Below are 72,089 nucleotides of genomic sequence, written 5' to 3' on the forward strand. Positions count from 1 at the left end.
TTTGCTACTTATGTTGATCTCCCTAAGGAGAAGTGGTTTAAATATCATCCTCCCATAGAAGTAAAAGTAGTTGCACCTATTAAAGTTGAAGAAAAGACTGTCACTTATAATGATCCTATTGTTCCTACTTCTTATGTTGAGAAACCACCTTTCCTTGTTAGAGTAAAGGATCATGCTAAAGCTTCAACTGTTGTTCGTAAAAGCAATATTAGAACTTATACACCTCCTGAGCAAGTTAAAGTAGAACCTAATATTGCTATTGTTAAAGATCTCTTGTCTGATAATATTGATGGGCATGTTATTCAGTTCGAAGGTGAAACTGCTAGAATTGCTAAACCTTGTGCCAAAGATAAACATAGACCTGTGTTAGGCGTGCCTGTTATTTCTGTTAAAATAGGAGATCATTGTTATCATGGCTTATGTGATATGGGTGCTAGTGCTAGTGTTATACCTTATGACTTGTATAAAGAAATCAAGCATGAAATTGCACCTGCTGAATTAGAAGATATGGATGTCACAATTAAACTTGCCAATAGAGATACTATTTAAGCGATGGGAATTGTTAGAGATGTTGAAGTCTTGTGTGGGAAAGCTAAATATCCTGCTGATTTTCTTGTTCTTACTTCTCCGCAAGATAGCTTTTGTCCCCTTATATTTGGTAGACCCTTCTTGAACACTGTTAATGCTAGGATAGATAGCAAAAAGAATGTTGTTACTATTGGCTTGGATGATATGGTTCATGAGTTTAATTTCTCTAAATTTAGTAAACAACATCGTGAGGAAGAATTACCTAGTAAGGATGAAATTATTGGTCTTGCTTCTATTGCCGTACCTCCTAGTGATCCTTTAGAACACTATTTGCTAGACCATGAAAATGATATGTTCATGAATGAGAGAAGGGAAATAGATGACGTATTCTTTAAACAGGAACCTATTCTGCAACACAATTTGCCTTTTGAAATTTTAGGGGATCCTCCTCCACCCAAGGGCGATCCCGTGTTTGAGCTTAAACCTTTGCTTGATAATCTTAAATATGCTTATCTTGATGAAAAGAAGATATATCCTGTTATTATTAGTGCTAACCTTTCAGAGCATGAAGAAGAAAGATTATTGAAAACTCTGAAGAAGCATCGTGCTGCTATTGGATATACTCTTGATGATCTTAAGGGCATTAGTCCCACTCTATGTCAACATAAAATAAATTTGGAAGTAGATGCCAAACCAGTTCATGATCCTCAATGATGTCTGAATCCTAAAATGAAAGAAGTGGTAAGAAAAGAAATACTCAAGCTTCTGGAGGTAGGTATAATTTATCCCGTTGCTGATAGTCAGTGGGTAAGTCCTTTCCATTGTGTCCCTAAGAAGGGAGGTGTCGGTGTCAAAACCGGCGGATCTCGGGTAGGGGGTCCCGAACTGTGCATCTAGGTCGGATGGTTACAGGAGGCAAGGGACACGAAGTTTTATCCAGGTTCAAGCCCTCTCGATGGAGGTAAAACCCTACGTCCTGCTTGATTAGTATTGATGTTATGGGTAGTACAAGAGTAGATCTACCACGAGATCGGAGAGGCTAAACCCTAGAAGCTAGCCTATGGTATGATTGTTGTTCTGTAGATTGTCCTACGGACTAAAACCCTCCGGTTTATATAGACACTAGAGAGGGTTAGGGTTACACAAAGTCGGGTACAATGGTAGGAGATCTGCATATCCGTATCGCCAAGCTTGCCTTCCACGCCAAGGAAAGTCCCTTCCGGACACGGGACGAAGTCTTCAATCTTGTATCTTCCTAGTCCAGGAATCTGGCCGAAGGTATAGTCCGGCTATCCGGACACCCCCTAATCCAGGACTCCCTTAGTAGCCCCTGAACCAGGCTTCAATGACGACGAGTCCGGCGCGCAGATTGTCTTCGGCATTGCAAGGCGGGTTCCTCCTCCAAGTACTTCATAGAAGATTTTGAACACAAAGATAGTGTCCGGCTCTGCAAAATAAGTTTCCACATATTGCCATAGAGAGAATAATATTTACACAAATCTAATCTGCTAACATATTCCGTAGTGTGACACACCACGACCAAGCCTTTATCCGAGTCTTTTCATTATCCCACCTCAGCACGTCATGCGAGGCGGTTTCCTTGGCACGTCTTGTTAAAGCAGAGATCATGTCCCCTTATTCCAGGATTCTCATCAATACGGGCGTGGGTAACCCAACCGCGCCATTGATTGCGGCGCTTGGAGATAAGCGAGTTTTACCAAGCTGGTGGGGACACGTAGATGCGTCCACCCATATAAGGGGATAAGGATCCACCTTTTCACCTACGCCTTCTTCCTCCCTTGCTTGTCCATTCTCGCGCACTCGAGCTCCAGCGCCCAAGTCCGCACTCCCCACCTCAACCTTCTCCGGCCATGTCCGGAGCGGGAGGCAAGTGGATGGTCTCCTCCATCATGGAGGGACACATCAAAAAACTGAGGAAGGCCGGATACTTGTCTAACGACATTGCGTGCCGGCTTCCCGAAAAGGGGCAGCTCATCCCCACCCCTAGGCCCCATGAGAGGGTGGTGTTCCTCCCCCATTTCTTCCGCGGACTGGGCTTCCCTCTTCACCCATTTGTCCGGGGGCTCATGTTCTACTATGGCCTGGATTTCCATGATCTGGCCCTGAACTTTGTCCTCAACATCTCGGCGTTTATCGTCGTGTGCGAGGCTTTCCTCCGCATCCGCCCCCCATTTCGGCCTATGGCTCAAGACTTTCAATGTCAAGCCGAAGGTGGTGCGCGGCAACCAGGAGGAGTGCGGAGGCGCCATGGTGGGCAAGATGGCCAACGTCTTATAGCTCGAGGGCTCCTTGTGGAGACCCTAAAGGGGTGGCAATCAGGGTGGTTTTACATCACCGAGCCGCGTGACCCTGAATGGGTCGGAGCCCCTGAGTTTCGATCCGGACCCCCTACGCGGCTCACCTCCTGGAAGGAGACGGGCCTGTCGTGGGGTAAAAAAGGAGAGCTGACTGAACTCCAAACATGCGTCCAAACCCTGGTGGACAAGAAGCTCAAACTTGTCAATGTAGTCCAGGTTATGCTCATCGGCCTGATCCTCCCGTGTAAACAACGGGCTTTCAACCTGTGGGAGTTTGACCCGGCGTGGCACCAAACTCTGAGCAGGCTCTTCGACATGACGTACGAGGATGCCTGGAAGGTGCTTTTCAAGGGCGCCGCGGCCCCCGCATCCGCTACCGAGGATCGCGGATTCAGTACGCAGCGTCACGCTCATGCAATAAGCTGTTTTTTCCTTTTACAGGGTATCAGTTTTTCATAGTTTGACTCCATGCGGGATCTAAGGTCCCTTACCTTTGACAAGATTGGCAGGTGACGTCCTGTCACATCCCTAGTTCTGGTATGACCTAGGCTAGCCTTCATGTTTGCATCATGTTTAAATTCCATTTAACTTTGAAATGGGGATTTGTGAAACCCTCAGAAATCATTTCTGAAAATGACCCAAGTAAAAATTGCTCCAAAAGGGTCCAAGAAAATGCTCATGTTGCTCTCTGAAAATATTGGACAGAGATAAAAATCAAACCAATATTTTAAAGAGCTCATAAGTAATTATTTTGGGCATTTGGAATTAATCCAGTATTTATTTGCGTTGGATAAATATTTTTATATATACAAAATATTGTCCAATAATTCTGAATTTTGGTGAGGGGCTTTGGATTAATTCCTTAGGTCCCTGCAAAATTTGACAGAATTAAATGAAATGATTTAGTATTTTTACTAAATCAGAAACAAATGTCAGAAAATAGAAAAGAAAACAAAATGGAAAAATGCTTACCTAGGCCACCTGCGGCCTGGCACTGTGCCGGCCCAACTATGCTCGCCCAGCCCACTGGCCACCGCACCGTCCTCCACCTCGCGCCAGTAGGCAAGGCGTGTGCCCCCCGCGCGCGCGCGCTCCGCGCGCCACGGCACCTGCCTGCCTGTCCTCCTCCTCGTCGCCTGGATGCCCCGCGCGACGCCATGTGCCACCCCGCACCTCTCTTCCTCTCTCCAGTGGCCTCCCCTCCTCTCTCTCGCCCTTCCCCGCAAACGCCCGAGCGCTGCCGTCGCCGCCGCACGCCGTAGCCGCAGCCACCGTGCTCCCCTCGCCTCGCTGCTGTGTCCAGAAGCTCCGCCACCTCGTCCGCAACCTCACCGCCAAGCCACGCGAGCGGACGCGCCCTGCAGCGGCTCCCCCGACCTCTTCTTCAACCTTAGTCCGCCGGAGATCCCCTTCGCCGCCCGCTCGCTCCGACGCTTCCCCGAGCCAAATGAGCACCCATCCGACTCCCTATGAGCTCCGCCATCTTCTCCCCTTCTCCCCGCGCTCGTACGCTTCCTCTAGCCGCCTCCTCTACCAGAGCCGAGCCGCTCCGCCGCACGGGCTCGTCACCGGCGAAGCCCCGGTGAGCAAATGGCCCCGTGCATGCGTCCGTTGAACTCGCAACGACCCGTGGAGCAACGCTAGCGCGACAGCCAGCTTGTTTGCAAGCTGCAGCGCTAACCCCGCACCCACCCGAGCTCCGGCCGCCGCCGCGAGCTCTGCTTCGGCAAGCTCCGCCGTTCTCGCGGCCTCCCTTGAGCGCGGCTGGATGCGCCCGTGCACGGGCTACCCGCCGGTGGCCTCCGTGTGCCAAACCATGGCCTCCAGCTCATTCCGGCGAACTTCCGCCGTGGCTCGAGGTCATCGCCGGCGAAACTCCGGCGGCTGACGTGGCGCGTGATTAGCTGCTAACCCTGCCGCTTAATCCACCCCCTAAGCCACTGACTATGGGCCCCAGTGCTCGGTCAAACCCTGGTCGGCTGGGTTTGACTCGGGTTTAGCCCCGGTGTCACTGACGTGTCGCCCCCACACGTTAGGTTTGACCTGGTCAGCCCTGCTGACGCCTCTGTGATGTCATGCTGGCGCAATAATGATTTTTTCTGGATTTTAAATAATTCAGAGAATTCTAGAAATTGATATAAACTTCAAAAATTCATAGAAATTCAATCGTAGCTCAGATTGAAATAATTTATATATGAAAAATGATCAGAAAAATTCAATCTATCCATCTGTACCATTTTCATGCATGACAAACCAACCTACACATGTTGTATATATGAAAACACACTTATGGGATATTTAAGAGCTTAATTTGGAGTTGTATTTGAACCTTGGCTCAAATGGACTTCAACCAAATAATTGCTAGATGCTTTAACTCAAACAATATCACATATTCATGCCATGATCATGCATCATATTGTTGCATATAGTTGTGTTTGATTTTTGACACCGTTCCTTCTCAATAGGTTCTGCTCTGGAGATCGATCCAGAGTACTTGTCAGAGGAGCAGTGCCCCCCTGTTGATCTACCAGGCAAGCAAACCCCCTTGTTCATTCCGATACAATCCCACTCTCTCGCTCCTGCTCCCTTTTACTGCATTAGGACAACAATGATTCAACTGCTACTTTATGCTGCGGTAGTTGAATCCATCCCTCTGCATGACCTGCCATTGCCACAGTAAATAGTTGAAACCCACTAGCATGTGTAGGAGTTGCTTGAGCCATGTTGTGTTCTTGCCATGCCATGCCTGCTATTGCTTAGAGTATGTCAGGTCTGATTCATTGGGAATGAATTGGAGTACAGTGCTATGTTCTGATGTTGAGAGTTAAGCGTGTGAACACTATTTGGTAAAGGTAGCGGTGAGAGGCCATGTAGGAGTACATGGTGGGTCGTCTCACTGGAACCGTCCCTAAGAACTGAGTTCTGTGTATGTTGTCCAAGGACTAGCTACTACCACATATTGGGTTCTGGTAACTCGACACCTCTCGACTTATTAGCCAACTTGATCTATGTCCAGGAGTTGCAAATAGTTTCTGGTGTTTATAGGTAGTGCTATTTTTCTACCGAGTGGCACCCGACAGGGTGGACTTGGGACAGACTAGGCACACGTGGCCCGGTGTACCGAGTGGCACCCGGATGATGGGCTCGGTAACCCTGTACACATCGTTTGGGGCCGTGAGCGAAACCCCGGCCGGATCTCCTTGCGGATGGAACCCGAATAGGCGATAAACCTGCATTAGAGTCTTGTTTGGGTAGTCAGGTCGTGGCCGACACCCTCACCAGGCTTCCACTTGAAGGTTGCCGAGATACATGATGTGTATATGGTGATAAGTGGTGAGAGCGGGTGTGAAGAAGTACACCCCTGCAGGGTTATCATGATCTATTCGAATAGCCGTGTCCTCGGTTATGGACTTCTTGGATGCTTACGTGGTACATAAAAAACTTAAAGTGGATACTCTAAAATGCTCAAGACAAGTGTGAGTGCTACGGATGGCCTTCTCGTGGAGGGACGGGGATGAATCCATAGTAGTGTATTGATGTGGTGATTAGTGGACTCGTGTGCGCTGCCTCATCTCAAAGAAGTTTCTCATTGTCGTAGAATAGGATAGCCACTAAGTCAAAGCTAGCTTGCTATAACTAAACCCCACATTACCTTCTTGATACAAATGCATGTATGATAGGATCTGATGTAAGTCTTGCTGAGTACCTTTGTACTCATGTTTGCTTTATTTATGTTTTGCAGATGAGACATCTGTCTCACTAGTAGTACCGCTTGGACTTCGACGAGTAGCTTGTTACCTCAGCTACGATCTTGTACACTTGGGAGGGACTTGTAGATAGTCAGGCTTCCCAGCCTTTTTCTTTTGTCTGTATTCAGACATGTAATGCTTCCGTTGCTTGTATGCTCTGAATGATGGGTCATGTGACCCCTGTTTGTATTTAATGCTATGTGGCTCTTCTGGGCTTTTATCTATATGAGTTTGCATTATGTTGTGATGCCATGTTGTACAACACATACTTGCATGTTATGCGTACGTGTGACGTGTATTGCTATGTCTGGGATCCAACAATCTAGTTGTTTATCCTTGGCAGCCTCTCTTATGGGGAAATGTAGTTTAGTGCTTCCTTGAGCCATAGTAGTCGGCTACAGCCCGGTTCACCAGAGTCCTGCTAGCCCAGCACTATGGCTCAGGACACTTGACTGGCAGGCATGTGTTTCACTTCGTTCCTGTGTCTGTCCCTTCGGGGAAATGTCACGTGGTGACATCCGGAGTCCTGTTAGCCCAGTGCTATAGCCCGGATTCACACGCTGCTGACCGACATGCTCGATGTGAATCATGTATGCCTGTCCCCATAGGTTAGTGCCGTTTTGGGTTCACGACTAGCCATGTCGGCCCAGGTTCTCTGTCATATGGATGCTAGCGACACAATCATATACGTGAGCCAAAAGGCGCAAACGGTCCTAGGCCAGGGTAAGGAAACACCCGTGAGGATACCGTGCGTGAGGCCACAAAGTGATATGAGGTGTTACCGGCTAGATCAATGTGACTTGGAATCGGGGTCCCGACAGCTTTGGTATCAGAGCCTGACTGCATGTAGGATTGCCAAGCCAACCTGGTCGACGTTGGGTCTAGAAATTCTTTAGCTATATAGGGGAATTGATTGTGGAAGGGAACGTAAGGCTCTTTTTACTCCTTATACCTCATGCCCTTCTGATCTGAGTCGTCCTATCTTTCCTACGGGGTTAAGGAACTAGGCTTTCTCTTCCGTCTATCAGGATCACGTTACTACTCTGTAGTCTCTAAGGTTTGGTTGATCTGAGTCATATCCCAGTTTGAGTACCTCCGGTGTAGCTTGTTTAGCAATATCTCAAAACCTTGAGTGATGATGTTGAGTATGGTGCTACCCCGTCTTTTGCAGAATGTCTCATTTCGAGCATTTTGCTGCTGTTATGCTGCCGGAATTGTCCTAGGAGTTCAAGAGATAGTATTTTTCCTCGCACTATATTCTACATCCTTATGATGATGCTGAATCCATCCTTGTTTCCTTGGTTGGTTCTTCAGGATGTCCTCAGTTAACCGAAGTTCTGTTGCTCGTAGCCGGAACCATGGAGATGGTAGGGATGAGGATCCTCCCGACCAGCCTTCGTTGGCAGAGTTCATGTTAGAGATGGTGAAGAACAAGTGAGAGTCTAACCGCTTGATAGCACGTATTGAGGAGAACACCTCCCATCAGCACAAAGAGTCAGCGTCCATCTATGATTTCATTGGTCTGAAACCACCTACCTTCCATCATTCCATTGAACCACTCGATGCAGATGACTTGCTACATAGTATCACACACATGCTGCGCTCTGCGAATGTAGCTGAAAGTGACAAGGTCACCTACACTGCTTATCATCTGGAAGGTCCTGCTAGTCTTTGGTGGCAGAACTATGAGGCTATGCTTCCAGCTGGCCAGATACCTACCTGGAGAGATTTTACTGAAGCCTTTCATGAACATCACATTCCTTAAGCCCTCATTGATCGCAAGAGAGAAGAGTTCTGTAGTTTCACCCAGAGTAAGATGGTTGTTGATGCTTACAGTAGAGAGTTTGAGAACCTTGCCTGCTATGCTACAGAAGAGGTGTCCACGGACGACAAGAAGCAGGCTAGGTTCCGGAAGGGTCTCAACCCCAAGTTGCATCGTGATCTCCACTTGCATCATTGCAATACATTCTAGGCTCTTGTGAACAAGGCCATTAATGCAGAGACAACTCAACTCACTTACGAGGAGTCTCGTAAGCACACCCGTGGTTTGGGTTCTTCTTCAGGTTCTACTTCGCAGAAGCGCCGGATTTGGGTTCTGAACTCCGCTCTTCCACCCGATTATACACCAAGGCCATCTTGTGTGGCACCTCACCCAGTTCAGTTACATGCTCCACCCAGGCCTATTGATAGACTGCTTGTCAAAGCGGGTCCACGTCCTACTTCAGGGACTTGTTTCACCTGTGGAGAGCCAGGACACTATGCATGTGACTGCTCTCAAACCAACTATGCTCGACCCCAGCCTGAGAAGTCTGTTGGCCGTCGTTAGCCATCACGCAAGATGATTGGTGTCAAGTCAGCTCCCACTGAACGTGGATGTGTGCATCACATCTCAGCTAAAGACACTCATGATGATCCGGATGTCGTTCTTGGTACCCTCCTTGTCAATTGCCATCCAGTTTCGGTTATGTTCGATACCGGAGCATCTCACTCCTTCATCTCTGAAGGCTATGCTCGTTTGCACGACATGTCATTTTGTGATATGCCAACTCCACTTGAAATCCAAACTCCAGGGTCTAGATGGCAAACTACTAGAATAAGACACGGTAATGAAATCCTTGTTGACAGACTTGTATTCCTTGCATCACTTATAGCCCTCAAGTCTACAGATATTAACATCATCTTGGGTATGGACTGGATGAAAGGTCATTATGCCAAGATTGATTGTTACACAAGGTTTTTTCAGCTTACACACCCATCTGGCAAGATAGTCACCGTCTCCACTAGAGTTGCAAAGCGTCAGCTCTATTCTCTTAATGCCAACCCTCTTCCAGACCTTGAAGATTTTCCGGTAGTCCGTGACTTTCTGGATGTCTTTCCAGAGGAACTGCCAGGTATTCCACCTGACAGAGATGTAGAATTTGTCATAGATCTTATCCCAGGAACCGCTCCTATCTCTAGGAGACCTTACAAGATGGCACCCTTAGAAGTAGCTGAGCTTAAGAAACAACTTGATGAATCTTTGCAAAAGGGTTTCATCCGTCCTAGTTCTTCTCCCTGGGCTTGCCCCGTCCTCTTCGTCAAGAAGAAGGATGGTACGGACCGGATGGTTGTAGATTATCGTCCCGTTAATTTGGTCACGATAAAGAATAAGTATCCGCTCCCCAGGATCAATGACCTGTATGATCAGCTTGCTGGATCCTCAGTCTTTTCCAAGATGGATTTGAGGTTAGGCTACCACCAAATCAAGATCAGAAATGGGGACATTCCTAAGACAACTTTTGTCACTCGTTATGGCCAGTACGAGTACACCGTCATGTCCTTTGGTCTAACCAATGCTCCAGCTACATTCTCCCGCTTGATGAACTCGATCTTCATGGAGTACTTAGATAAGTTCATCATGGTTTACCTCAATGATATTCTTATTTACTCGAAGAACGAGGAAGATCATGCCGAACACCTTAGACTTGTGCTAGAAAAACTCAGAGAGCACCACCTTTATGCCAAGTTCTCCAAGTGCGAATTTTGGTTGCCAGAAGTGACCTACCTAGGCCACATGATCTCAGGTAAGGGCATTGTCATCAATCCCAAGAGAGTTCAGGCCGTTCTTGATTGGACTCGCCTGAAACAGTTAAGCAAGTTAGGAGTTTCCTTGGTCTAGCCAGTTATTGTCGCCGCTTCATTGAGAACTTCTCCAAAGTGGCCAAACCTCTCACGGAACTTCTTAAGAAAGATAAAAAGTTTGAGTGGTCCCCACAGTGTGAGCACAGTTTTCAGGAACTGAAAAGACGCCTGACTTCTGCTCCCATACTTGTGCCACCGGAGTTCACTAAGGACTTTGTTATCTATTGTGATGCCTCACGACAGGGACTAGGTTGCATTCTTATGCAAGATCGCCATGTGATTGCCAATGCATCTCGACAGTTGCATCCACATGAGGAGAATTATCCTACACATGATCTAGAGCTTGCAACCGTAGTCTATGCACTTAAGACCTGGCGACATTACCTTCTTAGTAAATGTTGCGAGATTTACACTAATCACCAGAGCCTCAAGTATATCTTCACCCAACCAGATTTGAACCTTAGGCAAAGGCGTTGGTTGGAGTTGATCTCAGATTACGACTTAGGGATTACCTACACCACAGGAAAGGGAAATGTCGTGGCTGATGCACTAAGTCGTAAGTCCTATTGTAACAATCTCATGTTGCAGCAGGGCCAACCACTTCATGAGGAATTCTGTAAGCTTAACCTTCACATTGCTCCTCATGGATTCCTTTCTACCTTGGTGGCGAAACCTACTCTTGTGGATCATATCATAGAAGCCCAGAAGCATGATACGGGGATTACCCAGATCAAGAGAAACATTGCTAAGGGCATTGCTGGTAGTTTCTCTATAGATGATCGAGGTGTTGTTTTCTTCGGGAATCGCCTGGTGGTCCCCAAGAAGCAGCATCTTCGGCATTTAATCCTTAAGGAGGCTCATGAATCTCCTCTCACGATTCATCCCGGTAGTACTAATATGTATCAGGACCTACGCCAGAGGTTCTGGTGGACTAGGATGAAGAGAGAAATTGCTCAGTTTATTGCTGACTGTGACGTTTGTCGTCGCGTTAAGGCAGAACATCAAAGGCCTGCTGGCACCCTTCAACCTTTAGCTATTCCTGAGTCCAAATTGGATAAAGTTGGTATGGACTTCATCACCGGCTTTCCCAGGACCAAGAGAGGGAATAATGCTATCTTCGTAGTCATTGATCGTATTTCCAAAGTGGCTCACTTCTTACCTGTTCGAGAGAGTATCACTGCTAGTTAGCTCGCTGACTTATATATTTCTTGAATAGTGTCACTTCATGGTGTCCCACTAGAGATCAGTTCAGACCGTGGTAGTCTCTTCACTTCTCATTTCTGGGAGAGTTTCCAAACTGCCATGGGCACCCATCTTTCCTTCAGTACCGCTTTCCACCCTCAATCAAGTGGTCAGCTGGAAAGGGTCAACCAAATTCTCGAAGACATGCTTAGAGATTGTGTTATCTCATTCAGTATGGATTGGGAGAAGTGTCTTCCCTTCGCCGAGTTTGCTTATAACAACAGCTACCAATCCAGCCTCAAGAAAGCTCCTTTTTAGGTTCTGTATGGACGAAGATGTCGAACACCTTTAAACTGGTCAGAAACTGGTGAAAGACAATTCTTTGGACTGGATATGATCCAGGAGGCAGAAGAGCAAGTTCGCATCATTCGTGAGAATTTGAAGATAGCCCAATCTCGTCAAAAGAGCCAGTATGATCATAGTCATAAGGAAGTGGCTTATGAAATTGGCGACAAAGCTTACCTTCGGGTTACCCCTTTGAAGGGTACCCATCGATTCGGTATCAAGGGCAAGTTGGCTCCTCGTTACATTGGTCCCTTTCTCATTCTCGCTAAATGAGGAGAGGTTGCCTACCAGTTGGAACTACACCCACATCTTTCTTGAGTTCATGATGTCTTCCACGTCTCTCAACTTAGGCGTTGCTTCTTGGATCCCATCCGCGGAGTGGACCACGAAACGCTTGATCTCCAAGATAACCTCACCTATCGAGAGTACCCTGTTCGCATTCTTGATTAAGCAGAGCGTGTCACTCGACATCATAACATCAAGTTTCTCAAGGTTTAGTGGTCTCATCATTCCGAGAGAGAAGCTACCTGGGAGCGTGAAGATCATCTTTGACTTGAGTACCCCTCTTTCTTTCCGCCAACTCCTGAATCTCGGGACGAGATTTTTCCGAGTGGGGCGAGTTGTCACATCCCTAGTTCTGGTATGACCTAGGCTAGCCTTCATGTTTGCATCATGTTTAAATTCCATTTAACTTTGAAATGGGGATTTGTGAAACCCTCAGAAATCATTTCTGAAAATGACCCAAGTAAAAATTGCTCCAAAAGGGTCCAAGAAAATGCTCATGTTGCTCTCTGAAAATATTGGACAGAGATAAAAATCAAACAAATATTTTAAAGAGCTCATAAGTAATTATTTTGGGCATTTGGAATTAATCCAGTATTTATTTGTGTCGGATAAATATTTTTATATATACAAAATATTGTCCAATAATTCTGAATTTTGGTGAGGGGCTTTGGATTAATTCCTTCGGTCCCTGCAAAATTTGACAGAATTAAATAAAATGATTTACTATTTTTACTAAATCATAAACAAATGTTAGAAAATAGAAAAGAAAACAAAATGGAAAAATGCTTACCTAGGCCACCTGCGGCCTGGCACTGTGCCGGCCCAACTGTGCGGGCCCAGCCCACTGGCCACCGGACCGTCCTCCACCTCGCGCCAGTAGGCGAGGCGTGTGCCCGGCGCGCGCGCGCACTCCGCGTGCCACGGCACCTGCCTGCCTGTCCTCCACCTCGTCGCCTGGATGCCCCGCGCGACACCATGCGCCGCCCCGCACCTCTCTCCCTCTCTTTAGTGGCCTCCCCTCCTCTCTCGCCCTTCCCCGTGAACGCCCGAGCGCTGCCATCGCCGTGGCATGCCGTAGCCGCAGCCACCGTTCTCCCCTCGCCTCGCTGTTGTGTCCAGAAGCTTCGCCACCTCGTCAGCAACCTCACCGCCAAGCCACGCGAGCGGACGCACCCTGCAGCGGCTCCCCCGACCTCTTCTTCAACCTCGGTCCGCCGGAGATCCCCTTCGCTACCCGCTTGCTCCGACGCTTCCCCGAGCCAAACGAGCCGCCCATCCGACTCCCTGTGAGCTCCGCCATCTTCTCCCCTTATCCCCGCGCTCGTACGCTTCCTCTAGCCGCCTCCTCTACCGGAGCCCAGCCGCTCCGCCGTACGGGCTCGTCGCCGGCGAAGCCCCGGTGAGAAAATGGCCCCGTGCATGCGTCCGTTGCACTCGCAAAGACCCGTGGAGCAACGCTAGCGCGACAGCCAGCTTGTTTGCAAGCCGCAGCGCTAACCCCGCACCCACCCAACCTCCGGCTGCCGCCGCGAGCTCTTCTCTGGCGAGCTCCGCCATTCCCGCGGCCTCCCCTGAGCGCGGTTAGATGCGCCCGTGCATGGGCTACCCGCCGGTGGCCTCCGTGTGCCAAACCATGGCCTCCAGCTCATTCCGGCGAACTTCCGTCGTGGCTCGAGGTCGTCGCCGGTGAAACTCCGGCGGCTGACGTGGCGCGTGATTAGCTGCTAACCCTGCCGCTTAATCCACCCCCCTAAGCCACTGACTATGGGCCCCAATGCTCGGTCAAACCCTGGTCAGCTGGGTTTGACTCAGGTTTAGCCCCGGTGTCACTGACATGTGGCCCCCACACGTTAGGTTTGACCTGGTCAGCCCTGCTGACGCCTCTGTGATGTCATGCTAACGCAATAATGATTTTTTCTGGATTTTAAATAATTCAGAGAATTCCAGAAATTGATATAAACTTCAAAAATTCATAGAAATTCAACCGTAGCTCAGATTGAAATAATTTATATATGAAAAATGGTCAGAAAAATTCAATATCTCCATCTGTAGCATTTTCATGCATGACAAACCAACCTATACATGCTGTATATATGAAAACACACTTATGGCATATTTAAGAGCTTAATTTGGAGTTGTATTTGAACCCTTGGCTCAAATGGACTTCAACCAAATAATTGCTAGACGCTTTAACTCAAACAATATCACATATTCATGCCATGATCATGCATCATATTGTTGCATATACTTGTGTTTGATTTTCGACACCGTTCCTTCTCGATAGGTTCTGCTCCGGAGATCGATCCAGAGTACCTGTCAGAGGAGCAGTGCCTCCCTGTTGATCTACCAGGCAAGCAAACCCCCTTGTTCATTCCGATACAATCCCACTATCTCGCTCCTGCTCCCTTTTACTGCATTAGGACAACAACGATTCAACTGCTACTTTATGCTGCGGTAGTTGAACCCATCCCTCTGCATGACCTGTCATTGCCACAGTAAATAGTTGAAACCCGCTAGCATGTGTAGGAGTTGCTTGAGCCATGTTGTGTTCTTGCCATGCCACGCCTACTATTGCTTAGAGTATGTCAGGTCTAATTCATTGGGAATGAATTGGAGTACAGTGCTATGTTCTGATGTTGAGAGTTAAGCGTGTGAACACTATTTGGTAAAGGTAGCGGTGAGAGGCCATGTAGGAGTACATGGTGGGTCGTCTCACTGGAACCGTCCCTAAGAACTGAGTTCTGTGTATGTTGTCCAAGGACTAGCTACTACCACATATTGGGTTCTGGTAACTCAACCCCTCTCGACTTATTAGCCAACTTGATCTCTGTCCAGGAGTTGCAAATAGTTTCTGGTGTTTATAGGTAGTGCTATTTTTCTACCGAGTGGCACCCGGCAGGGTGGACTTGGGACAGACTAGGCACACGTCGCCCGGTGTACCGAGTGGCACCCGGATGGTGGGCTCGCGAACCCTGTGCACATCGTTTGGGGCCGTGAGCGAAACCCCGACTGGATCTCCTTGCGGATGGAACCCGAATAGGCGATAAACCTGGATTAGAGTCTTGTTTGGGTAGTCAGGTCGTGGACGACACCCTTGCCAGGCTTCCGCTTGAAGGTTGCCGAGATACATGACGTGTATATGGTGATAAGTGGTGAGAGCGTGTGTGAAGAAGTACACCCCTGCAGGGTTATCATGATCTATTCGAATAGCCGTGTCCTCGGTTGTGGACTTCTTGGATGCTTACGTGGTACATAGAAAACTTAAAGTGGATACTCTAAAATGCTCAAGACAAGTGTGAGTACTACGGATGGCCTTCTCGTGGAGAGACGGGGATGAATCCATAGTAGTGTATTGATGTGGTGATTAGTGGACTCGTGTGCGCTGTCTCATCTCAAAGAAGTTTCTCGTTGTCGTAGAACAGGATAGCCACTGAGTCAAAGCTAGCTTGCTGCAACTAAACCACACATTACCTTCTTGATACAAATGCATGTACGCTAGGATTTGATGTAAGTCTTGCTGAGTACCTTTGTACTCACGTTTGCTTTATTTATGTTTTGCAGATGAGACATCTGTCTCACTAGTAGTACCGCTTGGACATCGACGAGTAGCTTGTTACCTCAGCTACGATCTTGTACCCTTGGTAGGGACTTGTAGATAGTCAGGCTTCCCAGCCTTTTTCTTTTGTAGTTGTTTGTACTCAGACATGCATTGCTTTCGTTGCTTGTATGCTCTGAATGATGGGTCATGTGACCCCTGTTTGTATTTAATGCTATGTGGCTCTTCTGGGATTTTATCTATATGAGTTTGCGTTATGTTGTGATGCCATGTTGTACATCCCATACTTGCATGTGATGCGTACGTGTGATGTGTATTGCTATGTGTGGGATCCGACAATCTAGTTGTTTATCCTTGGCAGCCTCTCTTATGGGGAAATGTAGTTTAGTGCTTCCTTGAGCCATAGTAGTCCGCTACAGCCCGGTTCACCAGAGTCCTGCTAGCCCAGCACTACTGCTCAGGACACTTGACTGGCCGGCATGTGTTTCACTTCATTCCTGTGTCTGTCCCTTCGGGGAAATGTCATGCGGTGACATCCGGAGTCCTGTTAGCCCAGTGCTACAGCCCAGATTCACACGCTGCTGACCGACATGCTCGATGTGAATCATGTATGCCTGTCCCCATAGGTTAGTGCCGTTTTGGGTTCACGACTAGCCATGTCGGTCCGGGTTCTCTGTCATATGGATCCTAGCGACACAATCATATACGTGAGCCGAAAGGCGCAAACGGTCCCTGGCCAGGGTAACGCAACACCCGTGGGGATACCATGCGTGAGGCCGCAAAGTGCTATGAGGTGTTACCGGCTAGATCGATGTGACTTGGAATCGGGGTCCCGACACGTCCGGACAGATCAACTGTCCGGCTCCTTTGCCCGAAGGCCCAACGAACGAACGCTTGGCGAAGCTGCTGGTTCCGGCACCCTATGTGGTGCCGGAGAAGAAGGCTGCGAAAAAGGCCACGGGGACTCGAAAGAGTGCCCGGCACCAGGAGGTGTCGGATCCATCATCCGACGGTTCCGAGGCGCATTCCTCCCGTGAAGACGAGGAGGAAGAAGAAGAGACCTCTCCCCCTCCAGCGGGAGGAGAGAAGAAAAGGAAGGCTGCCCTCTCTAGGGTGGCTGGAGGGTCCAAGAAGGGGAAAACCCTTCCTCCGGACTACTCCACCGACGACGACAACGGCGGAGAGGAGTGGCCGCCCAGGGCCAAGCCCCTGGCAAAATCATAGGTATCCAGATACCATAGTAATTCATAGTATTTGTTTATTGCACAGCTTTCCCTTATGTCGAATATGTTTAAGCAGCCCACCCAAAGACCGGCTCGACGCATCGTCGAGCGGCTCACTGGACTCGTCGGATGTGAACTCGCTTCCGATGGCTTCCTCCCCCCGCCCTACGGACGACACCGAAGTGTTATCCCAACAGGTTCCAAGCCGGGAGGAGGTGGTCCTGGAGGCGCCGCAAGGCGACCTCCCGGACTCCAGGAGTAAAGGGGATGAAACCCCCTAGGGCTCCAAATCCGGCTCTAGGCCGGACACCGCTCCGGAACCTTCAAAGGTTCCAGAGTCCGGCGGGGGACCAACTTCCAAGAGGAGCAAGCCCACCGTGCCGGTGACCCCCGTCCAACCGGAGGCACCGGAGAATCTGTTGGAGGCGCTCCAAGGCGCCTCCATCGACGAGGAGCACCGCCCCATTATGAGTGCGGTGGTCCAGAAGGTTCAGTCCGCCAAGAGCGGAATGACTGAAGCTTGTACTAGCCTTTTAACAGGCTTTGAGGTAAGTAAAGAATGTGTAAATAATATTACCGCATAGACAGTAGCCCCTGATGCTCTGTTTGGCGTTCGGGAAGAAAAGTCGAATAGAGCATCAAATAAAATTCGTAGGAGTCTAACAAAAAGGAGTCAATATGCATATGCAGGCTTCTCTGCTTGCGTCCGCTGCACTGACTGCGGAAGTGGACACGCTAAAGCAGAACCTCGAGCGGTCCGAGCAAGAGCTCGGGCGTGCCAAGAAGCAGCTCGAGGACAATGAAGGTAAGAAATACCTTGTTTAAATATATATAAAGAGGTGGAATTGCAAAAACTGACAGGATTATCATGGCTATTGTAGGGGCCACGTCTGAGGTGGCGACCCTTAAGCAAGCGCTGGTCGAGGCCGAGAAGAGGGCGGCCACGGAGCACACCGAGCGGGAGAAGTATGAGGCCGAGGTTGGCAAGGTATGGCAAGAGCTCTAGGCTCTCATGGAAAAACATGAGAGTTTGGAGCTTGACTCAAAGACGCGAGCGTCCGAGCTCGCGGTGGCTATTGAAAATGCCAAGTCTTCCAAGGCCGAATCCCAGAAGACCCTCCAGGAGTTGGATGAGGTGAAGAAGATAGCGGCGGGTAAGGCATTCTTTATGCAAAGCAAACACATAAATGTGAGTTACTTATTACTTACCTGAATCCGGAGCTCTCCAGGAGCGTTCGCAGATCTTCCCCGGAGTGTGTCCGATACCGCCGCATTCTATCAAGCCGAGGAGGGCAGCTCGACAGAGAAGGTGTTCGGGTCTCAGTATGCTGAGGCCGGACACCTCGTGCCCCTGAGCGACCAGCTGAAGCAACTGGTCGAGCTCCACAAGGCAGCCGAACAGGCCATGAAGGGCCTCATAGTTCGGCTGTGGCCTAGAGGGGCTCTGCCTAGGAGCTATTTCGGGCTGGTGCGGCGGCTGGTGGAGGCCTGTCGAAGGCTCGAAGTCATCAAGCGCTCCGTCTGCATTGAAGGTGCCCGTAGGGCCCTTGCCCGTGCTAAGGTGCACTAGGGCAAGCTGGATGCTGAGAAGCTTGTGAAGGACGGGCCACCGCCAGGGAAAGAGCATCGCAAGCCCTAGAATTATTATAAGGATGTTCTGAAGGGTGCTTGCCATGTGGCGGATGAATGTTCTAGGGATGTAATTTTTGAGTGAAACTTGCTCGTTTTGTCCTGTGCGCTGAAAACTTGTTCATATGCGCTAAGCAATGCTGTTGGAATTTAAAATATTACCTTCTGTGCGGTTGTTTATCAATTCTGAGAGATGACAAGTCGTCGGCTTCTGCCCCCGTGCCGCTAGTGCTGGGGTGTTCGGGGATAAACCTGAGCGCTCTTTTTCCCACGTTTGGGTCCTTCGAGGGAGGCGCTCAGCCCAACGAACAAGGCAATCGGACTATAATGGGTGAACACTCTCACTTAGCCATAGAATTCTATAATTTTAAATTTCGGCGAAGCCCCTGGTATTCAGAAGACCGAGTTCGGGGCGCTATCCACGCCTTGGCCGGACAGAGCCGGCTCCTCGCTCTAAGCGGCATAAGTCTTTAGGGACTCGAAAAACCTCTCGAACAGCGACCAGCTCTTGCTTCATCACGACAGTCAGTTTTAGCTTTCTCCACTGAGGTGCTCGACACAGCTCAACTGGGGCACAATCGCAGTGGTTCTCCTAGTGCTACCTTAGCCAATATAGCGGAACAAAAGGCACCAAAACATAGGAGCCGGGCAAACCAAACTATTGACCCAAGACATGATTTGGAGCCGATGCATATAATGCTATAAGTTTGGGGTGCCGCACTTGTTAACGTGTTCCAACTTCTCACACCATATTGAGGGGTACTAAAGCCCCTGGCGTATTTTGGTCGTACCAAAGTGTACGGATGCAACATGTCGTTAAGGAACATATATTAAAAAAGAGTAATGCAAAAATAGACAAAAGCTATGCATTGTTTATTAAAGAGGGATGCGATCAAAGCAGAACAATACAAATAATGCGATAAGCAAAATGTTAGGCTATTTAACGTGTCCGTTGTAGGGGCAAGCTGCGGAATAGTATGCGAAACAGGTATACTGCTCGTGATGGAGACCACCTGGGAGTTCCGTAATGCGGTGTGGCTTGTCTGCTACCCTGGTTCTTGCATCATTTGTTCGGCAATTGAACTGCCGAACAGGCCTTCCAAAGAGTGGAGTCCTGAAAGTAAGAGAAAATTAAAAAATCGGCAGCCCCTGGTGCGGTTTAAGCCGTGTTTCGGGCGTGTCGTGATGGTGCCCCTCCCCCTGTACCCATGGTATTTCTAGAGCGTAATTATGTACGCAAAGTACTGGTATCGCATTTTTGCGAGGGCTGGGGTTGGGGCCGCATTGCTACGCCTGCTCGGGTCGTGCTAGGCGGTCTTGTTGTAGGTTACTCCGGGCGTGCTTGACGGTGTCCGGTCGTTTAATGGCCGGAATGGAGAACTGCCTGGAGAGGCTGCTTTGTACTTCTGCTGCAAGGGCCGCCGTGTGCTCCTCCGTTCGGAGGGAGCGTTCAGTGTTTCCGTTGACCGTAATTACTCCTCGAGGGCCTGGCATTTTGAGCTTAAGGTATGCATAGTGCGGTACCGCATTGAACTTGGCGAATGCGGTTCGCCCGAGTAGTGCGTGATAGCCACCGCGGAATGGGACTGTCGAAGATTAACTCCTCGCTTCGGAAATTATCCAGAGATCCGAAGACCACTTCAAGTGTGACTGAGCCTGTACAGTTGGCCTCTACACCTGGTATTACGCCTTTAAAGGTCGTTTTGGTGGGCTTAATCCTTGAGGGATCTATGCCCATTTTCCGCACTGTATCCTGGTAAAGCAGGTTCAGGCTGCTGCCGCCGTCCATAAGGACTATAGTGAGATGAAATCCGTCAATAATTGGGTCTAGAACCAATGCGGCGAATCCGCCATGACAGATGCTAGTGGGATGGTCCCTTCGATCAATGGTGATCGGGCAGGAGGACCGTGGGTTGAACTTTGGGGCGACTAGCTCTACCGCGTATACGTCCCTTAACGCACGCTTTCGCTCCCTTTTGGGGACGTGGGTTGCGTATATCATGTTCACCGTCCACACTTGTGGGGGAAAACCCTTCTGTCCACTGTTGTTCAGCGGCCGGGGCTCCTCGTCGTCATCGCTATGCAGCACCTTGTCTTCATTTTCGGTGTTTAACTTGCCTGCCTGCTTGAACACCCAACAATCCCTGTTGGTGTGATTGGCCGGCTTTTCGTGGGTGCCATGTATCTGGCACAAGCGGTCGAGTATTCGGTCCAAACTAGACGGGCCCCTAGGATTTCTTTTGAATGGCTTTTTCTGCTAACCGGATTTAGAGCCTCTGAATCCGGCATTAACTGCCGTATCCTCAGCATTGTCGTCGTTAATGCGGCGCTTCTGATTGTTGCGACACGACCTGCCATTACTATCCCTGTTATCCGAATTACCAGGGTTCTTGGTCATATTGTTGCTATGAGCAAGCCAGCTATCTTCTCCTGCGCAAAAGCGGGTCATGAGTGTCATGAGTGCTGCGATAGACTTCGGCTTTTCCTGTCCAAGGTGCCGGGCAAGCCACTCGTCACGGATATTGTGCTTGAAGGTTGCAAGGGCCTCAGCATCCGGACAGTCGACTATTTGATTTTTCTTTGTTAGGAACCGTGTCCAGAATTGCCTGGCCGATTCCTCTGGCTGCTGAATTACGTGACTTAGGTCATCGGCGTCTGGGGGTCGCACATAAGTGCCCCGGAAATTGTCGAGGAATGTGGCTTCCAGGTCCTCCCAACAACTGATTGATCCTGTTGGCAAGCTGTTAAGCCAGTGCCGAGATGGTCCTTTAAGCATGTGTGGGAGGTATTTGATGGCGTGGAAATCATCGCCGCGGGCCATGTGGATATGAAGGAGATAATCCTCGATCCATACCGCAGGATCTGTTGTGCCATCATATGATTCGATATTTACGGGTTTGAAACCCTCATGGATTTGATGATCCATTATTTCGTCTGTGAAGCATAGTGGGTGTGCAGCGCCTCTGTACTGGGCTATATCATGACGTAGCTCCAATGAGCTTTGTCTACTATGTTCGGCCCTGTCGAATTTGTGGCCGGCGTGACGGTTACCGTCTTGAGCCGTGGGGTGCCCACGCGATCCGTAGATCGATCTTGTTTGCCTTGCCTTGTCCTCCAACATATCTCGTAAGTCCGGCGCATATTCCCGTGCCTTGGTACGGTTTGCGGCTTGAGAGGAGGGCCGAGAGGCCTCTCTGTCGCGGCCACAAGGTGGCTGGTCGGCCGCATAAAGTGCTTCCTCCTCTAATCGGGGTAGCAACCTGCGCTTTGGGTAGCTCTTGGAGGGGCGTTCGAGTTTATGCTCTTCGGCCGCAAGGACTTCAGTCCATCTGTCGACTAGCAAATCTTGATCAGCTCTAAGCTGTTGCTGTTTTTTCTTGAGGCTTCTTGCTGTGGCCATAAGCCTGTGTTGAAAACGCTCTTGCTCGACGAGATCCTCTAGCACGACGAATTCATCGTCGTCGAGGCTTGCCTCTTCTTCGGAGGGAGGCATATAATTATTGTCCTCGACCTCTTTGTCTGCCGCTCTCTCATGAGGGCTGGTTTCTCCATCCTCCTATGCTAAATCTTGCTGGAGGGGGTTTTCTTCGGCACTTTCTGGATTATTATTATCTCCTGTGCTGGAATCACCGTATTTGTTTTGGCGGGATTTTGAGCGGTACCGCTGACGCCGGCGCTTAGGCAGTTTCTTGGAGGGGTCATCCTCCGCTGTTCCATCGCCATCTCCTTCTTTTGGGGTGTCCACCATGTATATGTCATATGACGAGGTGGCTTTCCAGGGCCCGATAGGCGCTGGTTCTTCATTGTCTCCATCGGCGTCCATACCATCGATGTCTTCGGAGTCAAAGTCAAGCATGTCGGTTAAGTCGTCAATAGTGGCTACAAAGTGGGTGGTGGGTGGGCTTTGAATTTCTTCATCGTCCGAATCCCAACCTTGCTGACCATAGTCCGGCCAGCGCTCTCCTAATAAAGAGAGAGACTTCAGTGTCTTCAGAATATCGCTGAAAGGCGAGTGCTGAAAGATGTCCGCGGCAGTAAACTCCATAATCGGCGCCCAATCGGATTCGATCGGCAGGGGCGCGGAGGGTTCGGAGTCCGGAGAGGATTCTGGCTCCTTGGAGTCACGAATCTCGCAGAGTGCGGGGCTAGTGTTCGGCTCGATCGCCATTGGGATCGCAGCCCCCGAGGCGGCGTCCAACCACCCATCCTCGATTGGCGCAGTTGGCTCCGAATTAAGGGTCGAAGCCGATGCAGGTGCGGCCCCCAGGGCACTGTTCGGCGGTAGAGCTAGATCATGCTCGCCGTGACAGTGTGGCACGCTCGGCAATGGCTCGAATCTGTCGAAGATCAAGTCCCCGCGGATGTCAGCTATGTAGTTTAAACTTCCAAATCTGACCTGACGGCCAGGGGCACAGCTTTCGATCTGCTCCAGATGGCCAAGTGAATTGGCCCGCAGTGCGAAGCCGCCGAAGACGAAGATCTGTCCGGGGAGGAAGGTCTCACCCTAGACTGCATCGCCATTGATGATCGTAGGAGCCATCAAGCCTGACGGCGACGACACAGAGGAACTCTCAATGAAAGCACCAATGTCGATGTCAAAACCGGCGGATCTCGGGTAGGGGGTCCCGAACTATGCGTCTTGGCCGGATGGTAATAGGAGGCAAGGGATACGAAGTTTTACCCATGTTCGGGCCCTCTTCATGGAGGTAAAACCCTACGTCCTGCTTGATTAATATTGATGATATGGGTAGTACAAGAGTAGATCTACCACGAGATCGGAGAGGCTAAACCCTAGAAGCTAGCCTATGGTATGATTGTTGTTCTATATATTGTCATACGGACTAAAACCCTCCGGTTTATATAGACACCGGAGAGGGTTAGGGTTACACAAAGTCGGTTACAATGGTAGGAGATCTGCATATCCGTATCGCCAAGCTTGCCTTCCACGCCAAGGAAAGTCCCTTCTGGACACGGGACGAAGTCTTCAATCTTGTATCTTCATAGTCCAGGAATCCGGCAGAAGGTATAGTCCGGCTATGCGAACACCCCCTAATCCAGGACTCCCTCAGGAGGTATTACTGTTGTTCCTAATGATAAAGATGAATTGATTCCACAAATAATTATCACATGTTATAGGATGGTAATTGATTTCCGCAAATTAAATAAAGCTACTAAGAAAGATCATTACCCCTTACCTTTTATTGATCAAATGCTAGAAAGATTATGCAAACATACACATTATTGCTTTCTAGATGGTTATTCTGGTTTCTCTGAAATACCTGTGTCGGCTAGAGATCAATCAAGGACTACTTTTACATGCCCTTTTGGTACGTTTGCTTATAAACATATGCCTTTTGTTTTATGAAATGCACCTTCTACTTTTCAAAGATGCATGATGGCTATATTCTCTGACTTTTGTGAAAAGATTTGTGAGGTTTTCATGGAGGATTTTTCCGTCTATGGTTCCTCTTTTGATGATTGCTTGAGCAATCTTGATCGAGTTTTGCAGAGATGTGAAGAAACTAATCTTGTCTTGAATTGGGAAAAGTGACACTTTATGGTTAATGAAGGTATTGTCTTGGGGCACAAAGTTTCTGAAAGAGGTATTGAAGTTGATAAAGCCAAGGTTGATGCTATTGGAAAGATTCCATGTCCTAAGGACATCAAAGGTATAAGAAGTTTCCTTGGTCATGCTGGATTTTATAGGAGGTTCATTAGGGACTTCTCAAAAATTTCTCGGCCTCTGACTAATTTATTGCAAAAAGATATACCATTTGTTTTTTATGATGATTGTGTAGAAGCATTTGAAACACTTAATAAAGCATTAGTCTCTGCACCTGTTGTTCAGCCACCTGATTGGAATTTACCCTTTGAAATTATGTGTGATGCTAGTGATTATGATGTAGGTGCTGTTCTAGGGAAAATAGTTGATAATAAATTAAATGTTATTCATTATGCTAGTAAGACTCTAGACAATGCTCAAAGAAATTATGCTACTACTGAAAAAGAGCTTTTAGTAGTTGTATTTGCTTGTGATAAGTTCAGACCTTATATTGTTGATTCTAAAGTAACTATTCACACTGATCATGCTGCTATTAAATACCTTATGGAAAAGAAAGATGCTAAACCTAGACTTATTAGATGGGTTCTCTTGCTACAAGAATTTGATTTGCATATTGTTCATAGAAAGGGAGCTGAGAACCCCGTTGCAGACAACTTGTCTAGGTTAGAGAATGTTCTTGATGACCCACTACCTATTAATGATAACATTCCTGATGAACAATTAAATGTTATAAGTACTTCTCGTAGTACTCCATGGTATGCTGATTATGCTAATTATATTGTTGCTAAGTTTATACCACCTAGCTTCACATACCAGCAAAAGAAGAAGTTTTTCTATGACTTGAGGCATTACTTTTGGGATGACCCTCATCTTTATAAAGAAGGAGTAGATGGTGTTATTAGACGTTGTGTACCTGAGCATGAACAGGAACAGATCCTACGCAAGTGTCATTCCGAGGCTTATGGAGGACACCATGCTGGAGATAGAACTGCACATAAGGTATTGCAATCTGGTTTTATTGGCCTACTCTCTTCAAGGATGCCCGTAAGTTTGTCTTGTCTTGTGATGAATGTCAAAGAATTGGTAATATTAGTAGACGTCAAGAAATGCCAATGAATTATTCACTTGTTATTGACCCGTTGATGTTTGGGGATTTGATTATACGGGACCTTTTCCTACCTCTAATGGATACACACATATTCTAGTTGATGTTGATTACGTTACTAAGTGGGTAGAAGCTATTCCAACTAGTAGTGCAGATCATAACACTTCTATTAAAATGCTTAAAGAAGTTATTTTTCCGAGGTTTGGAGTCCCTAGATATTTAATGACTGATGGTGGTTCACACTTTATTCATGGTGCCTTCCATAAAATGCTTGCTAAATATGATGTTAATCATAGAATTGCATCTCTTTATCACCCATAATCTAGTGGTCAAGTAGAGTTGAGCAATAGAGAGCTCAAATTAATTTTGCAAAAGACTGTTAATAGGTCTAGAAAGAATTGGTCTAAGAAACTTGATGATGCATTATGGGCATATAGAACTGCATACAAAAATCCTATGGGTATGTCTCCGTATAAAATGGTTTATGGAAAAGCATGTCACTTACCTCTCGAACTAGAACATAAGGCATATTGGGCTATTAAAGAGCTCAACTATGATTTCAAACTTGCTGGTGAAAAGAGGTTACTTGATATTAGCTCACTTGATGAATTGAGAACCCAAGCTTATGAAAATGCCAAGTTGTTTAAAGAAGAAGTTAAAAGATGGCATGACAAAACGATACAAAAGCGTGAGTTTAATGTAGGTGATTATGTATTGCTATACAACTCTCGTTTAAGATTTTTTGCAGGAAAACTTCTCTCTAAATGGGATGGACCCTATGTTATCGAAGAGGTCTATTGTTCCGGTGATATAAAAATCAACAACTTCGAGGGCACACATCCGAAGGTGGTAAACGGTGGAAGAATCAAACATTATATCTCAGGTAATCCCATAAATGTTGAAACCAAATTTTAAAAACCGTAACCCCGGAGGAATACATAACGGACACTTTCCTGAATGTTTCAGACTCCGAAAAGGAATAGGTATGTGGTACGGTAAGTAAACCGACTCCAAAACAATTTTTAAGGCAATATTTCTCCGTTTTGGAATATTTAGAAAAATAGAAAAATAAGTAGCAGTCCGGGAAGGACACGAGGGCCCCACGAGGGTGGTGGGCGCGCCCCCCTACCTTGTGAGCACCTCGTGTGTCTTCCGGACTCCGTTTTCTTGCGTGTTACGTATTTTGGTCGGTAAAAATTCATTATATAACCTCCCGAAGGTTTTGACTCCCGTATCACGCAATTCTCCTATGTTCTTGTTTCGAGTTGTTTTCTATCAGGGTTTTCCAGGCTAGGCATCATGTCGTCTCCCTCCTCCAACAATGGTGACAATGATGCTTGGCTAATGAAGATAGATATGAAGAGGGAAGAACCCATGAGGGTCAACAAGGATGAAAGGATCAAGAAGGCCACGGAGTATCAAGCTCCGGCAGCAAAAAACATCCTTCAACTTGATCATAACCTTCTTACCCCAACTGAGATCGAAGCTTTCAAGATGATTAAGTTAGCTCGTATACAAAACAAGTATCTCGCACAAGAAAATATTTTTTTGAAGGAGCATATTGTTGCACTCAAGGGCATTACTCGCAAACTGGAGGACCTCTTACGCTCGATGTGCGATTATCCGTCACCACCACCTTCTTCACCGACAAAGGAGATATAATCACATGGGTATGGGCACTCCCCTTGGCAACTGCCAATCTTGGGGGAGGTGCCCCGGTATCATATCACAATCACAACTCCTATCTTTACCGTTTTTCTTAGTTCGATCCTATTAGAAGTATCTTGATCTAGTAGAATAAAGTTTATGGCATGATCTAGTTTTGAGTTTTGCTTTATGATCTCTCTTTGTAATCAAGTCTGTGAGCTATATATAATAAAGATTAGTGTTGAGTCAAGGGCTTGATTATTTTGCATGATCTTGGTTGAATAAAAGAAAGAAGAAAAGAATAAAAAGAAACAAAAAGTTCATATTGATCTTATTGAGAGTAACGACTTCACACAGAAAGAGTATGATGATTAAAAGTTGTTGGGAGTTGGCAGACATAGCTTTGGTCATTGTTGCAATTAATATGAAGTAATAAGGAGTGAGAGGGTTTCACATATAGATATATTATCATTGACATCTTTTATGATTGGGAGCACTCATTAAAATATGACATGCTAAAGAGTTGATGTTGGACAAGGAAGACAACGTAATGAGTTATGTCTTTCTTATATCTGAGATAAAGTATGTTGTCATGGATCCTCTAACTTGTTGAGCTTGCCTTTCCCCCTCATGCTAGCCAAATTCCTAGCACCAAGTAGAAATACTACTTGTGCTTCCAAATACCCTTAAACCAGTTTTGCCATGAGAGTCCACCATATCTACATATGGATTGAGTAAATCCTTCAAGTAAGTTGTCATCGGTGCAAAGCAATAAAAATTGCTCTAAATATGTATGATTGATTGGTGTGGGAGAAATAAGCTTTATACGATCTTGTGATGTGGAAGTAATAAAAGCGACGGACTGCATAATAAAGGTTCATATAACAAGGGGCAATATAAAGTGACGTTCTTTCGCATTGAGATTTTGTGCATCCAACCATAAAAGCGCATGGCAACCTCTGCTTCCCTCTGCGAAGGGCCCATCCTTTATTATTATCTTCTACCTTATGCAAGAGTCATGGTGATCTTCACCTTTTCTTTTTCATTTTATCCTTTGGCAAGCTCAGCATGTTGGAAAGAACATGATATATACACCTAATTGGATGTAGGGGAGCATGAACCATTATTGTTGACATTACCCTTGAGGTAAAAGGTTGTGGGGCAAAACTATAAGCCCCTATCTTTCTCTGTGTCCGATTAAAACTCCGTAACCACAAGTATTGCGTGAGTGTTAGCAATTATGAAGGACTAGATGATAGTTCAGTATGTGGACTTGCTTTTTATCTCCGACATAGACTCTTTCCGATGTTATGATAAATTTCAATTGCTTCAATGACTGAGATTATAGTTTGTCGGAGCCTAATAAGGTTTATGATTTATACTTTTGCATTGTGAATAGATCATCACTTGAACATAAGTAATCATATGACAAAATCTATATATGTTGCTGTTAGGAGAACAATCATGATGCCTTCATGTCTGTATTTTATTTTTATCGAAGCCTCTACCTCTAAACATGAGGACATATTTATTGTTATCGGCTTTTTGCTTGAGGACAAGCAAGGTCTAAGCTTGGGGGAGTTGATACGTCCATTTTGCATCATGCTTTTATATTGATATTTATCGCATTATGGGCTGTTATTTCACTTTATATCACACTACTTATGGCTATTCTCTCTTATTTTACAAGGTTTACATGAAGAGGGAGAATGCCGGCAACTGGAATTCTGGGCTCGAAAAGGAGCAAATATTAGAGACCTATTCTGTGCAACTCCAAAAGTCCTGAAACCCCACGGAACATCTCAAAATAAATAAATAAAAATCCTCGCCAAAGATGAAGGCTAGGGGGCCCACACCCTGCTCACGAGGGTGGGGGCGCCCCCCCCCCTAGGGCGCGCCCCCTACCTCGTGGGCCCCCTGGTGGCTCTTCGACGCCCATCTTCTCCTATATGAAGTCTTTCGATGAGAAAAAAAGGGGAAGGAACTTTTTGGGACGAGACTCCGCCGCCACGAGGCGGAACCTTGGCGGATCCAATCTAGAGCTCTGGCAGAGCTGTTCTGCCGGGGATACTTCCCTACGGGAGGGGGAAATCATCACCATCGTCATCACCAACGCTCCTCTCATCGGGAGAGGGCAATTTCCATCAACATATTCACCAGCACCATCTCATCTCCAAACCTGAGTTCATCTCTTGTATCCAATTCTTGTCTCAAAGTCTGGGATTGGTGCTAGTAGGTTGCTAGTAGTGTTAATTACTCCCTGTAGTTGATGCTAGTTGGTTTATTTGGCGGAAGATCATATGTTCAGATCCTATATGCATATTATTACCCCTCTGATTATGAACATGAATATGCTTTGTGAGTAATTACATTTGTTCCTGAGGACAAGGGAGAAGTCTTGCTATTAGTAGTCATGTGAATTTGGTATTCGTTTGATATTTTGATAAGATGTATGTTGTCTAGCCTCTAGTGGTGTTATGTGAACGTCGACTAGATAACACTTCACAATTATTTGGGCCTAGAGGAAGGCATTGGGAAGTAATAAGTAGATGATGGGTTGCTAGAGTGACAGAAGCGTAAACCCTAGTTTATGCGTTACTTCGTAAGGGGCTGATTTGGATCCATATGTTTCATGCTATGGTTAGGTTTACCTTAATACTTTTGTTGTAGTTGCGGATGCTTGCAATAGAGGTTAATCATAAGTGGGATGCTTGTTCAAGTAAGAACAGCACCCAAACACCGGTCCACCCACATATCAAATAATCAAAGTATCGAACGCGAATCATATGAACATGATGAAAACTAGCTTGACGATATTCCCATGTGTCCTCGGGAGCGCTTTTCCTATTATAAGAGTTTATTCCGGCTTGTCCTTTGCTACAAAGAGGATTGGGACATCTTGCTCCAATTTATTTACTTTTGTTACTTGTTGCTCGATACAATTTATCTTATCACCAAAATTACATTTATGCTCACACACTCATTGCTAGATGTCGATGTTCATATTTTTTCATTGTATCATCCATGCTAGTTTATTTTCCTTTTTATGCTTTCTTCTTGTGTGTTTAATAAACCTTAAGAAAAACCAAAAAAATAGTTGTAGCTTTTCATCATTTTAATTTCCATGCTTGTAGTAGTAACTAAAAAGAAAACCCAAAAAGATTTCTTGTTCTTCTTTTGCTTGTTGGGAGCTTTCCCGTGTAAATAGTTTTATTTCTTTTCTTTTCCATGGGGGTCAATAGAAGAAGACCATAATTAAATTGTTGAAGTGGCTCTTATATGCATTATTGTTGATCTGACAAAAGAGCCCATATTGCCTTGTCTTCTCATGTTTATTGAATGCCTGTAGATTCTAGCTTAGTCCAATGCACGCGCACTATTATTATTATTCACATCGTTCGGTCGTGCAAGTGAAAGGCAATAATGATGTTATATGATGGACTGGCTGAGATGAGAAAAGCTGGTATGAACTCGACCTCTTTTGTTTTTGTAAATATGATTAGTTCATCGTTCTTAGTTCAGCCTATTATGAATAAACATGTTTGCAATGACAACTAGAGATCATAGTTTCTTGTGCCATGCTTGATTAGCTATGATTTATAATGGTTTTCCTTGCGTGCCGACATGCTATTAAAATGGTTATGATGTGGTATGATAGGGTGGTATCCTCCTCTAAATTATTTAAGTGACTTGACTTGGCGCATGTTCACGCATGTAGTTGAAACAAAATCAACATAGCCTTCATGATATTTATGCTCATGGTGGATTATATCCTACTCATGCTTGCACTCGGTGTTGATTAATTTTAATGCATGTCCATGACTGTTGTCGCTCTCTAGCTGGTCGCTTCCCAATCTTTTGCTAGCCTTCGCGTGTACTAAGCAGGAATACTGCTTGTGCATCCAATCCCTTAAACCCCAAAGTTATTCCACATGAGTCCACTATACCTACCTATATACGGTATCTACCGGCCATTCCAAGTAAATTTGTATGTGCCAAACTCTAAACCTTCAAATAAATATCATGTTTTGTATGCTCGAATAGCTCATGTATCAACTTGGGTTGTCTGTATCTTCCATGTTAGGCGGGTTATTCTCAAGAGGAGTGGACTCCGCTCCTCACTCATGAGATAAATGACTGGTCACCGGGATGCCAAGTCCCATGCTTTATGCAAACTAAATCAAAAAAATTGCAAACCAAACTCCCCCTGGGACTCTTGTTAGTTGGAGGCACTCGTTGTTTCAAGCAAGCCATGGATTGATGCTTGTTGGTGGAAGGGGGAGTATAAACTTTACCATTCTGTTTGGGAACCGCCTATAATGTGTGTAGCATGAAAGATATTGCCATCTCTTGGTTGTTATGTTGACAATGAAAGTATATCGCTCAAAATATTATTCACCTCTGTTTCAAAACCGAGCTCTGGCACCTCTACAAATCCCTGCTTCCCTCTGCGAAGGGCCTATCTATTTACTTTTATGCTGAGTCATCATCCTCTTATTAAAAAGCACCAGTTGGAGAGCACCGCTATCATTTGCATTCATTACTGTTAGTTTACATTGAGTATGACTTGACTGGATCTCTTTTACCATGAATTACAATGTCTAGTCAGTCCTTGGTCTTTAAAGGTGCTTTGCATTCATGTTTTGCAGTCTCAGAAAGGGCTAGCGAGATACCATCTTGTTATATCATATTATGATTATTTTGAAAAAGTGTTGTCATCTGAGATTTATTATTATGGCTCGCTAGTTGATTATGCTATTGAAATGAGTAAACTTGAGACCTATGAGTTATTGCGAATGTGGTTAGTTATAATCTTTGCTGAAAACTTGAATGCTAGCTTTACATATTTACAACAATAAGAGCAAACAGAGTTTGTAAAAGTTTTCTTTATCACTTTACGTTTATCAACTAAATTGCTTGAGGACAAGCAAAGGTTTAAAGTTGGGGGAGTTGATACGTCTCCGTCGTATCTACTTTTCCAAACACTTTTGCCCTTGTTTTGGACTCTAACTTGCATGATTTGAATGGAACTAACCCGGACTGACATTGTTTTCAGCAGAATTACCATGGTGTTGTTTATGTGCAGAAACAAATGTTCTCGGAATGACCAGAAACTTCATGGAGCAACTTTTCAAAAAATATGAAAAATACCTGCAAAAGATGAAGGCCAGGGGGCCCACCACCTCTCCACGAGGGTGGGGGCATGCCCCACTACCTCGTGGGCCCCCTGTTGCCTCTCCAACTCCAACTCCATATATTGTGTTTCGGGGAGAAAAAAATTAGAGACAAGAAATCATCGTGTTCTACGATACGGAGCCGCCGCCAAGCCCTAAAACCTCTCGGGAGGGCTGATCTAGAGTCCGTTCGGGGCTCCGGAGAGGGGAATCTGTCGATATCATCATCATCAACCATCCTCCATCACCAATTTCATGATGCTCACCGCCATGCGTGAGTAATTCCATCGTAGGCTTGCTGGACGGTGATGGGTTGGATGGGATCTATCATGTAATCGAGTTAGTTTTGTTAGGGTTTGATCCTTAGTGTCCACTATGTTTTGAGATTGATGTTGCTATGACTTTGCTATGCTTAATGCTTGTCACTAGGGCCCGAGTGCCATGATTTCAGATCTGAACCTATTATGTTTTCATCAATATATGAGAGTTCTTGATCCTATCTTGCAAGTCTATAGTCACCTATTATGGGTTATGATCCGTTAACCCCGAAGTGACAATAATCGGGATACTTACCGGTGATGACCGTAGTTTGAGGAGTTCATGTATTCACAATGTGTTAATGCTTTGTTCCGGTTCTCTATTAAAAGGAGGCCTTAATATCCCTTAGTTTTCGTAAGGACCCCGATACCATGGGAGGGTAGGAAAAAGATGTCATGCAAGTTCTTTTCCATAAGCATGTATGACTATATTCGGAATACATGCCTACATTATATCAATGAACTGGAGCTAGTTCTGTGCCACCCTAGGTTATGATTGTTACATGATGAACCGCATCCGGCATAATTCTCCATCACCGATCCATTGCCTATGAGCTTTCCATATATTGTTCTTCGCTTATTTACTTTTCCGTTGCTATTGCTATCATCAGTACAAAATACCAAAAACATTACTTCTAATACTGTTACCTTTTGCTACCGTTATCACTACTATCATATTACTTTGCTACTAAACACTTTGCTGCAGATATTAAGTTTCCAGGTGTGGTTGAATTGACAACTTACCTGCTAATACTTGAGAATATTCTTTGGCTCCCCTTGTGTCGAATCAATAAATTTGGGTTGAATACTCTAGCCTCGAAAACTGTTGTGATCCCCTATACTTGTGGGTTATCACCCACAACGGTCAGGCTTTGAGGTAGCCACCTGAGCTCGTGCGATGGTGATGCTCCTTCTTCGCAGCATTTATCTTGTTTCTCGCTGACATCTGCTTACTCTTCTCCGATGTCTTGTGGGCCACAAATGCGGGCGAGTGATCTCTTATCTTCTCATACTGGACGGTGAATTCTGGTGTCTCTTCTTTGTCGACAAACGTTGTTTTCAGCTCATTCTTCCACCTCCTGAATAGTTTTGCCATCTTCTTAAGATCATGAGACTTGATCAATTGCTCTTTAACTGGCTTCTCCGGACCCTCCTCTGGCAGTAGGGTGAAATTTGCCTTCAGCGTAGTCCAAAGATCATCTTTCTGGATATCATTGACATAAGAGACCTCAGGTTCTTCCTTGTTAGGCTTCAACCGTTGGTAGATGTTGGTCGGGATCTTGTCCCTAACAAGAACCCCGCACTGAGCAACAAATGCTTCCTTCGTCCGGATGGGTTCAATCAGTTGGCCATCGCGCTTGATTGGAGTGATCGTGAACCTTTCATACGGGTGGAACTTTTTCTTCGGGCCTCGTTTTTTTACCGAAGTTGTGCTCGATCCGGAGGGCTAGAAAACAGAATAAAGACGAGAGTTAATATGTTTACATACCAAAACAATGAATGCATCAATTAGCTAGTGACCACAGACTTAGTTAATATATATATATATATATATATATATAGATATATATATATATGTATATATATATAGGGTGGGTCTATTCTAATAACACCCCTTAAGACCATATTCTAATAACACCGGAGCTTATTCTGATAACACCTCCCACCAGATCGATGCCACCCCTCCCCTCCCGGCCTTCTACCGCGGCAGCGGCCTGGGAGCGTCGCCGCCCCTCCCCTCCCGGCCTTCTACCGCGGCAGCGGCCTGGGAGCGTCGCCGCCCCTCCCTTCCCGGCCTTCTTCTGCGGCAGCGGCCTGGAAGCGTTGTCGCCCTCCCCTCCCGGCCTTCTTCCGCGGCGGCGGCCTAGCAGCGATGCCGCCCCTCCCCTCCCGGCTTTCTCCCGCGGCGGCGGCCTAGGAGCGCCACCGCCCTCCCCTCCCGGCCTTCTTCCGCGGCAGCGGCCGGCAGCGACGCCGCCCCTCCCCTCCAGGCCTTCTTCCGCGGCAGCAATCGAGCAACGCCTCCCCCACCAGCATATCGGCCTTCTTCCATGGCAGCGGGTTGGTAGTGCCGCCGCCAAACTCCTCTAGGCTGCAATTAGCTATACTAGTCGTCAACCCGTGCGTTGCACGGCCTTGTTAATTAATATCCCATTCGAATATATATATATGAATTATATATATATATTATCAGATAATAATGTGTTTTATGAAATCAGATATGAATGACCCATCTACTGAATCCTCGAGGATTTGAAACATGACATTTCGTAGGAATGTACTTTTGCAAATCTGTTAGTTGGCTGCAACCAGCAATCATATGTGCCTGTACAGCTAAAAATAGTTTGTGGTGAGGTAATCTGATATAAGTTCTTAAATATGAGGAAAGAAAACATGAGTCAATGACAATTAATATGGATTAGAGTGAGTATTATTTGTCTCATTTCAGTAATATGCAAAGTCTGCTAGTTATTGCCTACTTGCTTAGACCTTAGCATATGGCAAACTTAGCAAATTCTTTTGTTTTCCATAATTATAAACAATTGTTTCCCTTGAAAACTCAATCTAGGAAAAAAAGAATATCCACTATAATTCATATGGTTGACACTTCAAATTAATTGGGTAACGAAAAACAGTTGGTAATTCAAGAAGATACCTTATTCAAGTGAGATTATAAGAAACTAAGAATTGATACAACATGGGGCCTGTTTATGCCCTGTAGGATACATTATGGCAAACATCGTTACATATAACTATTTGCACCTGAATCACATATTTGAGCATGTGTAAAATTTAAATTTGGAATGTAGATACTAATTGTATTCTTCATCTAGTATATATGCACAACATCGATGATGGACGAAAATTTCAAATTTACTTCCATGTTAGGCCCGGATGAGTGCCCCGGATTTTCTTTTTTATATAAGTTTCTCTTGTTTGCTTGGTTATATATAGAGAGATGTAACACGGTAGAATCATTCCATTACCATATTCTGCGGCAGCCAATAATACAAATTATAGTAAGGAAAACCCATCAGTGGATGAGCATTGTCCTTGTACAACTACTAATAATCATAGGCAGGCATTTTTCAGTTAAAACTCAAGTTAGAGAAATTATTAATTCTATTATTCATCTATAGTACAGAGACAAAGCTATAATTACTAAAACACAGGATATGTTTCATATCTAACATTAAATAGGAAATCATAGCTCATAAGGCATCGATCCTCACCATGTGGTGTATTCACCCTTGGCCACGACATAGTGCAAGCAACAACTTTGTGTGGGACATCACCCATATATGCTGGAAGGGGAGGAGAGAAATTAAGGAAACATTGTAACGACATGGATTCCTGGCAGATATGGTGCAGTCTCAATTGAAGGCAGCAGTGGTAATTAACAGAACGACTAAGAGGAAATTTATGGACGGCTTGAACAACCTCAGCAAAACCCTGATTATATAAAACTGCTAATTATGTGTCTTTGCATACTTACAGTTGGACGGACATGTGCCTTTACATACCTATATGAGTCATGACCTTGCATGAACGATGCAGCTGCGGGTGTTGATTGATCGACGCTGGTCGGCTGGTGACTACGGCGAACATCCAACCATAGATCACTGGTTGACTTTCTATCAGACAATCCATGCAAATATACTGGAGATTTCCTTACAGAGAACACAACAAAGAGATAAAATAAGATAACGAATTGGAAGTACTGAACAACAATTGATCTAACAAAAGCGCTTGATAATACTATATAGGCTCCTCATGCTATCAAAGAGATGAAACCAATAGATTTATGTGTTAATCCAGCAGCATCAGAAACTATTCTACTTGACACACTCGTTATTGGGTACAATGAGCTGGACGACGAAGCCTCACAAAACAGCAAGAGATTCATACCTCTTTAATACTTGAAGTGGAAAACATCAGCACAGCCTAGTTCTAATTAAGTTCAAACAAAATTCAGAACCAAACATTGAATTTTAATGGATTAAGGCACCATCTCAACATGGCACACCTTCTCCTCTTTCGGGGCAGGATCCACTGCTCTAAAAGACATGAAAAGAGAAGCAATGCTTTCCACTCTAATGCCCAGGACACATAATGTCTTCTATCCAAACCACTTAAATAAGGTACCACAATTCCTGACTTCAGTAAGAAAAATAAAAGAAAACAGTACATCAAATGTGTCCTTGTATGCCAATTTACTCTCAAAGAAATAGAAATTGTATAATCTATCATTCTCATTTTTTTAAAGTCACAAAGCTAGAAGAGGAAATTTCCAAAAGGAAGCTTCTCACTAACCTAGTGCAGACGATGGTGATAATTGTTAAGCGAGGGAAATCTGGACAATGATCACATGCTTAGAATTTTCTCAATAAGGTTGGACCAACCATCCTACTGCCTCTTTCTCGGCTCTCGACCATACGACCTGGATATACAGTGGAACATGCGAACAACACAAACATCCATTAGATGCCTTATGAAACATCTCACAACTGGTCAAACAACCACCTGCAGCTGGGCATCTCGCTCAAGAATTGACTCTTGTTCATCTATGTGAAATCCAAGACATGGCACATGGCAGAAAAATCCTGGATGAAAAGAAATCAAATATTGGTTTGAGACCAAATAGAAAAGTGATTATAAAATTCAGGGGATAGGAGAAGAACAACTCGTAGGTATTTACAGTGCACACCAATTAAATATATAATGTCTCCTCCAGGGTGATAAGTACCTAAAAAAGGAAAATATGAATCAAAGTTACAAATATGTAGAGATTACATGCCTTAGAGTGATCAAAAGAAATCGAAGGGCCTATTAAAGGAACGACATATGTACCTATGTGGCTTTGCGTTGTTTGTGAGACTATGAGCATAATGACTTGCATCTGGCCTTCAGGACCACTACCCCATGTGCCAAGGAGTACCACCATCACCCATGCTCTCGTGTACATGCAAGGAACTTAGTCAACAACACCTCCAACTCCTATGTGGCTAGGACGACAGTCTACTAGATCAAGAACATAGTAGAATTAGAGGTGCAGGTAAGGCTGGGATCTGTCCTACAACAACGCCATGCTCAGGGACGACGGTCCCCTAGATCAAGAACATGGCAAAATTAGAGGAGCGGATGAGGCTGGGATCCGTCCTGCAACGATGCCATGCTGCAGATCGGCCATAGCGCTTTGTGTGGTGGAAATCGTTGGCGAGATTTTGTCGTGCCGTCGTCATGGTGCGCCGGCGGCCTCAAGGATGGATGGAGGTGGGGCAACATGCTGGGAAAACAAAAAGAGAACCGATGGTGGCGGTGTGAATTTGTTGTCCAGATTGATAGGGATACATGGAGTAAAATTTGCTTCCAGTTGTTTTGTCATGGGAAGAGCAAAAGACCGTGGAGCAATTTTTTTCCTTGGCCGATTGAAGAGGCTTCCGAGTCTCTATATGTAATAGTAGATTTTTAGGGCTTGATTGCACGTCTACACGGGACCTAGCAAGGAAAATCCATTGGCCACGGTGGTATTCTAGTTTCAATATTTTTATTGATGGAAGGCCTGCGCATTACGGTTCCTTCCAAACTCCTTGTACGGGCATGTGTGATCCTATGGCTCAACTTTTTTTTTCTTTTTTATGTAAACAATTGCGTATCTAAACCGTTCGATGCTATTCCATATCTCCCTTTTTTTCTTGTTGCTTTAGATCTAAACTGCTTCATGCGATTCTTTGCCTATTTTTTTTCTTCTCTGGTATAGTAATTGATAGAATATGTGGGTTAATCTACACCGTAATAACTCGGTCCCACCAGATGAACGGTCTGTAAAATCTAATTAATGTGGTAATTTCTTGGGAGTCTGTAATTAGTATAGGTATAGATATAGATAGATAGATATAGATATAGATAGATAGATATAGACTTCATCATATGTGGATTGATGCTGCATCAACATCAAACCAATTCGAGCAAGGAGGACTATGCGCAAGGTTCATTCATCCATGGCAGCTTCTTGGATTAAGTCTGCAACGACCTTCAGAGCAAATCCTCCGTCTCCGTTCATCTTGAGCAACGTCCAGACCGCTCATGAACTTCTGAAGGGCAAGTGGACTGCACAGGCGAATGAGAAAGTTGTGCAGACGGACGAGAAGAGAAGTTCCTCCTGCAAACGCAAGAAATCACTGCAACACGAGGTAAGCAGTACACTTCCTCAATCATATCAGTTTAGTTATTCCAGACAAAGCAGTACACGTAGTCCAGTACACCTACAAAAACGATGCAGTGCGATTACTTTGGTTCGTTGTGGGGGAAAATGCAGTGAACTGGCTCGGTTATGCAGTACGCTTGCGTAGGTTCATTACGGACAACGATGTAGTGCGGTTACTTTAGTTCACATTGCAGAGTGATGCAATCGGCATGCATTAGTTTCGCAGTACCATTTGTAACACATTGCATTTCGCATGATTCAGTTCATTCTGCCTGACAATGCAGCTCGGTCATTTTGTGTGCAGGAAATGACGTTCAGCAGATATAAAATGCCGCCAATAATTGACAACCCAGGGAACAACAACTTTCAGAAGAGTAAAGCTTCTTCTGAAAGAGATACTGGCTGGGTTACCCCTGAGATTCCTCCAGGATTCTTCACGATAACAAACAGGGTACACTACTCTCCGAAAGAGGATTTTTTCTAGGGAGAAGAGGTAGTTGAGGATGACGAAGATGTCACCTTCATCTGGGAGGGCACTCACCAACAGGAGGAAGAAGATGACGACGATGAAGATGAGCCAATAATAGTTCTCAACCCAGAGTATAAGCACGAGTTCACTACGTTTGGACAGCATGTCCGAATAGACAATGATGATGCAGTTGAACACGATGTTGCAGCAGATGATGAATATGATTATGACCATTATGATGTGCCACCGCTCCAAAATTTTCAAACCAACTGAGACATCGTCACAACACTGGATTACCACCACGTCCACCTGCTACACCCCAAAATAGAGCTCAGCGTCCACCTGCTGCACCGAAAAATAGAGCTCCAAGCAGAGCTGCTGCATCAACTTCGACAAAGCGACCACCAACGGTGCCTCGGTCAAAAGTCAACAGCAGGTACAAATCCTCCTCACTATTGCCGCCGCGAGATCCTCAACTACATAGATCTACTATAACCCCGCCATGTCCAATACAACCCGGCGAGCTGCAAACACCATCGGGTGAACGACTCTACACACATGTAAGTTTATGTTCTGAAAATAATAATAATAATAGTTGCAGTCCATTCAGATAACGTTGCAGTGCACACTGATATTTATTGTGAGGTTTGAACTAGCATCTCATACATTGGATTCTTCTGAAAACTTAGGAACACTGCAAATGCTTTTTTAAACTCGTATGCACTCCACGTATTTAAAAAACAGAACAAAACAAATTATCTCATAGAGCATTGCGCTTAATGCAGGATAAAAACATGCCGCTGAACGTCATACCTGCCGCTAGAATGAAGTTCACCACATACGACAAGACATGGGACTTTTACAACAATTATGCAAGATGTGCAGGGTTTGGCATATGCCAGAGGGCACAACACAAGACAAATACCTACATTGTCTGCTCAAGAGAAGGGACGCACAAGCAGACTGTGTGAGATTATCAAAGGAAACGTCAGAAGACATCAAAATGGATTTACTGCAAGGCAAATATTAGAGTCAAAAAGAGGAAGGACGGCAAATTTGTGATAGAAATGGTTGAACTCAACCATAATCACAAGATGCTGGAAAGCCCCGACATGCTTTTGCACAAGCGATCACACAAAAAAGACGATCCTTTGATAGACCAGTTAGTGAAAGACATGCAACTAGACAACCACACACATGCTTAGATGATGTCAACGCTGCAGCGTATGTCTGGTGGTCTGCAGTACATGGGACATACTAGCCGCGACTGGGTAAACAAGTAAGCACATCACAGAACATATCGCTTGAGCATCCTATCGGTAATTATTTCCTGTTTGATGTGTTGTGTTTGCATTGCATTTGAAAATGCAGGAAACAAAAGTTTGCCAGAGAAGAGTCCCAAGATGGCGTCAAGAAACTTCTGGATTTCTTCGAGAATATGCAGAAGATAAACCCAGAGTTTTTCTATGATTATGACGTTGATGCAGATAACCGTGTAAGAAACGTCTTTTGGGCCAACGCAAGTTGCAAAGGATCATATGAAGATTTTGGAGACTGCGTTACATTTGACACGACGTATAAGACTAACAAATTCCACATGCCGCTGGGAGTCTTCGTGGGAGTGAACCATCATCTACAGAGCACCATATTTGCTGTTGCACTCGCGCGAGATGAAACAATACCGTCGTTCGAGTGGGTTTTCAACACATTTCTGAGGTGTATGAACAACAAGCATCCCATCTGCATGCTCACAGGTACAAAAAGAAACAAACACCTGCATACTTACATTTGTTTGGTGCATTTATATTTCTTCGATGTATCTTACACACACAAACAACTTAATAAAAACACTATTTGTGCCTTTTCAGACCAGTGGTCTTCGATGAAGGCAGCATTAAAAACTATCCTCCCACATACTCTCCATAAGTTGTGTCGGTGGCATATCATGAAGAAGCACAAAGACCACCTCGCCTTACTGTATAAGGCGCACGAGAAACTTAAGGATGACCTCAATGCGGTGCTGAACCACACACTAATGCCGTTAGAATTTGAACGAGCATGGAAGGACCTCATTCAGAGATACAACTTGCAAGATGATGAAGTGATGAATTCTCTATGGGAAGACAGGCACGAGTGGATCTCAGCTTACTACAAGGAAATTTTCTGTGCTCGGATGACTTCCACACAGAGAAACGAGAGCATGAACCGCATACTGAAGAAAAACTTTGTCAAAGAGAAGCATGATCTCCATCTGTTTGCTCAGCAGGTGGACAATTGCATTCAGACCAGGAAGGTCGTCGAGCATGCAGAGACAGTAGCAAATGAGGTAAACAAAATGTCACTCAAAAACTGCTAAAAAATATAACTACAAAATCAATCAATTTTTTCATTTATCTGGGTTGTAACAGTGCATTTCTGATCATGTAGTCGGAGGTAAAGACAACAACCCAGTTTGGGTTCGAAGTTCAGTTATCAAAAGTGTATACAAGGGCAGTGTTTGCAGATTTCAAAGAAACACTCTACCGTAGCACTGCATTCAGAGCAGAATGGTGCACTGAGAACCCGACAAAGTATCTCGTACACCACTACAACAGATCGGATGCATTTGACTGGGCAAGGCATAATTTCCAAGTGGTCGCCAATGAACAGAAAGGTGTCTACGAATGTGAATGCAAACTCTGGACACACACAGGTGACACTCCTATCACAAAAAAATCTACATGCATGACTAATTCACAAAACCAATGAAGTTCACTTATTTAAAATGAACAAATAAGGAAAAAATATGTGTTTATTAATTTCATGCAGTTCACTTACAAAACAAAGTGATCGTGTGTTGTCTGCAGGGCTCTTTTGCGTCCATGTGTTATGCATGCTTTCTCATTTGAGAGTACTCAAGATTCCTGAGGTGTACATCATGAAAAGATACAACTGTAACGCAAGATCAGATGCAACGTTTGACAAACGAGACTATGAACAAACAGCACCAGATGGAACCTCGCTTTTTTGCCATAGAAAATTGCTGACAGAAACAGCAATGGACCTTGCAAACAGAGCGACAAGGTCCGACGTTGGGTGCCACAGAGCATTGTCTGGTATGAGGGCACTGATCGAGGAAGTTGAAGAAGAAGAAGAAGAAGAAGAAGAAGCAAAACTAAAGCAAGCAGAGAAATCACAGCATGACAATAATGCTGAGCAAGTAGAAAATACCAAACACAGCGGAACAGGTGCTATCAAAAATGAAACAATTCTTCCACCTCCTGTTTCAAACACAAGAGGAAGGAAGAAAGGGGGTGACGCAACCCAGAAAAAGGTTGCATGCAAGGAGAAAAATAATGACAAAAACAGAAAGCCACATCCTGAGCTGGACAGTGATGGTCACCCACTGGGAATAAATAGGTGCAAGACATGTAATGAAATCAGTGGCCACAGTTCCAGGACATGTACAAAAAGACATGAACAAGAAAACCAAGGACACGGTGATGCACAACCAAACAGAAATTCCACTCACAACACTAAGAAATGGACGAAACCGAGACGCTGTAGCATCTCCAAAAAGAGGAAGAGACACAATTCAAGAACCTTCCCCAAAAGAACAAGATCAAGAAATGAGGAAGACGAAGAAGAAGAAATCAAAGAAGAAGATGGTGACACAACTGAAGAAGAAATGGCTTATGAAGAAGCAGATGAAGAAGAGGAGGAAGAAGAGAGTGAAGAGGACGAAGAACATGCAGAAACTGAAGAAGCAGTGGCTTATGAAGAAACAGATGATGAAGACGAGGAAGAGAAAGAAGAGGAGGAAGAAGTGACTGAAGAGGACGAAGAACATGAAGAAACAATGCAAACAAGACCCTCGAAGTCGACATGCATAGACGCGTGAAACATGAGTTGTGCTCTTTGATTATATCTCCGTTCGTCCTCTGTTGGCCTCGGTCATTATACGTCTTCTCAATAAAGGTTTTGTGCTCTACCACCCAAGGATCGACCACGTCTATGTGTTGTAGCGCGACTAGGTTTGCTCTTCCAAAGTCGGCGAGTCAACCCTCGAAGTCGACACGCATTTCTCGGCGACCCTCACGTTGACCCCATCCGGCGAGCCTGCCGAGGTGCCTGTTGACGGGAAGACCAACGGGGTTCTCGATGCCTAGATAATTCATGCAGTAGGAGATGCACTCTTCGGTCAGAAAGCCCTTGGCTATGCTTCCCTTTGGACGTGACATGTTGCGAACGTATCCTTTGATGACACCATTTATCCTTTCGAACGGCATCATGTTGTGCAGGAACGTCGGCCCAAGTTGGATGATATCCTCCACGATATGGACCAGCAGATGCACCATAACGTCGAGGAATGCGGGAGGGAAGTACATCTCAAGCTCGCATAGTATCACCATGATCTCTTCCTATAGCCTTCTGAGTTGCCTCACGCCAACCGACTTTTGAGAGATGACGTCGAAAAAGTTGCATAGGCCAAATAGCATTTCACGGACGTGCGCGTCCATGATTCCATGGATTGCAACTAGAAGTATCTACGTCATCAGCACGTGACAGTCGTGAGACTTCATCCCGCTGAACTTCTGCTTCGCTAGATCTAGGTATCTTCTTATCTTCCCCGCATAACCGTAAGGAAGTTTTACTCCTATGAGGCAGGTGAAAAACTGCTCGATCTCCTCCTGACTTAGAGTGAAGCACGCGAGAGGGTAGTCATTTCCAATCTTCTTGGCCTTTTTTGCCTTTGCGACAACTTTCTGTGTCCTGCTTCGCCTCATCATCATCATCATTAGCATGAAGCTCCTCCCTGATGCCCATTGATTTCAAGTCTGCCCTTGCTTTCGGCCCATCTTTTGTCCTCTCTGGCATGTTGAGTAGGGTACCAAGCAGACTCTCGCACATGTTCTTCGTGATATGCATGACATCAAGGCTGTGAGGCACACGGTGGATCTTCCAGTATGGCAAGTCCCAGAAAACAGACCTCATTTTCCATACCTTGAGTAGCGACTCTGGCGCCTTTCGCTTCTTTCCCGTCTCTGGCACCTTTTGCTTCTTTCCCGGCAGTGGGCAATCTTTCCAATTTTTCAACAGCTCGTCTATTTCCTCGCCGCTCCCTGTACACGGGCGTCTTCGGGGTTCGGTTTCACCATCGAACAGATCCTTGCGTTTTCTCCACGGGTCATCGTCGCGAAGCCACCTTCGATGTCCCATGAACATGGTTTTCAAAGACCCGAGATCTCTATCTAGTTGGCGATACGTTGTGTCATCATGCACCTGACGCATCCAGATAATCCGTGGACCACCTGCCCCGAGAGGTATCCGTAACTGAGATAGTCGTGCACCGTCGTGAGCAGTGCGGCTCTCATAGGGAAATATTCTTTCTCTACGGCGTCCCACATATTGGCTGGCATTTTCCACAGCGTGCTAGCTCCTCTTTCAGCAGCCCCAGGTACAGATTGATGTTGTTCCCTGGTTGTTTCGGCCCTTCAATTAGCATACTCATGTGAATGTACTTCCTCTTCATGCACAACTAGGGGGGAAGGTTGTACATACACACAAACACAGGCCAGGTTCTATGTGTGCTTCTATGGCTTCCAAATAGATTGACTCCGTCAGTGCTCGCTCCCAGCACGATGTTCCTTGGATAGTTCCCAAATTCTGGGTCTTCGAAGTTCAACGCTTGCCACTGGCTCGCATCCTTAGGGTGACTCAGCATCTTGTCTTTGTGAGGAGGTTTGAATTTTCAACTTCACGTAATTCTCCAACTGTCCTGTTTGATCTTTATGATAATTCTTACACTATGGAGTGAGAGGATTTTACCACAGCTTGCAAACTTCCACAATGGGGTAGTATCAGGGATCCTCGCAAATCTGAATTTAGAGATTTTCTTGCTAGTATAACTGTGGGGGAATCTAGAGATATAACACAAGCCACCATAGGGAGCATCCACTTTCCGGCTATAAATTATTTTGCTCTCTTCATAGGTAGGTGCATGAATGGTAAAGATGAGGCATGTCACATGTGTGTCCCTGATACGTCCATTTTGCATCATGCTTTTATATCGATATTTATCGCATTATGGGCTGTTATTTCACTTTATATCACACTACTTATGGCTATTCTATCTTATTTTACAAGGTTTACATGAAGAGGGAGAATGCCGGCAACTGCAATTCTGGGCTGGAAAAGGAGCAAATATTAGAGACCAATTATGCACAACTCCAGAAGTCCTAAAACCCCACGGAACATCTTAAAATAAATAAAGAAAAATCCTCGCCAAAGATGAAGGCTAGGAGGGCCCACACCCTGCTCACGAGAGTGGGGGGCGCGCCCCCCTAGGGCGCGCCCCCTACCTCGTGGGTCCCCTGGTGGCTCTCCGACATCCATCTTCTCCTATATGAAGTGTTTCGATGAGAAAAAAGGGGAAGGAACTTTTCGGGACGAGACTCCGCCGCCACGAGGCGGAACCTTGGCGGATCCAATCTAGAGCTCCGGCAGAGCTGTTCTGCTGGGGATACTTCCCTCCAGGAGGGTGAAATCATCACCATCGTCATCACCAACGGTCCTCTCATCGGGAGAGGGCAATCTCCATCAACATCTTCACCAGCAGCATCTCATCTCCAAACCCTAGTTCATCTCTTGTATCCAATTGTTGCCTCAAAGTCCGGGATTGGTGCTAGTAGGTTGCTAGTAGTGTTAATTACTCCTTGTAGTTGATGCTAGTGGTTTATTTGGTGGAAGATCATATGTTCAGATCCTATATGAATATTATTACCCCTCTAATTATGAACATGAATATGCTTTGTGAGTAATTATGTTTGTTCCTGAGGACAAGGGATAAGTCTTGCTATCAGTAGTCATGTGAATTTGGTATTCGTTTGTTATTTTGATAAGATGTATGTTGTCTAGACTCTAGTGGTGTTATGTGAACGTCGAGTACATAACACTTCACCATTATTTGGGCCTAGAGGAAGGCATTGGGAAGTAATAAGTAGATGATGGGTTGTTAGAGTGACAGAAGCTTAAACCCTAGTTTATGCGTTGCTGCATAAGGGGCTGATTTGGATCCATATGTTTCATGCTAAGGTTATGTTTACCTTAATACTTTTGTTGTAGTTGCGGATGCTTGCAATAGAGGTTAATCATAAGTGGGATGCTTGTTTAAGTAAGAATAGCACCCAAGCACCGGTCCACCCACATATGAAATTATCATAGTAGTGAACACGAATCATATGAACGTGATGAAAACTTGCTTGACGATATTCCCATGTGTCCTCGGGAGAGCTTTTCCTATTATAAGAGTTTATTCTGGCTTGTCCTTTTGCTACAAAAAGGATTGGGCCATCTTGCTGCACTTTGTTTACTTTTGTTACTTGTTGCTCGTTACAATTTATCTTATCACAAAACTATCTGTTACCACTTATTTCAGTACTTGTAGAGAATACCTTGCTGAAAATCGCTTATCATTTCCTTCTGCTCCTCGTTGGGTTCGACACTCTTACTTATCGAAAGGACTACAATAGATCCCCTATACTTGTGGGTCATCAAGACTCTTTTCTGGCGTCGTTGCCGGGGAGTGTACCGCCTTTGGTAGGTGGAATTTGGTAAGGAAAAATTTATATAGTGTGCTGAAATTTACGTGTCACTTGTTACTATGGAAATTAATTCTCTGAGGGGCTTATTCGGGGTATCTTCACCCCGTCCAGTAGAGCCAAGAGTTGCTCCTCAACCTACTGAACCTATTGAAGATGAAACACCTTTTGAATTTCCTTCGGGTATGATGGAAAAACTGCTAGCTAACCCTTTTACAGGAGATGGAACAAAGCATCCTGATGAGCACTTAATATATGTGGATGAAGTTTGTGGATTATTTAAGCTTGCAGGTATACCCGATGATGTTGCTAAGAAGAAGGTCTTCCCTTTATCTTTGAAGGGAGACGCATTGATATTGTATAGGCTATGTGATGATATGAGATCATGGAACTATAAAAGATTGAAATTGGAATTTCATCAAAAGTATTACCCTATGCATCTTGTTCATCGTGATCGCAATTATATATATAATTTCTGGCCTCGCGAAGGAGAAACCAGCGCTCAAGCTTGGGGGAGGCTTAAATCAATGTTATATTCATGCCCCAATCATGAGCTCTCGAGAGAAATAATTATGCAAAGTTTTTATGCTCGGCTTTCTGATAACAATCACACCATGCTCGATACTTCTTGTGCTGGCTCTTTTATGATGAAGACTATTGAATTCAGATGGAATATATTGGATAGAATTAAACGCAACTCTGAAGATTGGGACCTCGACGAAGGTAAAGAGTCAGGTATGACACCTAACTTTGATTGTGTTAAATATTTTATGGACACCGATATTTTCCGTAAGTTTAGCACTAAATATAGACTTGACTCTGAGATAGTAGCTTCTTTCTGTGAATCTTTTGCTACTTATGTTGATCTCCCTAAGGAGAAGTGGTTCAAATATCATCCTCCCATAGAAGTAAAAGTAGTTGCACCTATTAAAGTTGAAGAAAAGACTGTCACTTATAATGATCCTATTGTTCCTACTTCTTATGTTGAGAAACCACCTTTCCCTGTTAGAGTAAAGGATCATGCTAAAGCTTCAACTGTTGTTCATAAAAGCAATATTAGAACTTATACACCTCCTGAGCAAGTTAAAGTCGAACCTAATATTGCTATTGTTAAAGATCTCTTGTCTGATAATATTGATGGGCATGTTATTCAGTTCGAAGGTGAAACTGCTCGAATTGCTAAACCTTGTGCTAAAGATAAACATAGACCTATGGTAGGCGTGCCTGTTATTTCTGTTAAAATAGGAGATCATTGTCATCATGGCTTATGTGATATGGGTGCTAGTGCTAGTGTTATACCTTATGACTTGTCTAAAGAAATCAAGCATGAAATTGCACCTGCTGAATTAGAAGATATTGATGTCACAATTAAACTTGCCAATAGAGATACTAGTTTAGCGATGGGAATTGTTAGAGATGTTGAAGTCTTGTGTGGGAAAATTAAATATCCTGCTGATTTTCTTGTTCTTACTTCTCCGCAAGATAGCTTTTGTCCCAATATATTTGCTAGACCCTTCTTGAACACTATTAATGCTAGGATAGATTGCAAAAATAATGTTGTTACTATTAGCTTGGATGATATGGTTCATGAGTTTAATTTCTCTAAATTTAGTAAACAACATCGTGAGGAAGAATTACCTAGTAAGGATGAAATTATTGGTCTTGCTTCTATTGCCGTACCTCCTAGTGATCCTTTAGAACACTATTTGCTAGACCATGAAAATGATATGTTGATGAATGAGAGAAGGGAAATAGATGACGTATTCTTTAAATAGGAACCTATTATGCAACATAATTTGCCTATTGAAATTTTAGGGGATCCTCCTCCACCCAAGGGTGATCCCGTGTTTGAGCTTAAACCTTTGCTTGATAATCTTAAATATGCTTATCTTGAGGAAAAGAAGATATATCCTGTTATTATTAGTGCTAACCTTTCAGAGCATGAAGAAGAAAGATTATTGAAAACTCTAAAGAAGCATCGTGCTGCTATTGGATATACTCTTGATGATATTAAAGGCATTAGTCCCACTCTATGTCAACATAAAATAAATTTGGAAGCAGATGCCAAACCAGTTCATGATCCTCAACGACGTCTAAATCCTAAAATGAAAGAAGTGGTAAGAAAAGAAATACTCAAGCTTCTGGAGGCAGGTATAATTTATCCCGTTGCTGATAGTCAGTGGGTAAGTCATGTCCATTGTGTCCCTAAGAAGGGAGGTATTACTGTTGTTCCTAATGATAAAGATGAATTGATTCCACAAAGAATTATCACAGGTTATAGGATGGTAATTGATTTCCGCAAATTAAATAAAGCTACTAAGAAAGATCATTACCCCTTACCTTTTATTGATCAAATGCTAGAAAGATATTGCAAACATACACATTATTGCTATCTAGATGGTTATTCTGGTTTCTCTCAAATACCTGTGTCGGCTGGAGATCAATCAAAGACTACTTTTACATGCCCTTTTGGTACGTTTGCTTATAGACGTATGCCTTTTGGTTTATTTAATGCACCTGCTACCTTACAAAGATGCATGATGGCTATATTCTCTGACTTTTGTGAAAAGATTTGTGAGGTTTTCATGGACGATTTTTCCGTCTATGGTTCCTATTTTGATGATTGCTTGAGCAATCTTGATCGAGATTTGCAGAGATGTGAAGAAACTAATCTTGTCTTGAATTGGGAAAAGTGCCACTTTATGGTTAATGAAGGTATTGTCTTGGGGCACAAAGTTTTTGAAAGAGGTATTGAAGTTGATAAAGCCAAGGTTCATGCTATTGAAAAGATGCCATGTCCCAAGGACATCAAACGTATAAGAAGTTTCCTTGGTCATGCTGGATTTTATAGGAGGTTCATTAGGGACTTCTCAAAAATTTCTCGGCCTCTGACTAATTTATTGCAAAAAGATATACCATTTGTTTTTTATGATGATTGTGTAGAAGCATTTGAAACACTTAATAAAGCATTAGTCTCTTCACATGTTGTTCAGCCACCTGATTGGAATTTACCCTTTGAAATTATGTGTGATGCTAGTGATTATGCTGTAGGTGCTGTTCTAGGGAAAATAGTTGATAATAAATTAAATGTTATTCATTATGCTAGTATGACTCTAGACAATGCTCAAAGAAATTATGCTACTACTGATAAGTTCAGACATTATATTGTTGATTCTAAAGTAACTATTCACACTGATCATGCTGCTATTAAATACCTTATGGAAAAGAAAGATGTTAAACCTAGACTTATTAGATGGGTTCTCTTGCTACAAGAATTTGATTTGCATATTGTTCATAGAAAGGGAGCTGAGAACCCCGTTGCAGACAACTTGTCTAGGTTAGAGAATGTTCTTGATGACCCACTACCTATTAATGATAACTTTCCTGATGAACAATTAAATGTTATAAGTACTTCTCGTAGTACTCCATGGTATGCTGATTATGCTAATTATATAGTTGCTAAGTTTATACCACCTAGCTTCACATACCAGCAAAAGAAGAAGTTTTTCTATGACTTGAGACATTACTTGTGGGATGACCCACATCTTTAAAAAGAAGGAGTAGATGGTGTTATTAGACATTGTGTACCTGAGCATGAACAGAAACAGATCCTACGCAAGTGTCATTCCGAGGCTTATGGAGGACACCACGCTGGAGATAGAACTGCACATAAGGTATTGCAATCTGGTTTTTATTGGCCTACTCTCTTCAAGGATGCCCGTAAGTTTGTCTTGTCTTGTGATGAATGTCAAATAATTGGTAATATTAGTAGACATCAAGAAATGCCTATGAATTATTCACTTGTTATTGACCCGTTTGATGTTTGGGGCTTTGATTATATGGGACCTTTTCCTGCCTCGAATGGATACACACATATTCTAGTTGTTGTTGATTACGTTACTAAGTGGGTAGAAGCTATTCCAACTAGTAGTGCAGATCATAACACTTCTATTAAAATGCTTAAAGAATGCTTAATGACTGATGGTGGTTCACACTTTATTCATGGTGCCTTCCGTAAAATGCTTGCTAAATATGATGTTAATCATAGAATTGCATCTCCTTATCACCCACAGTCTAGTGGTCAAGTAGAGTTGGGCAATAGAGAGCTCAAATTAATTTTGCAAAAGACTATTAATAGGTCTAGAAAGAATTGGTCTAAGAAACTTGATGATGCATTATGGGCATATAGAACTACATACAAAAATCCTATGGGTATGTCTCCGTATAAAATGGTTTATGGAAAAGCATGTCACTTACCTCTCGAACTAGAACATAAGTCATATTGGGCTATTAAAGAGCTCAACTATGATTTCAAACTTGCCGGTGAAAAGAGGTTACTTGATATTAGCTCACTTGATGAATGGAGAACCCAAGCTTATGAAAATGCCAAGTTGTTTAAAGAAAAAGTTAAAAGATGGCATGACAAAAGGATACAAAAGTGTGAGTTTAATGTAGGTGATTATGTATTGCTATACAACTCTCGTTTAAGAGTTTTTGCAGGAAAAATTCTCTCTAAATGAGAAGGCCCCTATGTTATCAAAGAGGTCTATCGTTCCGGTGCCATAAAAATCAACAACTTCGAGGGCACAAATCCGAAGGTGGTAAACGGTCAAAGAATCAAACATTATATCTCAGGTAATCCCATAAATGTTGAAACCAATATTATTGAAACCGTAACCCCGGAGGAATACATAAGGGACACTTTCCTGAATGTTTCAGACTCCGAAAAGGAATAGGTATGTGGTACGGTAAGTAAACCGACTCCAAAACAATTTTTAAGGAAATATTTCTCCGTTTTGGAATATTTAGAAAAATAGAAAAATAAGTAGCAGTCCGGGAAGGACACGAGGGCCCCACGAGGGTGGTGGGCGCGCCGCCCTACCTCGTGAGCACCTCGTGTGTCTTCTGGACTCCGTTTTCTTGCACGTTACGTATTTGGCTCGGTAAAAATTCATTAAATAACCTCCTGAAGGTTTTGACTCCCGTATCACGCAATTCTCCTCTATTCTTGTTTCGAGCTGTTTTCTGTCAGGGTTTTCCAGGCTAGGCATCATTTCGTCTCCCTCCTCAAACAATGGTGACAACGATGCTTGGCTAATGAAGATAGATCTGAAGAGGGGAGAACCCACGAGGGTCAACAAGGATCCCCTATACTTGTGGGTCATCAGTCCCTGACCTTAGTATTCTTAGGAGTGCTGTGTTAGGAGACAAATCTTATAATTTGGGAGCCATTGTTGCACGTAGGTTGCATCTTAATAGATTTAATGGAGATTTCTTTGGAGGAATTTATGCAGCCCACATAGCTAATTTTCTTGATATAGACATACGTGAAGATGATATTGAATTACCTCCTACTTACCTAGACTTCAATGTTATGGTTCACCACCAGTTTGCCGAGAGGAATGAATCACCTCTCCAGTACCGACTGATCTTTGACAGACGCTGTGCTGTACATATTACTCTCCCTGCTCCTGCCTTCTTTGATCATCAGGCAAAAGGAAGATATACAATTACCAGAGAGGAGGCAGATGAGTATGAGAGGAGAGCGGAGGCCGCTCGTCGCCACGCTGCAGCTTAGCAGGCGATAGCCGCTGCATCTCAGTACGACCCCAACTACTATTATGGATATCCGCCAGGCCAGCCATGGCCATAGACCAACTTAGGCCCAAAGCCTAAGCTTGGGGGAGTACGTATTTCCCACCATCATTACATTTATGCTCACACACTCATTGCTAGATGTTGATGTTCATACTTTTTCATTGTATCATCCATGCTAGTTTATTTTCCTTTTTATGCTTTCTTCTTGTGTGTTTAATAAACCTTAAGAAAAACCAAAAAAATAGTTGTAGCTTTTAATCAGTTTAATTTCCATGCTTGTAGTAGTAACTAAAAAGAAAACCCAAAAAGATTTCATGTTCTTCTTTTGCTTGTTGGGAGCTTTCCCGTGTAAATAGTTTTATTTCTTTTCTATTCCATGGGGGTCGATAGAAGAAGACCATAATTAAATTGTTGAAGTGGCTCTTATATGCATTATTGTTGATCTGACAAAAGAGCCCATATTGCCTTGTCTTCTCCTGTTTATTGAATGCCTGTAGATTCCAGCTTAGTCCAATGCACGCGCACTATTATTATTATTCACATCATTCGGTCGTGCAAGTGAAAGGCAATAATGATGTTATATGATGGACTGGATGAGATGAGAAAAGCTGGTATGAACTCGACCTCTTTTGTTTTTGTAAATATGATTAGTTCATCATTCCTGATTCAGCCTATTATGAATAAACATGTTTGCAATGACAACTAGAGATTATAGTTTCTTGTTCCATACTTGATTAGCTATGAGTTATAATGGTTTACCTTGCGTGCCGACATGCTATTAAAATGGTTATGATGTGGTATGATAGGGTGGTATCCTCCTCTAAATGATTTAAGTGACTTGAATTGGCGCATGTTCACGCATGTAGTTGAAACAAAATCAACATAGCCTTCATAATATTTATCTTCATGGTGGATTATATCCTACTCATGTTTGCACTCGGTGTTGATTAATTTTAATGCATGTCCATGACTGTTGTCGCTCTCTAGCTGGTCGCTTCCCAGTCTTTTGCTAGCCTTCGCATGTACTAAGCGGGAATAATGCTTGTGCATCAAATCCCTTAAACCCCAAAGTTATTCCACATGAGTCCACTATACCTACCTATATACGGTATCTACCTGCCGTTCCAAGTAAATTTGTATGTGCCAAACTCTAAACCTTCAAATAAATATCCTCTTTTGTATGCTCGAATATCTCATGTATCAACTAGGGTTGTCTGTATCTTCCATGTTAGGGGGTTATTCTCAAGAGGAGTCGACTCCGCTCCTCACTCATGAGATAAATGACTGGTCACCGGGATGCCCAGTCCCAAGCTTTATGCAAACTAAATCAAAAAAATTGCAAACAAAACTCCCCTTGGGACTCTTGTTAGTTGGAGGCACTCGTTGTTTCAAGCAAGCCATGGATTGATGCTTGTTGGTGGAAGGGGGAGTATAAACTTTACCATTCTATTTGGGAACCGCCTATAATGTGTGTAGCATGGAAGATATTGCCATCTCTTGGTTGTTATGTTGACAATGAAAGTATATTGCTCAAAATATTATTCACCTCTGTTTCAAAACCGAGCTCTGGCACCTCTACAAATCCCTTCTTCCCTCTGCGAAGGGCCTATCTATTTACTTTTATGCTGAGTCATCATCCTCTTATTAAAAAGCACCAGTTGGAGAGCACCGCTGTCATTTGCATTCATTACTATTACATTGAGTATGACTTGACTGGATCTCTTTTACCATGAATTACAATGTCTAGTCAGTCCTTGATCTTTGAAGGTTCTCTACATTTATGTTTTGCGGTCTCAGAAAGGGCTAGCGAGATACCATCTTGTTATATCATATTATGATTGTTTTGAGAAAGTGTTGTCATCTGAGATTTATTATTATGGCTCGCTAGTTGATTATGCTATTGATATGAGTAAACTTGAGACCTGTGCGTTATTGCGAATGTGGTTAGTTATAATCTTTGCTAAAAACTTGAATGCTAGCTTTACATATTTACAACAATAAGAGCAAACAGAGTTTGTAAAAGTTTTCTTTATCACTTTTCGTTTATCAACTAAATTGCTTGAGGACAAGCAAAGGTTTAAGCTTGGGGGAGTTGATACGTCTCCGTCGTATCAACTTTTCCAAACACTTTTGCCCTTGTTTTGGACTCTAACTTGCATGATTTGAATGGAACTAACCCGAACGGAAGTTGTTTTCAGCAGAATTACCATGGTGTTATTTATGTGCAGAAACAAATGTTCTCGGAATGACCTCTCCATGATCCGGCATAATTCTCCATCACCGATCCATTGCCTACGAGCTTTCCATATATTGTTCTTCGCTTATTTACTTTTCCGTTTCTATTGCTATCATCAGTACAAAATACCAAAAACATTACTTTTACTATTGTTACCTTTTGCTACCGTTATCACTACTATCATATTACTTTGCTACTAAACACTTTGCTGCAGATATTAAGTTTCCAGGTGTGGTTGAATTGACAACTCAGCTGCTAATACTTGAGAATATTCTTTGGCTCCCCTTGTGTCGAATCAATAAATTTGGGTTGAATAATCTAGCCTCAAAAACTGTTGCGATCCCCTATACTTGTGGGTTATCACCCACAATGGTCAGGCTTTGAGGTAGCTACCTGACCCCGTGCGATGGTGATGCTCCTTCTTCGCAGCATTTATCTTGTTTCTCGCTGACATCTGCTTACTCTTCTCTGATGTCTTGTGGGCCACAAATGCGGGCGAGTGATCTCTTATCTTCTCATACTGGACGGTGAATTCGGGTGTCTCTTCTTTGTCGATAAACGTTGTTTTCAGCTCATTCTTCGTCCTCCTGAATAGTTTTGCCATCTTCTTAAGATCATGAGACTTGATCAATTGCTCTTTGACTGGCTTCTCCGGACCATCCTCTGGCAGTAGGGTGAAATTTTCCTTCAGCGCGTTCCAAATATCATCTTTCTGCATATCTTTGACATAAGAGACCAGCGTCTTCCTTCTTAGGCTTCAACCATTGGTAGATGCTGGTCGGGATCTTATCCCTAACAAGAACCCCGCACTGAGCAACAAATGCTTCCTTTGTCCGGATGGGTTCAATCGGTTGGCCATTGCGCGTGATTGCTGTGATTATGAACCTTTCATCCGGGTGGAACTTTTTCTTCGAGCCTCCTTTCTTTACCGAAGTTGTGCTCGATCCGGAGGGCTAGAAAAAAGAAGAAAGACGAGAGTTAATATGTGTACATACCAAAACAATGAATGCATCAATTAGCTAGTCACCATAGACTTAGTTAATATATATATATAGGGTGGGTCTATTCTAATAACACCCCTTAAGACATTATTCTAATAACACCGGAGCTTATTCTGATAACACCTCCCACTAGATCGCCGCCGCCCCTCCCCTCCCAGCCTTCTACCGCGGCAGCGGCCTGGGAGCATCGCCGCCCCTCCCCTCCCGGCCTTCTACCGCGGCAGCGGCCTGGGAGCGTCGCCGCCCCTCCCCTCCCAGCCTTCTTCCACGGCAGCGGCCTGGAAGCGTCGTCGCCCTCCCCTCCCGGCCTTCTTCCGCGGCGGCGGCCTGGTAGCGATGCCGCCCCTCCCCTCCCTGATTTCTCCCGTGGCGGCAGCCTGGGAGCGCCACCGCCCTCCCCTCCCGGCCTTCTTCCGCGGCAGCGGCCGACATCGACGCCGCCCCTCCCCTCCAGGCCTTGTTCCGTGGCAGCGGCCAAGCAGCGCCGCCACCCATCGTCACTCGGCCTTCTTCCGCGGCAGCAACCGAGCAACGCCTCCCCCACCAGCATATCGGCCTTCTTCCACGGCAGCAGGTTGGTAGCGCCACCGCCAAACTCCTCCAGGCCTGCAATTAGTTGTAATTCATCATATGTGGATTGGTGCTGCATCGACATCAAACCAATTCGAGCAAGGAGGACTGTGCGCAAGGTTCCTTCATCCACGGCAGCTTCTTGGATTAAGTCTGCAATGACCTTCAGAGCAAATCCTCCATCTCCGTTCACCTTGAGCAATGTCCAGACCGCTCATGAACTTCTGAAGGGCAAGTGGACTGCATAGGCGAACGAGAAAGTTGTGTAGACGGACGAGAAGAGAACTTCCTCCTGCAAATGCAAGAAATCACTGCAACACGAGGTAAGCAGTACACTTCCTCAACCATATCAGTTTAGTTATTCTAGACAAAGCAGTACACGCAGTCCAGTACGACTACAAAAACGATGCAGTGCGGTTGCTTCAGTTCGTTGTGGGGGAAAATGCAGTGAACTTGCTCGGTTATGCAGTACGCTTGTGTAGGTTCATTACGGATAATGATGCAGTGTGGTTACTTCAGTTCACATTGCAGGGTGATGCAATCAGCATGCATTAGTTTCGCAGTACCATTTTTAACACATTGCAATTCGCATGATTCAGTTCATTTTGCCTGACAATGCAGCTCGGTCATTTTGTGTGCAGGAAATGACGTTCAGTAGATATAAAATGCCGCGCATAATTGACAACCTAGGGAACAACAACTTTCAAAAGAGTAAAGCTTCTTCCGAAAGAGATACTAGCTGGGTTACCCCTGAGATTCCTTGAGGATTCTTCACGACAACAAACAGGGTGCACTACTCTCCGGAAGAGGATTTTTCCAGGGAGAAGAGGTAGTTGAGGACGACGACGATGTCACCTTCATCTGGGAGGGCACTCACCGATAGGAGGATGAAGATGACGACAATGAAGATGAGCCAATAATAGTTCTCAACCCAGAGTATAAGCATGAGTTCACTACATTTGGACAGCATGTCCGAACAGGCAATGATGATGCAGTTGAACATGATGTTGCAGTAGATGATGAATATGATTATGACCATGATGATGTGCCACCGCTCCAATCACTTCTTCCCTCTGCGAAGGGCCTATCTATTTACTTTTATGCTGAGTCATCATCCTCTTATTAAAAAGCACAAGTTAGAGAGCACCGCTGTCATTTGCATTCATTACTATTAGTTTACATTGAGTATGACTTGACTGGATCTCTTTTAGCATGAATTACAATGTCTAGTCGGTCCTTGGTCTTTAAAGGTGCTCTGCATTTATGTTTTGCGGTCTCAGAAAGGGCTAGCGAGATACCATCTTGTTATATCATATTATGATTGTTTTGAGAAAGTGTTGTCATCTGAGATTTATTATTATGGCTTGCTAGTTGATTATGCTATTGATATGAGTAAACTTGAGACCTATGCGTTATTGTGAATGTGGTTAGTTATAATCTTTGCTAAAAACTTGAATGCTAGCTTTACGTATTTACAACAATAAGAGCAAACAGAGTTTGTAAAAGTTTTCTTTATCACTTTCTGTTTATCAACTAAATTGCTTGAGGGCAAGCAAAGGTTTAAGCTTGGGGGAGTTGATACGTCTCCGTCGTATCAACTTTTCCAAACACTTTTGCCCTTGTTTTGGACTCTAACTTGCATGATTTAAATGGAACTAACCCAGACTGAAGTTGTTTTCAGCAAAATTACCATGGTGTTATTTATGTGCAGAAACAAATGTTCTCGGAATGACCTGAAATTTCATGGAGCAACTTTTCAGAAAATATGAAAAATACCTCCAAAAGATGAAGCCCAGGGGGCCCACCACCTCTCCATGATCCGGCATAATTCTCCTTCACCGATCCATTGCCTACGAGCTTTCCATATATTGTTCTTCGCTTATTTACTTTTCCATTGCTATTGCTATCATCAGTACAAAATACCAAAAACATTACTTTTACTACTGTTACCTTTTGCTACCGTTATCACTACTATCATATTACTTTGCTACTAAACACTTTGCTGCAGATATTAAGTTTCCAGGTGTGGTTGAATTGACAACTCAGCTGCTAATACTTGAGAATATTCTTTGGCTCCCCTTGTGTCGAATCAATAAATTTGGGTTGAATAATCTAGCCTCGAAAACTGTTGTGATCCCCTATACTTGTGGGTTATCACCAACAACGGTCGGGCTTTGAGGTAGCCACCTGACCCCATGCGATGGTGATGCTCCTTCTTCGCAGCATTTAACTTGTTTCTCGCTGACATCTGCTTACTCTTCTCCGATGTCTTGTGGGCCACAAATGCAGGCGAGTGATCTCTTATCTTCTCATACTGGACGGTGAATTCGCGTGTCTCTTCTTTGTCGACAAACGTTGTTTTCAGCTCATTCTTCCACCTCCTGAATAGTTTTGCCATCTTCTTAAGATCATGAGACTTGATCAATTGCTCTTTAACTGGCTTCTCCAGACCCTCCTCTGGCAGTAGGGTGAAATTTGCCTTCAGCGCGGTCCAAATATCATCTTTCTGCATATCGTTGACATAAGAGACCTCAGGGTCTTCCTTCTTAGGCTTCAACCATTGGTAGATGCTGTTCGGGATCTTGTCCCTAACAAGAACCCCGCACTGAGCAACAAATGCTTCCTTTGTCCAGATGGGTTCAATCGATTGGCCATCGCGCGTGATTGCTGTGATCATGAACCTTTCATCTAGGTGGAACTTTTTCTTCAGGCCTCGTTTCTTTACCGAAGTTGTGCTCGATCCGGAGGGCTAGAAAAAAGAAGAAAGACGAGAGTTAATATGGGTACATACCAAAACAATGAATGCATCAGTTAGCTAGTCACCATAGTCTTAGTTAATATATATAGGGTGGGTCTATTCTAATAACACCCCTTAAGACCTTATTCTAATAACACCGGAGCTTATTCTAATAACACCTCCCACTAGATCGCCGCCGCCCCTCCCCTCCCGGCCTTCTACCGCAGCAGTGGCCTGGGAGCGTCTCCGCCCCTCCCCTCCCGGCCTTCTACCGCGGCAGCGGCCTGGGAGCGTCGCCGCCCCTCCCCTCCCGGCCTTCTTCTGCGGCAGCGGCCTGGAAGCGTCGTCGCCCTCCCCTCCCGGCCTTCTCCCGCGGCGGCGGCCTGGCAGCGATGCCGCCCCTCCCCTCCCCGCTTTCTCCCGTGGCAGCGACCTGGGAGCACCACCACCCTCCCCTCCCGGCCTTCTTCCGCGACAGCGGCCGGCAGTGACGCCGCCCCTCCCCTCCAGGCCTTCTTCCGCGGCAGCGGCCAAGCAGCGCCGCCGCCCATCGTCGCTCGGCCTTCTTCCGCGGCACCAACCAAGTAACGCCTCCCCCACCAGCATATCGGCCTTCTTCCACGGCAGCAGGTCAGTAGCGCTGCCGCCAAACTCCTCCAGGCCTGCAATTAGTTGTACTTCATTATATGTGGATTGGTGCTGCATCGACATCAAACCAATTCGAGCAAGGAGGATTTTGCGCAAGGTTCCTTCATCCACGGCGGCTTCTTGGATTAAGTCTGCAATGACCTTCAGAGCAAATCCTCCATCTCCGTTCACCTTGAGCAACGTCCAGACCGCTCATGAACTTCTGAAGGGCAAGTGGACTGCACAGGCGAACGAGAAAGTTGTGCAGACGGACGAGAAGAGAACTTCCTCCTACAAACGCAAGAAATCACTCCAACACGAGGTAAGTAGTACACTTCCTCAACCATATCAGTTTAGTTATTCCAGACAAAGCAGTACATGCAGTCCAGTACACCTACAAAAACGATGCAGTGTGGTTCCTTCAGTTCGTTGTGGGAGAAAATGCAGTGAACTTGCTCGGTTATGCAGTAGGCTTGTGTAGGTTCATTACGGACAACGATGCAGTGCGGTTACTTCAGTTCGCATTGCAGGGTGATGCAATCAGCATGCATTAGTTTCGCAGTACCATTTGTAACACATTGAAGTTTGCATGATTCAGTTCATTTTGCCTGACAATGCAGCTCGGTCATTTTATGTGTAGGAAATGACGTTCAGCAGATATAAAATGCCGCGCATAATTGACAAACCAAGGAACAACAACTTTCAGAAGAGTAAAGCTTCTTCTGAAAGAGATACTGGCTGGGTTACCCCTGAGATTCCTCGAGGATTCTTCACGACAACAAACAGGGTGCACTACTCTCCGAAAGAGGATTTTTTTCTAGGGAGAAGAGGTAGTTGAGGATGACGATGATGTCACCTTCATCTGGGAGGGCACTCAACAACAGGAGGATGAAGATGATGACGATGAAGATGAGCCAATAATAGTTCTCAACCTAGAGTATAAGCACGAGTTCACTATGTTTGGACAGCATGTCCGAACAGACAATGATGATGCAGTTGAGCACGATGTTGCAACAGATGATGAATATGATTATGACCATGATGATGTGCCACCGCTCCAATCCCTTCTTCCCTCTGTGAAGGGCCTATCTATTTACTTTTATGCTGAGTCACCATCCTCTTATTAAAAAGCACCAGGTGGAGAGCACCGTTGTCATTTGCATTCATTACTATTAGTTTACATTGAGTATGACTTGACCTGATCTCTTTTAGCATGAATTACAATGTCTAGTCAGTCCTTGGTCTTTAAAGGTGCTCTGCATTTATGTTTTGCGGTCTCAGAAAGGGCTAGCGAGATACCATCTTGTTATATCATATTATGATTGTTTTGAGAAAGTGTTGTCATCCAAGATTTATTATTATGGCTCGCTAGTTGATTATGCTATTGATATGAGTAAACTTGATACCTATGCGTTATTGCGAATGTGGTTAGTTATAATCTTTGCTGAAAACTTGAATGCTAGCTTTACATATTTACAACAATAAGAGCAAACAGAGTTTGTAAAAGTTTTCTTTATCACTTTCCGTGTATCAACTAAATTGCTTGAGGACAAGCAAAGGTTTAAGCTTGGGGGAATTGGTACGTCTCCGTCATATCAACTTTTCCAAACACTTTTGCCCTTGTTTTGGACTCTTACTTGCATGATTTGAATGGAACTAACCCGGACTGAAGTTGTTTTCAGCAGAATTACCATGGTGTTATTTATGTGCAGAAACAAATGTTCTCGGAATGACCTGAAATTTCACGGAGCAAATTTTCAGAAAATATGAAAAATACCTGCAAAAGATGAAGGCCAGGGGGCCCACCACCTCTCCACGATCCGGCATAATTCTCCATCACCGATCCATTGCCTACGAGCTTTCCATATATTGTTCTTCGCTTATTTACTTTTCCGTTGCTATTGCTATCATCAGTACAAAATACCAAAAACATTACTTTTACTACTATTACCTTTTGCTACCGTTATCACTACTGTCATATTACTTTGCTACTAAACACTTTGCTGCAGATATTAAGTTTCCAGGTGTGGTTGAATTGACAACTCAGCTGCTAATACTTGAGAATATTCTTTGGCTCCCCTTGTGTCGAATCAATAAATTTGGGTTGAATAATCTAGCCTCGAAAACTGTTGCAATCCCCTATACTTGTGGGTTATCACCCACAACGGTCGGGCTTTGAGGTAGCCACCTGACCCCGTGCGATGGTGATGCTCCTTCTTTGCAGCATTTATGTTCTTTCTCGATGACATCTGCTTACTCTTCTCTGATGTCTTTTGGGCCACAAATGCGGGCGAGTGATGTCTTATCTTCTCATACTGGACAGTGAATTCGGGTGTCTCTTCTTTGTTGACAAACGTTCTTTTCAACTCATTCTTCCACCGCCTGAATAGTTTTGCCATCTTCTTAAGATCATGAGACTTGATCAATTGCTCTTTAACTGGCTTCTTCGGACCCTCCTCTGGCAGTAGGGTGAAATTTGCCTGCAGCGCGGTCCAAATACCATCTTTCTGCGTATCGTTGACATAAGAGACCTCAGGGTCTTCCTTCTTAGGCTTCAACCATTGGTAGATGCTGGTCGGGATCTTGTCCCTAACAAGAACCCCGCACTAAGCAACAAATGCTTCCTTTGTCCGGATGGGTTCAATCGGTTGGCCATCGTGCATGATTGTTGTGATCATGAACCTTTCATCCGGGTGGAACTTTTTCTTCGGGCCTCGTTTCTTTACCGAAGTTGTGCTTGATCCGGAGGGCTAGATAAAAGAAGAAAGACGAGAGTTAATATGTGTACATACCAAAAAAATGAATGCATCAATTAGCTAGTCACCACAGACTTAGTTAATATATATATATATAGGGTGGGTCTATTCTAATAACACCCCTTAAGACCTTATTCTAATAACACCGGAGCTTATACAGATAACACCTCCCACTAGATCGCCGCCGCCCCTCCCCTCCCGGCCTTCTACCGCGGCAGTGGCCTGGGAGCGTCGCTGCCCCTCCCCTCCCGGCCTTCTTCCGCGGCAGCGGCCTGGAAGCGTCGTCGCCCTCCCCTCCCGGCCTTCTTCCGTGGCGGCGGCCTGGCAGCGATGCCGCCCCTCCCCTCCCTGCTTTCTCCCATGGCGGCGGCCTGGGAACACCACCGCCCTCCCCTCGCGGCCTTCTTCCACGGCAGCGTCCTGCAGTGATGCCGCCCCTCCCCTCCAAGCCTTCTTCCGCGGCAACGGCCAAGCAGCGCCGCCTCCCATCGTCGCTCGGCCTTCTTCCGCGGCAGCAACGGAGCAACGCCTCCCCCACCGGCATATCGGCCTTCTTCCACGGCAGCAGGTCGGTAGCGCCGCCGCCAAACTCCTCCAGGCCAGCAATTAGTTGTACTCCTCGTGCTGCATCGACATCAAACCAATTCAAGCAAGGAGGACTGTGCTCAAGGTTCCTTCATCCACGGCAGCTTCTTGTATTAAGTCTGCAACGACCTTCAGAGAAAATCCTCCAACTCCGTTCACCTTGAGCAACGTCCAGACCGCTCATGAACTTCTGAAGGGCAAGTGGACTGCACAGGCGAATGAGAAAGTTGTGCAGACGGACGAGAAGAGAACTTCCTCCTGCAAACGCAAGAAATCACTGCAACACGAGGTAAGCAGTACACTTCCTCAACCATATCAGTTTAGTTATTCCAGACAAAGCAGTACACGCAGTCCAGTACAACTACAAAAACGATGTAGTGCAGTTGCTTCAGTTCGTTGTGGGGGGAAATGTAGTGAACTTGCTCGGTTATGCAGTATGCTTGTGTAGGTTCATTATGGACAACGATGCAGTGCGGTTACTTCAGTTCACATTGCAGGGTGATGCAATCAGCATGCATTAGTTTCGCAGTACCATTTGTAACACATTGCAGTTCACATGATTCAGTTCATTTTGCCTGACAATGCAGCTCGGTCATTTTGTGTGCAGGAAATGACGTTCAACAAATATAAAATGCCGCACATAATTGACAACCCAGGGAACAACAACTTTTAGAAGAGTAAAGCTTCTTCTGAAAGAGATACTGGCTGGGTTACCCCTGAGATTCCTCGAGGATTCTTCACGAGAACAAACAGGGTGCACTACTCTCCGGAAGAGGATTTTTTCTAGGGAGAAGAGGTAGGTGAGGATGACGATGATGTCACCTTCATCTGGGAGGGCACTCACCGACAAGAGGATGAAGATGACGACGATGAAGATGAGCCAATAATAGTTCTCAACCCAGAGTATAAGCACGAGTTCACTATGTTTGGATAGCATGTCCGAACAGACAATGATGATGTAGTTGAACACGATGTTGCAACAGATGATGAATATGATTATGACCATGATGATGTGCCATCGCTCCAAAATTTTCAAACCAGTCCACTGAGACATCGTCACAACACTGGATTACCACCACATCCACCTGCTGCACCCCAAAACAGAGCTCAGCGTCCACCTGCTGCACCGAAAAACAGAGCTCCAAGCAGAGTTGCTGCATCAACTTCGACAAAGCGACCACCAACGGTGCCTCGGTCGAAAGTATACAGCAGGTACAAATCCTCCTCACTATTGCCGCCGCGAGATCCTCAACTACACAGATCTGCTATAACCCCGCCATGTCCAATACAACCCGGCGAGCTGCAAACACCATCGGGTGAACTACTCTACACACATGTAAGTTTATGTTCTGAAAAAATAATAATAATAGTTGCATTCCATTCAGATAAGATTGTAGTGCACACTGATATTTATTGTGAGGTTTGAACTAGCATCTAATACATTGGATTCTTCTGAAAACTTAGGAACACTGCAAATGCTTTTTTAAACTCGTATGCACTCCTCGTATTTAAAAAACAGAACATAAAAAATTATCTCATAGAGCATTGTGCTTAATGCAGGATAAAAACATGCCGCTAAACCTCATACCTGCCGCTGGAATGAAGTTCACCACATACGACAAGACATGGGACTTTTACAACAATTATGCAAGATGTGCAGGGTTTGGCATAAGCCAGAAGGCACAACACATGACAAATACCTACATTGTCTGCTCAAGAGAAGGGACGCACAAGCAGACTGTGTCAGATTATCAAACGAAATGTCAGAAAACATCAAAAAGGATTGACTGCAAGGCAAAGATTAGAGTCAAAAAGAGGAAGGACGGCAAATTTGTGATAGAAATGGTTGAACTCAACCACAATCACAAGATGCTGGAAAGCCCCGACATGCTTTTGCACAAGCGATCACACAAAAAAGACGATCCTTTGATAGACCAGTTAGTGAAAGACATGCAACTAGACAACCACACACATGCTCAGATGATGTCAACGTTGCAGCGTATGTCCGATGGTCTGCAGTACATGGGACATACTAGCCGCGACTGGGTAAACAAGTAAGAACATCACAGAACATATTGCTTGAGCATCATGTTGGTAATTATTTCCTCTTTGATGAGATGCGTTTGCATTGCGTTTGAAAATGCAGGAAACAAAAGTTTGCCAGAGAAGAGTCCCAAGATGACGTCAAGAAACTTCTGGATTTCTTCGAGAATATGCAGAAGATAAACCCAGAGTTTTTCTATGATTATGACGTTGATGCAGATAATCGTGTAAGAAACGTATTTTGGGCCAACGCAAGTTGCAAAGGATCGTATGAATATTTTGGAGACTGCGTTACATTTGACACGGCGTATAAAACTAACAAATTCCACATGCCGCTGGGAGTCTTCGTGGGAGTGAACCATCATCTACAGAGCACCATATTTGTTGTTGCACTCGTGCGAGATGAAACAATACCGTCGTTCGAGTGGGTTTTCAAAGCATTTCTGAGGTGTATGAACAACAAGCATCCCATCTGCATGCTCACAGGTACAAAAATAAACAAACACCTGCATACTTACATTGGTTTGGTGCATTTATATTTATTCCATCTATCTTACACACACACAAACAACTTCAATAAAAAACACTATTTGTGCATTTTCAAACCAGTGTTCTTCGATGAAGGCAGCATTAAAAATTATCCTCCCACATACTCTCCATAAGTTGTGTCAGTGGAATATCATGAAGAAGCACAAAGACCACCTCGCCTTACTGTATAAGGCGCACGAGAAACTTAAGGATGACCTCAATGCGGTGCTGAACCACCCACTAATGCCGTCAGAATTTGAACGAGCATGGAAGGACCTCATTCAGAGATACAACTTTCAAGACGATGAAGTGATGAATTCTCTATGGGAAGATAGGCACGAGTGGATCTCGGCTTACTACAAGGAAATTTTTTGTGCTCGGATGACTTCCACACAGAGAAGCGAGAGCATGAACCGCATACTGAAGAAAAACTTTGTCAAAGAGAAGCATGATCTCCATCTGTTTGCTCAGCAGGTGGACAAGTGCATTTAGACCAGGAAGGTCGTCGAGCACGCAGAGACAGTAGCAAATGAGGTAAACAAAATGTCACTCAAAAACTGCTAAAAATATAACTACAAAATCAAACAATTTTTTCATTTATCTGGTTCGTAACAGTGCATTTCTGATCATGCAGTCAGAGGTAAAGACAACAACCCAGTTTGGGTTCGAAGTTCAGTTATCAAAAGTGTATACAAGGGCAGTGTTTGCAGATTTCAAAGAAACACTCTACCGTAGCACTGCATTCAGAGCAGAATGGTGCACTGAGAACCCGACAAAGTATCTCGTACACCACTACAACAGATCGGATGCATTTGACTAGGCAAGGCATAATTTCCAAGTGGTCGCCGATGAACAGAAAGGTGTCTATGAATGTGAATGCAAACTCTGGACACACACAGGTGACACTCCTATCACAAAAAAATCTACATGCATGACTAATTCACAAAACCAATGAAGTTCACTTATTTAAAATGAACAAATAAGGAAAAAAATATGTGTTTATTAATTTCATGCAGTTCACTTAAAAAACAAAGTGATCATGTGTTGTCTACAGGGCTCTTTTGCGTCCATGTGTTATGCATGCTTTCTCATTTGAGAGTACTCAAGATTCCTGAGGTGTACATCATGAAAAGATACACCTGTAAAACAAGATCAGATGCAATGTTTGACAGACGAGACTATGAACAAACAGCACCAGATGGAACCTCGCTTTTTTGCCATAGAAAATTGCTGACAGAAACATCAATGGACCTTGCAAACAGAGCGACAAGGTCCGATGCTGGGTGCCACAGAGCGTTGTCTGGTATGAGGGCACTAATCGAGGAAGTTGATGTGCTCAACGAAGAAGAAGAAGAACAAGAAGAAGCAAAACTAAAGCAAGCAGAGAAATCCCAGCATGACAATAATGTCGAGCAAGTAGAAAATACCGAACACAGCGGAACTGGTGCTATCAAAAAAGAAACAATTCTTCCACCTCCTGTTTCAAACACAAGAGGAAGGAAGAAAGGGGGTGACGGAACCCAGAAAAAGGTTGCATGCAAGGAGAAAAATAATGACAAAAACAGTAAGCCACAGCCTGAGCTGGACAGTGATGGTCACCCACTGGGAATATACAGGTGCAAGACATGTAATGAAATCAGTGGCCACAATTCCAGGACATGTACAAAAAGACATGAACAAGAAAACTGAGGACACGGCGATGCACAACCAAACAGAAATTCCACTCACAACACTAAGAAATGGACGAAACCGAGACACTGTAGCATCTGCAAAAAGAGGAAGAGACACAATTCAAGAACCTGCCCCAAAAGAACAAGATCAGAAAATGAGGTAGATGAAGAAGAAGAAATCAAAGAAGAAGATGGTGACACAACTGAAGAAGAAATGGCTTATGAAGAAGCAGATGAAGAAGAGGACGAAGAAGAGAGTGAAGAGGACGAAGAACGTGAAGAAACTGAAGAAGTAGTGGCTTACGAAGAAACAGATGAGGAAGATGAGGAAGAGCAAGAAGAGGAGGAAGAAGAGACTGAAGAGGACGAAGAACATGAAGAAACAATGCAAATAAGACCACCACAAGGGAATGTTGTTGTACAGAAACAACCGAGAACGACATCACTTTCAAAAAAGAAGGTAGGAGCACGAAAGGATGCAGTTCACATCACTTGGAAACGAAAGCAGCCATCAACCAGCACGTGGGGAGCAAGGAAGGATGCAGTTCACATCACCGGAAAAGGAAAGCAGCCATCAACTAGCATGCAGGGAGCAAGGAAGGATGCAGTCCAGAGCATTGGAAAACGAAAGCAGCCATCAACTAGCACGCGGGGAGCAAGGAAGGATGCAGTTTACAGCACTGGAAAATGAAACCAGCCATCAATCAGCACGCGAGGGACTACAAACACAACAGTGCAGAGACAAGAACCATCAACACCGCCACAGAAAACAAAAGAAAGTGCAACATTAGACACGCTCCGGTCACCGCGGAGAAGTAGCAGGTTAACGACCAAATAGATGAACTTCAATAAATTAATCATATGCATGGTAGTTTGCTTATCTACATGACTTATGTATCAGTTTAAATTTTGTGTAAACACAAATTTCCCACTGACTATGAGTTATTCAACTAAACCATTTAAAGAGAAATGGTGTATAGAGTATACCATATATATAGCAATCTAGAGTAAAACTTTGACACATATTAATCCAAAAATGATGTAAAGAATGCAGTTAACTCACTGGAAGCACGAAGTTCAGAAATAATAATTGAAGCAGTTCAGATCACAAAAGTGCTTATTACAAAACACATCAAAAAGATGAAGCGTTCGACACGCAAAAGTAATTATTACAAATAAACCTCATAACCTTAACCAATCACGTCAAACGTGATTCTAATAGTACGATCCTCGAGTTCAAAGAAGTTCAGGACAACAACTTGCTCAGACTTCAGGCCACTATCAATCATAAATTTCTTCCACCCTTTCTGCAGACACAGCCGCCCGTCAACGCCTACACGGTACTTGGCTGGTTGAAGGTGTCCATTACCAAGAACAACTTGGAGAATTCCCTTCTTCTTGAGCCGGAGATACCTAACAGCTCGTTGCGGAATTTTCTGCAAAAAATTAGTACAGATTAAATGCAATCTAATGTGCAGTGTGGAACTTGCAAACAAGAAGTACGGTTACAACTATTATGAAGATCTTGAGACTACCTACATGTAGTACAAAACATACTAGCGGGGAAAATTGTGGAAACTATCACTTTTCATCTAGTATCTAAGCAGTTCACATATTGTAACCATGCAAAATAAATCAAGAGCTCCATGCACACAAGCAAAGAAATAAAAACAATATATAAGTACAAAGTGCAGTACACTTCAATAAAACAAAATAAGTACATTCCTAAAAAAGTAGAAGATTAGACTAGTATGGAATTATGCAAAAAACGAAAACACAAAGAAAAAATTAGATCAAAGCGAAAATTACCATCTTGTAGTGAGTCTCAACATCTGTTGGCGTAAGCTGATGGACAAAGGGACTTGCGCGGCCAAGACCATGGCGAAGCAGGGCAGAATGGAACGCAGAAATGTTGATGTGGCCCATATCCAATCCTTTTGTGAATACTGTGCCATATGCAAGCTGCTCAACTCGCCCAGCTCGGCACAATACCTTCCCCCCACGATGAGCACGACGCGCCTGCGAGCAAGCTGAGCAATCGCAGTGCATCGGCACACCACAACCATGCCCGCAATAGGAGAGATTCGCGCAGGGGCCTAGAGCCATAGCAACAAAAACCTATAAAAGGTAAAAAATAAAGAGAGGCTAGAGAAAGGTGACAAGTTGCGGCTAAAGGAGAAATGAACTGCAAAGGAAGGCTAGAAGTTGGCCTACATTTATAGGAGAGGAATGCAAAAAGGTCAAAACTAAAAATTAAAGAGGAGTTAATGAAAATTAAGTTACCAAGAATGAAGGACAATCAATAAAGGTTTATGTTACCAAAACAAAAAAGTCTTACCAGGAAGTTCTACAAAGACTTTGACTACAGAAATTCCCACGAACTAACCGCAGATCATTAAATAATAATTCTTTGAAAAATTATAATCCATAGACCATTTTATGTGTGCAGTTCTTCAAAGTCTTACCAGGAAGTTCACTATATGTTTGCATGAAGTGCAATACATGCTCAAAATGAAGCACAAAGAAAAGCACTTTCGCGCAGTGCACAAAAGAAATATTAGTGCACCTAATGCAGTCCTTATCTGTAAGCCATGCAGTCCGCAGCGTTGGCATAACCAGTCACAACTTTAGCACAAAAGAAGCATGCACGCAGTGAAGAAATGTGAACACCTGAAGCACAAGAATGTAGTGCACAAAAGCAGTGCACACCCTTACCAATGCAGTGCACACAAATGTAGCACAAAAACATGTGCAATACGGAATGCATGCACATGCAATCCAGAATAGTGATCAATGTAGTGCACGCATGATTTGCTAAGCAGTGCGTGCCCTTACATTAAAAAAACAAAAATAGAAAACAAAATTAACCACCCAAGTGCAGTCGGTCGCAGCCAGTCTCGTAGTAGGTCTGCGCCCACAGCAGACGAGTCGTTCTGAGCCATGATGCATGGGGCCGGGCGCACTTGGGCCCACGGGTCAGAGAGCATATAGCATCTAGCGTCGTGTATAAGCGCTCAAATAAGTAACCAAAGGAGTTCGATACAGCTGTCGCGTCAGCGCTTATAAACAGGTCGGGCGCGCCTTCTGCAGGCGAGGTGGGACTAAAGATTAGGCCGCACACAACGCATCGAGAAACGCCCGTGCTATCAGGCCGACTTGGGCCCAAATGCGTCTTCACTCCCCGAACACAGCCTAATAAGGCCCATTAAGAAAAAACAATAACTTCAAAAAATAAATGGGGCCCCCCAACCCCCCCCCCCCTTTCCCCTCCCGTACAGGGACTGCAGTAAGTATAGGCAAAAAAATTGATGCAGTACGCAGCACTACAAAGATGTAGTCCATTTAGGTACACGAAGCAGTACGATTTAGCAAATCCAGTTCCAGATTACCTACATGAATAAAAACATGGGATAGAACACAGTGAAAAACTTGTAAAAATGCGGAATACATTGTACTTTATTCAGGGGCTCTAGCAAGGACACGCAAAAAATACTATGAAGTACGCACCTGTAGACAACATGTAGTTTTCCGTTGCACACGATGCAGTGTGATACTACAACCAATGCAGTTTCGTTATTACGCAGCATACATATAAACGTCACAAAAAAAGCCCGTTCACACAAAAAGTGGTGGTTAAAAAAATCTACTGATAAAAAAACCACGTTCGCATACAACCACCCAAATCGGAGCAGTTCCATCGCCACAAGCCCACGATCACGGACGCAACACCAACCCACGATCTACACAAACCGCATCATTGCCGAGATCGTGCAGTTCATCCGCTGCGGCCATCCCACACCGCGCATCCCCTTAAATTCAGACCCCTGCCATAGGCTATCTCATCCACAAACAACACAAGTAACCATCGCGCTGCCACAAAATCACTCCGTCACATCCATCTCCACGCAAAAACACCAAGCCCCACTACCGCCGATGGCGTTCGCCCACAAGTACAAGGACGTGGAGGCCCTCCACAACACCAAATTGCACGTCATCCACACCAACGACAAGAAGCAGGTGGTGATCACCCTCGCGCAGTACGAGCGCCACCTCAGCCTCAAGTGCCAAAAGATCGTCGGCATTGACCTCGAGTACAACAATGAGCCTGAAGCGACGCAGAAACCCGCCCTCTGCCAACTCTCCATCGGCAAGAAACATCTGGTGCTGCTCTTCCAACTGAGCGCCGCTGGAAGGTGCACCGTCTTTGACAACTTCCTCGCCAACCCCAGGTACACCTTTGCAGTCTTCTCCATCGACGGCGACAAAAAAAGCTTAGATCGCATCAATCTGGAGGTCGCCAACTTCGTCGACATCCAGAAGGAGTGGAGGGTGCCCGATGCAACCAAGGAGTTGGACTCCCTTGGAGACGTCTCCGGCATGCTCATCGACGACTACTACAACAACATGAAGAAGATCACCGACGACAAGCACAAGCGCTGGGCCACCCTACCTCTATCCATGAGGCACATCGAGTATGCGGCAAAGGACGCCTACGCAGCGTACGAGATATGGAACCGCATCACCCTCACCCAGGACGGGCTTCACTATGCAAAGTTGGAGAAGGAGGAGCCCCCCGAGAAGCGCGCCAGGACCAGCTTGGGGGATGGGGAGACGCTGACTGGTGAAGAAGAAGATGGTGCCGGCCAAAGAGCCACCAATGCCACCGTCGTTTTAGAATTATCATCAAATTTGCTTTATGTTGTTTTCTTATGTATCGTTAGTTTGCTTGTGATCATTTGCTTTTGCTGAACTTAGTTTGCTTACCATGCAGAATCGCTTGTAATGATGTGAACTTTGATTATATTAGATTGCTTTCTGTTGAAATTAGTTTGCTCATGATGAACTTGTCGTACAGAATGCCTGTGACAATTTGTTTTCTGTTGTTTGCTCACGTATCATTAGATTCGAGCAGTTTGCAAATAGGACGCATGCAGTGCAAGTTGTGTACCAAATACAGTACAGACTTTGTCAAAATGAAGTTTACACATAAACAACAAAGCAGTGCACGCCCCTAAATTTGGAAAAACAAATAGATGAGAGAAAAAACACAAAAAGAAAAATGCAATCTGCATATGTAGTGCCGAAAAATATGAACGTGCAGCACACAAACGAAATCAATGCAGTACAAGAATGATTTACTAAGCAGTGCACTCCCCTATATTGGAAAAAAATAACGTAAGAGCAAAAACACGAAAACAAAAAATGAGAAATGTGCATGTAATATGGACTACGTGCACAT

This window comes from Triticum dicoccoides, chromosome 7A (assembly GCF_002162155.2).
Source record: "Triticum dicoccoides isolate Atlit2015 ecotype Zavitan chromosome 7A, WEW_v2.0, whole genome shotgun sequence".
Taxonomy (NCBI): Eukaryota; Viridiplantae; Streptophyta; class Magnoliopsida; order Poales; family Poaceae; genus Triticum; species Triticum dicoccoides.